The following is a 67,830-nucleotide window of genomic DNA, read 5'->3' on the forward strand; positions in this document are numbered from 1 at the left end:
CCAAACCAAATACAATGCATGCTGGCAAGTTTGCTAATATGTTAACAGTGTTAATAGAACAACTTAATTTGATGAGTTAATGAAGGATAGGTTAAAAATTTAGTCTACTCATCATTTTAATTGTGAAATTATAAAATGTGATACAGTATATGTGATTTTGAGGTTTTACAGTGTAGAGGATTTGTATATAAAGCAAACAAATAAACTTTGAAAGTTTGTTTTCTCGCATTCCAAAACTAAAGAACACACTTTAACAGAATTTCTCATAATATATCCCTGTTTTAAGTTATCAGGACAGAGCCACTTTCATTGGAACGAGAAACTAAAATGGTTTCCTGGCACACCATCATTTTTCCTTTCAAATCTAATAATTAATTTTTCTAAATCCTGCCAACTTGTAATCCTTATTCATTCCAGAGAATATAAAGTTGCATGTGTTCAGTGCCCAAAAATGCTAAAGCCCACTCTATGCATACCGTGACACTGTAATGACTTTGTATTTAGGTTAAAATTGGGCACTAAATGTTACAAAGGCCTACTGCATACACATTTTTTTCTTGTTGTTGTAATTCAACATATGTTTGTTTTTAATATTGGGTACTTGAATTGGCGTTGAATCTGAATTTGTGAAAAAAATATAACATTGAAACAGATTGTTTTTAAAGTATATATTTCAGTGGTATCTTAATTTCAACAGCAGCAGTAATTACATTTCACAATTAGGTATTCCTTAAAAGATTAAAATATTGATGGTAATGGTGATTTTTTGCTTTTGCTTTGACCATTGACATTTCAAGTTATCATATAACTTATCATATATATATACACACACACACACACACACACACACACACACACTGAACAAAATTATAAATGCAAAACTTTTGTTTTTGCCCCCATTTTTCATGAGAACTCAAAGATCTAAGACTTTTTCTATGTACACAAAAGGCCTTTTTGTACTAATTTTTTGTAAATTGCTCTCAAATATTGTTCACGGAATCTGTCTAAATCTGTTAGTGAGCACTTCTCCTTTGCCGAGAAAATCCATTCACCTCACAGGTGTGGCATATCAAGATGCTGATTAGACAGCATGATTATTGCACAGGTGTGCCTTAGGCTGGCCACAATAAAAGGCCACTCTAAAATGTGCAGTTTTACTGTATTGGGGAAGTCCAGGGGGGGTCCAAAAACCAGTCAGTATCTGGTGTGCCCACCATTTGCCTCACGCAGTGAAACACATCTCCTTCGCATAGAGTTCATCAGGTTGTTGATTGATTCAATGGCTGTGCAAAGTTGCTGGATATTGGCAAGATCTGGAACACGCTGTCGTATACGCCGATCCAGAGCATCCCAAATGTGCTCAATGGGTGACATGTCCGGTGAGTATGCTGGCCATGCAAGAACTGGGACGTTTTCAGCTTCCAGGAATTGTGTACAGATCCTTGTAACATGGGGCCGTGCATTCTCATGCTGCAACATGAGGTGATGGTCGTGGATGAATGGCACACCAATGGCAACCATGGGCCACTCGATCCACAATGTTGACATCAGCAAACCGCTCACCCACACAACGCCATACACGCTGTCTGCCATCTGCCCTGTACAGTGAAAACCGGGATTCATCTGTGAAGAGAACACCTCTCCAAAGTGCCAGACGCTATCGAATGAGAGCATTTGCCCACTCAAGTCGGTTACGACGACGAACTGCAGTCAGGTCGAGACTTCGATGAGGACGACAAACCGATTGTTGCAGCAGCTGTCCGGGTGGCTGGTCTCAGACGATCTTGGAGGTGAAGATGCTGGATGTGGAGGTCCTGGGCTGGTGTGGTTACACATGGTCTGCGGTTGTGAGGCCGGTTGGATGTACTGCCAAATTCTCTGAAATGCCTTTGGAGATGGCTTATGGTAGAGAAATGAACATTCAATTCACGGGCAACAGTTCTGGTGGACATTCCTGCAGTCAGCATGCCAATTGCACGTTCCCTCAAAACTTGCGACATCTGTGACATTGTGCTGTGTAATAAAACTGCACATTTTAGAGTGGCCTTTTATTGTGGCCAGCCTAAAGCACACCTGTGCAATAATCATGCTGTCTAATCAGCATCTTGATATGCCACACAAGGTGGATGGATTATTTCGGCAAAGGAGAAGTGCTCACTAACACAGATTTAGACAGATTTGTGAACAATATTTGAAAGAAAAAAGCCTTTTGTGTACATAGAAAAAGTCTTAGATCTTTGAGTTCTCATGAAAAATGGGGGCAAAAACTTGGGGTTGAGATCTCCACTTTTGAGCAAAATTGATATTTTGAGCATATCAAACGCTTCTTTTCCTGCATTCTGGTGATTATTTTCTGCAATAATTTGTGCCTTTTCTGCATCAAGTTATGGTGCAAATGTCTTTAATTATGTAAAGTAAATTATAATAGGTTTTTGGGGAGGGTTGCACTGGCCAGTTTCGATAATTGGGGGGGTTGTAACCCCCCCACCCCCCCTGTATATTAGGCCTATGAACAGTGTGTGTGTGTGTGTGTGTGTGTGTATGTATGTATGTATGTATGTATATATATATATATAGTATATATATATATATATATATATATATATATATATATATATATATATATATATATATATATATATATATATATATGCATACAGTATCTCACAAAAGTGAGTACATCCCTCACATTTTAGCAAATATTTCATTATATCTTTTAATGGGACAACACTGAAGAAATTACACGTTGCTACAATGTAAAGTATTAAGTGTACAGCTTGTATAACAGTGTAAATGTGCTGTCCCCTCAAAATAACTCAACACACAGCCATTAATGTCTAAACCGCTGGCAACAAAAGTGAGTACACCCCTGTGTTAAATTCCCATAGAGGCAGGCAGATATTTATTTTTAAAGGCCAGTAATTTCATGGATGCAGGATACTATGCATCCTGATAAAGTTCCCTTGGCCTTTGGAATTAAAATAGCCCCCCCATCATCACATCCCCTTCACCATACCTAGAGATTGGCATGGGGTACTTTCCATAAGATCATCTCTCAATGCAAATCAAACCAGCTATTAGGCTAACCGACATAAAACCATGCCAATCTCTAGGTATGGTGAAGGGTATGTGATAGCAAGCATTTAGTGCGACAGTAGCGCCCATTGCATATACATGATATTCTTTGCAATTTTGCACTCAACCCATTCGGCTTTTTTTCTTATGCAACAGTTACTTTGTATGTACTTTACTATTTATTTTTTTTCTGTATTCATTGTTTATTTTATATTAATGTTTAATGTTTGTTTGTTTATGTATGCACCTTTCACCAAGGCAAATTCCACATAAGTGTACTAATTGTGGCAATAAAACCTTTTCTGATTCTAATTCTGATATATTACTTGCAATAATACGCCTGCGCTGTCTCAGATCTCCCCAGAAGAGGAAGAAAGGCAGATTTATAATAAGACGGCCAGTAGTCAGTCACTTCCTGTTTACGTTTCCACAAATGACGTCACGCGGATACCATTTAACAGACAGTTTCAAAACCGAAACAGCGGATAACTTGAGAAACAACTCTTCAGTGTTCTTGTGACGGCTGGATTAAAATATCGTCTAGTTCACCAACGTACTGGAACATCGTGGAGATTGAACGACCTACGTTTTCAACTGTTCTGCTCATATTTGAGGACCCGAAGGAAGCTAGCCGGGCTGCTAAGTGAAGCTAACGTTAAGTAGGTAGCTGGGAGCTAGCTAGCCAGTTAGCAACATTAACTCAACAGGACTTCAGCTTTAAACCGAGTGCTCAACATCTGTTAGTATGGAGAATAAATATAACCTCAAGAGTCCAGGTAAGCTCACTTTACAAGTGTTGTTGTTCTGCAGCTGTCAGCGAGTTTGCTAACATGACCGACACAGTTGAAACCCACCAGTTCACTGTTGACATTTCTTAAATAACTAATTGTGAACTAACTAAATCCAAATTAAACTACTACACTGACATGAGCCGAATATTATTGACTATTTCTTAGTGCTTGTGTTCGCTGCTTAGCTACATTTGTATGTGAACTCCATATGGAGGTACTTTGTTTTGTTTTAGCTAGTATTCAGAACAAAAACATCTATATTCATTCAGCTTTTATAGTAATTGCATTGGCACAGCTCACTTCCTGGGCTGAAAGAGCTACGTGGTGCTCAGTTTTGTAACGTTACTCTCTGTTTAGGATGCGTCTTCGTGTGTAACATTAGCTAGCTACAGTCATGGTCATTTGTGAACAGTATTTCACTGAGTTTCAGTTTTTATTTAAAAAAAACGGCAGAAGCGAGGATTTTGTACACAAAGGATGACCTAGGTGGGATCAGCGATGTGATAGTGGTGTTTTGCAAAAATGATATTTCCTGAGCGATATACAGTAGATGGGTTATTTTCCTAGCAACAAGTGAGTCACAGGCAGAATTAAAACTCCATGTTTAACAGCAACATGCTGTTTCTTCGTGATTACTTCAACAAAGATGAAGCTGCTGTTGGTCCTGGGTACATTAATGGATACGACATGACATTTATGCACTTTAGCCTACATGTTTTTCTGTGATTTTGCAAAGATGTGGCCTGTGGAAGATTTGGCCTATAGTTAAGACTTTTTTAAAGTAACTACCTTTGTATGCCATGCCGTTTTGTGACTACTTGGACATGGTTTCCGAGCAGAGAATCCCCCAAACTTTTGCCCTGCTTTAATGTTGTAAACGTAACATTGTTGCACTGTGCTAAAATAAGACATTATTAAGCATTATCGTCATTTAAAAGTAAGCACAGACTTTCTATCTAAGCTGCAGTGGCTGGAAGATTGTTAGACAAGTTAAACTATTACAAGACAAGATAGAGCTTAATTCATTCTGAGGGACATTTTTCTGCCAAATATTCACAACATACAACTAAAATGAATAGTATAAATATACTATATCTACAAACATGGTAACATAAAATATACATTACATACTAAAACATAATAGAATAATACAAATACATTAGAAACAAATGGAGATGCAAAGTGCAAATGAGGGTACAACACATTAATGGAAGTCAGGCTATTGGTAAAAGTGTTCAAATTGCATATAAACTATAAATAAATAATAAACTATATAGAAAGGTGCATATTTGGTATTCTGTTAATAAAAGAACTAACCAGACAGAATGGTGTGTCTGCTTCAATATTACCACATAAAAAACCCGTACAGAAAAATGTGTTGTTATAAATGCTACAAATTACAAGCATAGACATATAGATAATTAATGAATGAGAAAAAGCACTGAATGAACTGCCTAAAGGGGTGATTTAAAAAAACAACCATTTATCCTTTATATAACCAGGTAAGCCGATTGATAACAAATTCTCATTTGCAACGACGAGCTGTCACATTCACACTAGACTTCTCACTTTGCCAGACCCTCCTCCACAGCGCTGCAATGGAGGGTCTGGCTAGTCCACACAGCATTCCGGAATGGGAGAATTTCTTTAAACCAATCATAATCGTCATGGTTGGCGCTAAGCTCCGCACGGAGCCGCTGCAAAATAGCCTTGGGAAGGAACCTGTTTTGGTGGAACATGTGTACGTTCAAAAGTTATTTAAGTCATGCGAGAGAAACCTCCGATTGGACAGACCGCTGTCTGGATTTACCCTGCAGAGATCTGAGTAGAGCTGGGCAATATATCGATATTATATTGATATCGTGATATGAGACTAGATATCGTCTTAGATTTTGGATATCGTAATATCGTAATATGACATAAGTGTTGTCTTTTCCTGGTTTTAAAGGCTGCATTACAGTAAAGTGATGTCATTTTCTGAACTTACCAGACTGTTGTAACTGTTCTATTATTTGCCTTTAACCACTTAAGTCATTATATCCACATTATTGATGATTATTTATCAAAAATCTCATTGTGTAAATATTTTGTGAAAGCACCAATAGTCGACACTACAATATCGTTCAATATCGAGGTATTTGGTCAAAAATATTGTGATATTTGATTTTCTCCATATTGCCCAGCCCTAATCTGAGGAGCAGTTAACCATAGTCCTCAGAAATCCACCGGGGTTTTTAAAACTCCAACACAAAGAAAGCGGAAAGAAAACAGACATCGGACATGCATCCGGCGGCATTTCCCGCGTCACCGGCGCAATCCCGAAAGTGGAACGTCAAGGATAAAGGCTACACATTCACACAGTCACACATTCATACCTGGAAGCTGCCAAGTACAACCCCAGTCTGATCTGCTGGGCAGCCACTGAGCAGCTCCACTCAAGCATTTTTTTTATTTGGGTTAAGGGCCTTGCTCAAGGGCAACTCAGTGGTGGTAATGAGGGAGGGACAAGCGCTGCTCCACTTTCCGACCTAGAGTTATCCTGGGGAGTCTGGCGATTGAACCCAGTAGAAAAGCCAATGAAAACAGTCGATGAGTTTGAGGTATGTGATAATAGTGCATGATAATGAACCTTGTCAGTGAGAGTGTTCACATTGAGAATAATATCCCAGCTATGATCAAATTATGGGAATATCTAGACCGAATCACAGTGAACGTCCTAACAATAGACAAATGGTTGTTGATTTCAGCTGCTTAGATATGGGACATCCGCAAACTTGTTTATTTCTGTTGTCATTTTGAGCCGTAACTGTAACCTTTAAAGATAGACACATTTTTTTAAGAAACCTGAATAATCCTGGTTTCAAGAAACCCAAATATGCTACCTGGAGTTCTACAAAAGAAAGTGGGATACTATTACATGGAACGCCCTTCTCAGGTTTCTGTTTTCTATCACAGTATGTTTTGTAACAAGAACAAAAAAACTTTTTGTGCCCAGGTGTGTTCATCAACTCGAGTTACGTCAGCAGCAGTTAATCAGTTTACCAAAAATATGCTATTACTAACAATATAACAATGATCTGCGCTGTGATAAAAGTAAAAATCTGTTTACTGGTAATGCAGAAAATTTGACATGTTATTGTCGCTCCTATTTTCCATTTCTGATGAGCAGATGATAATGATAAATGCTCCGATGAATGAACTAAATTGGCATCATCATGTAAACATATACTCACTGTTAGTGTCCACCAGTGAGAGTAGAGTACAAACTTACATGGCACATTTAAGGTTTACATAAATTCGTTTGGGAGTCATTTACTAAACTGTGGAAGCCAGGTTTATGTTTCTCAACGGGGGTGGGTGCTGGAAGCAATATTTTGGAAAGGGGGGCGTTGAGGTGCCCTTGGGGTGCGTTTTTTTAAGTTTACAATTTAAACTCCTTGCAAAAAAACAGTTGTCTGCAACATTAAAACCTGCCCGTTTACACCAGTGAGAGTGGACGAGACTGTCTTTTCTTCAGTGTTTCTGTCAGCTCGGTGCTGCCTTCACAGGGAACCGGACGTCGGAGCATCCTCTTAAATGAACTGCGTACTGCAACATTACATATCGGTATTGTTGTGAAATTTAAAGTCTTCATTAAACATTCAACAAAAGTTGGGGCCTAATCATCAATCAATCATAATATTCACGGCAATTAGCCTACATTTCATTTGATTGGGGGGGGTGGTGGTAATGGACCTGGATAATGGATAGGGGGCGCTGGCCCAACAAGTAACAAGTAAGCGAATAAAAATGCATACGTTTACTTACTTTTACATACTTATTTTATTTTTTATTATTATGTTGGTCTAGTGGAGTATTGCACATTTACACCAGCACTTCTTCATATGCAGGTGTTACCAGACATAATGTATTTTTCTGACGTCAACTGAAACTGAGAATATGGTCAGAAATCTAGAAAAAAAAGTTACTGGTAAGATAATAGAAGCATTGAGTGCATGCCACGTGTAACCAAGAACTCACTAGAGCAGTGATTATCAAAGTATGGTCCATGTGAAAAGTCTTCAAATTCATTTATTTCAATTGTCATGATATATAAATTTGTATTTTTCGTACATGAGGGGGTCCCTGGTCTATTCTCTATCTAGCTGTAAAAGAAGATTGAGTACCTCTGTACTAGAGTGTCCTGTAAGTTTAAAGTTTGCTATGGGTGTACAACCTTGGACAGACACACATTGACACGTACGCAACACATGCAGGTGCTAAGTTCCCACAGATACATAGGCTACACGATTGGTTTAGATTTGGAAGTTTCAGTTTTCAGTTTTTAATATTCAGAGTTTCACAATCACTGTATTACAGAGCTGATCTCACTGGAGTTTCTGTTCAAGGCACTTGTTAAACTACCATGGACCAATTCCTCACTGAACATAATGCAATGCCAAATAATACAGTGTGTTCAAAAAAGGAAAATAAAACTGTCCGAACATGACGATGATGCGAATGTTCCTTCTAAAAAAAAAAACATTGCTTTGAACTATTTGTTATATCTATTTTTGCACATTATGTCCATAAGAGGGCACATGTACAACAGGATACACTTTGCTTGTATATGTTTATTTCAACACAAACATGTGTTAAAAGATCTAAATACCTACACATTACAAAATAAACTGATAAATGATGTCCTATACCATTCAACTTAATATAAAGACCGTAGACTTCTGTTCCTCTCTCCCTGTGCACCGTGGTTAGTGCTGGACTGAGAACTGAGCCCCCTATTGGCTTGGGCGATCTCTTAATATTTTCAAATCATCCAATCGTGGATACTGGAGAGGCTGTCTGGGCCTCATTTCAGAAAGCAGGTTTAGTGAAAACTCCGTTGACGGAAACTCTGGGTTCCGTGTTTCACAAAGCCAGTTTAGCTCAACTCTGAGTCAGTTACTATGGCTATGTTACTATGGTTACATTCTGCCTCTGTGAACCTAACCTGCACGCTAGCAGGTTTTCTTCAACCAACCGTGAGTTGTTTCCCCCCCCCTCACAACCCAATGTGTTGTAATTCTTCACCTCCCCTTGTGTTATAGCCTCTGAACACCCACACAGGTGTTTTCAGATACTCTGATTGCTTAGACTCTGCTCAGGTTGAGGGTGGGCCTCACCTTTTGATGGGAACTTATTTGGTCACAAATTCTTTCTACCATTAAGAATCATACAGCTGTCATTTGTCGCGCCCTAAAAGGTGCAACAGCACTAACAGGGGACTCATGAAGATGTCACTCAATCAGTCTAACGACACCCACACAGTCTTGGGAAGATCAGCCCAATCAGCCACATTAACTGAAAACACCTGTATGGGTGTTCAGGGCCTTCTAAGAAAACCCAATATGACTTTCTTTTTATGAAGAGATGTCCTACAAGTACAAATGCAGTACACTACTTAATATTTGTCATGTTGTTGAAACAGGTAAAATCATCCACCTCAACCCACTCTTGACTGATCTAGCAGTTGTATTTCAAATTCTTGAAAGTCTTTTTCATCTGTAGCCTTATGTGGTCCATTTCAAGATCAGCTTTTTAAAAAAAAAAAAAAATTCTCTAAGTACACCTTGTACATAGGAGGTGGGGGGAAAAAATCGATACAGCATAGTATCGCGACTGTATCGATACACAGATGCCACGTATTGATCTATTATTATATACGTGTTGGTCAGTTTGTCTCATTGACAATTCCATTTTGCAGCAATACAATTGAGACGGAGAAATGAATCTTTTTAGATAAAACAGATGTTGACAAAGTTTCCTTCATCTTTGAAATTGGGAAAAATTTGAAGTTGGGAAAAAAGGTAATAAATTGCAGAATATTGCAATATGTTTAACATTGCAATAATATCGTATCTTGACATAAGTATCGTGATGATATTGCATCGTGAGCCCACAGGTGATTCCCACCCCTACTTGTACAGCTGCTTGACAGGGAGCTATAGAAAATAGAAAATTACAAAGGGTTTTACAGTGCCTGGCCTTCTTAATTTCATTGTAGGCCAATGCTGAACATTTACAGAGCCAAGTTGGGCTGTGGAAATGGATGGCCCCTCTTCCTCGTAATCCCCACCCAGCATTGCTCTGTGTAAAGAAATAAGGTGCAAGTTTTATCATGTTTACCATCAGTTAGATGTAAGGGGTAAACCTCAATAGGCCTCTCTGTATCTTCCCTTGTGGCAGCTGACAATGTGCCTTCATCAACACCTCCTGTTCTACTCTTTAATCCATTATGAACTGTGGAGTTTGAGGAGAATTTACAGCTGCATGGTCTTTTATAGCAGGCTCCACCAGACAGATTACACCATCTGTAGTCTATATCCCCAACGTTCCACTTCCGGGATTGCCGGATTTCACTCATTTAGGCCGAATATCCGTTGTCTTGTGCTTTTTTTGTGTTGACATTTTAAACCTCGGTGGATTTCTGAGGACTATGGTTAACTGCTCCTCAGATCTCTGCAGGGTAAATCCAGACAGCTACCTAGTCTATCTGTCCAATCTGAGTTTTCTGTTGCACGCCTAAAACAACTTTTGAACGAGCACGTTCCACCAAAACAAGTTCCTTCCCGAGGCTATTTTGCAGAGGCGCCTTTGCTCCCTAAAGTGCTTAGCGCCGCCCAAGACGGTTGTGTTTGGTTTAAAGAAATGCCAATAAACCAGAGCACGTTTTTCTACACAGCGCCGCGGTGGAGGAAGGTCTGGCAAAGCGAGACTACACCATCTGTAACTGGTAGAAGATGACGATAGGTGCCCAACATAATTCAAATTTAGTTTTTACAACAAGCAGGCCACATCACAATTTCCCAAATTAATAACTGAAATAAGTCACCTTAAAATAAATTGTAACGTCTATAGGAAAGAAAAAGAATAAACCAGAAGAAGACCAGCCATCTATTAGGCCTACAAAGATTGACCACTATAGAAAACCAGTGTGCTGAGTGTCTATGATGATGGGTGGGATAGTGAGCTAGCACTAACTAAGATGAGCTTCCACCAGAGATGCCCCTCAGCCATAGGTCACCCATGGTTCTGACTGAAGACCATCTCTTCAGCCTGTGTGAGTGGTGGTGGTCCCCCTCCTGTTTTTTGGGCCTCCACTTTTTGGCTAAAATGGTGGTTGAATTTGTCCATTAAGCACATTTGGAGACTTATGCATAAGTGCATTTAATGTTACTTTCAAAGACAATAGTGAATACGGGCAGTTTTAGGATGGCTGACAAAGTTACTCTGTTTGCTTAGAAAATTCCACTACTATAATGCTAAACAACATCAGAATTGCTTGAAATTATACATGTGTGATGTATGTTTTTATAATTAATTCATCTTCAGTTGCTGCCAAGTGCGTTTTGTGCCTATTAAGTTTGACCTGAATAAATATAAAGATGTGCATGCGCACAGATGTTGAATAAGTGGAATTCTCTATATAGAACTTGATAATTCTTTTTTGAAATTTTTTATTAATACTCACTCATTGACTCGGTCAGGGCAGTTGCAGCTGTATTGCTCTTTTTCTTAAATATATGTTTGTATTCTGCATATTTCTAACTCCACTTGGGAGAAGTAGAAGGTTCGAGCTTTTTTTTGGTTATGATGAGTCATGTTATCTGCATTCCATTGATGAGGGCTTTTTAAATGCTCTTGCACACCCTTTAGTTAACCCAGGGTTAACTTTACTCAGAGTGGATTGACCTAATTCTTATCTCCTGTTCTGAAACCGGAAACTCGTGAGTTTGACAGATCAGAGACCAGATCCAGTTGGAACTCTGAGTTTGTTAAACCTGCTTTCTGAAATACCCCTCTGATCGCCACTCTGACAGGTTACATTGAACTAGGATTGTCCCAAACGATAATCTTTGAAACAATTAATCTAGCGATCATTTTTTCGATTAGTCGACTAATCTAGCGATACATTTTTCGATTAATCTAACGATTCATTTTTCAATTGGCGATTATTTTCCCATTGCTCAATTATTAACAATTTACACAAAACAAATTTCAATAAGGTTCAAATCTCTTTTTATTGAAATTGTTTAACACTGCACTGTTCAAGTAAAATTAATTTGTAGTGCAACCTGAAGCCAGATGTAGGCTATCAATCCAACAACAAAATAAAGTCACTTTCAGGAGGAATACAAAAATAAACAAAGTGCAAGTGCAAAAAGAGTAGCCTGTATTTGCTTTTTTTAACAGTAAGTAAACTAATGAATACACTCTTGTTCAACATCCAAGCTCTTCTCCCTTTAATGTAACTTTAATTATTTGTATCTAAAGGCTGGTTAAGCACTGTAGGGAGGAGAAGTTGGACAGTTTTTTTTGTCTCGTTCCAGTGATTGGCACATCTGGGTGATGGCGTTGGATATGCGGTAGCATGTTAGATGTATTTCCACTCACATGCTCAACAACTGCTGAACATCGCCGACACACAGTCCTCGTCTTATCCACCACTCTCTCGCCTGTAACCTACTACTGTAACTGACCCGAAGACCGAAGACCAGGCGGGAGGGCCTGACACGGGAGGCTCCAGGCTGCAGCCTTACAGTATGGAAGTTTTCCCAAACTTGCGATCCTAAAGAGGCCGGCGGGTCCTCTAACTCTTGTGGGTCGCCCCTACTCGCCATTCTCGTCCTTTCGTGCCGCTATCTCTGACTCACTCTGTGGACCGTCGACCTGACAAAACACTGCATGTAGGCGGAGCTCGGTTAGCTTCAGAGCTAAAGCGGGGCTACAGATTAGGTGTCCATAGAACCCGCGTATCTAACAGTAGTTCCGCATTACATTAGTTCCGCATTACATTAATGAATTAAAACGCAAGTTTTATTCATTTATTTTATTTAGTGCATTTACGTAATCAATGACGTCGACGAATCGTCCCAGCCCTACAATGAACACATAATGGAACATAACATATTATGGATATGCGGAGCGGCTCATCAATGAAAACTCAATCAATGAAACTGGCTAGACCGGCTCGGCTGTCCGGCCTCCTGCTTGGCTGACGTGATGACGTGCTTCTTATGAAGTACTCATATCCATCTCACATGGATTGTGATATTTAAGCTAAGATAATAACAAAGGAACATGATGCTGTGATATTGTCACAGCAGACACTCTGACTTTTAAAAGGGAGCAATCAACAGGCTGGAGTAGGAAAGATTCTCTCATTTGTACTCCTGGCTGTTAGTTGAAAACTAGTAGCAATAAAAAGTGCTCTGACTTTGGAGGTATCTTTTCCTTCTCTTTTCTGTGCTCTGTGACTTTCACATCTTTGGAAATGGCTTATTATTATGCAATAGTGTCTCCTCTCTCCCCTCTGGACCAACTATGAATAATTCCCAGTGGCAAACACTCAAAATATGTTACATAAGATGATTTGGCGTACAAGGATTATCACCCTACCGCCTTGGGCCAGTGACTGGACCTCCGCGAACCCAACAGAAGCCAGAGGCACTTGTGTGGGAAGGGCTTTTTCTTGTCATTTCTGCTTACGGTTACCGGAAGGAAGAGCCAAAAATGGGCATGGGGTATGGAGCACTGGAGCGCCTGTCACAGTGCATCCAGGCACTGGCAGTACTGTGGTGTGCAGCTTCCCTAGGAATTACAGTACGTTCATACTGGAGAAATGTGCAATTTATGATCTACGTCCAGTGCCAATGCACTATATGTAATATTTAAAGAGGCAAAAAAGTGCAAAAGGTGTGGAGATCTGGGTAGTGGAGGGATATAAAAGTTTATAATTCACAAAGTTAGTAATTTACCCGGGAAGCAGCCAGGGACTTTCACTTATGCAGGATTACTGCTCTGAAAAAATGTAAAGCTCTCAACGTTCCTCTTTAAAACCATTAAATTCATTTGTTATTATTTTAAATATTTGAATTATAGTTGAATACTTAATGCTGAAATTCAGCATTTTACTAATATTTACTACACTACTCAGGCTCATACATTGCCAATGCCACTATCAGCTTGTTTTTTTTGTTATACGCTCTATCCACTAAAGGGATTTCCAACATTAGCCTAGAAGGGGCAACTACGTCATAGCGCATTGCATTTCTGGCACACCACTTTGTTTACATTCATTTACTACCACAGAAACACAGCGACCAACACAACTCAACAGAGAACCCTGTAATGAAAACGGCTGATGTAAATTGTTTTATGGTAAGATTAGGGTTGGGTAGTGAAACCTGGTGTCATAAACGACCTGACTGAATAGCAACACGGATTTAGGTGCCTCATTTCGGTGCCACTTCAATGCCTGTGCTACTCTCTGGTGCTCTGAAACAGATGTTCGAAGCAACAGAAGCATCGCTGCATATGACGGTAGTTAACACTACACTTGGCAACAGGTAACGTTAGCCTACTGTTACCTAGTAGCTGGCTTACACAGTTAAAATGCTGGCAGCTAAATGGTCTAAATTATGTCTGTATTTCACTGGAAAAGATTCCAACACCGGACATGCAATAGTCTGCAGCTAAAGACACAGAGTAGACTAGTGGCATCATGGCCCCTGCCCCTGTCGGAGTTGCCGGAGAAACAACACCTACGGAACTTGATGGGAGTTAAGAGTTTAATTGCAACTCTGAAGCTCATGGTGCATTCAAAGTTGTTGTAAAATACCCTTTTGCCATCTAGCGATTCATCTTTTAGTCGTTTAACAACAATCAACTAATGAAATAAGTTATCGTTATTGTTATTACATTTTAAATAGCTAAATCATGTAATTTGGCCACATGGCCTTAGCAATAAATGATTTTTAAGTATCGTTTAAGCACCGGTATCAGAAAAATACTAAACGGTGCACAACTAGAGAAATGGACTACTGTTATGATTATTTTTTCTTGTGTAGCATAAAGAGACAATAACTGTATTTCTTTGTGCAACCTTGTATTGGAAAATGTCAATAAATTAACCTTAAATTATACACAGTTACAACTTTAAAGTATAAATAAATACATAATTATTAAATACAGTTTGAAGCAGAAATTATTACAAACCTAGTATACTTTTTGTATTGCAATAAATAAAATCACTGCTTGTAAATGTCTCCTCGTATGCCTTTTATTAAAGAAAAATATTTGATACATTTTCATTGCGCCGCTAAAATTCCTTATGCACACCTACATTTTTAAATGTAGCTCCTACATTTTTCAGTTTAGGAGCAAACATCCTCCTTTGGGGAAAAAAGTTACCGTCGAGCCCTGCTCAGGTGGCATCCCTAATATTTAAAGACTATCCAGTAACGTTCACAGGCAGTGTTTTAAAAGTGCAATCTGCACTTTACTTTATGTGATTTGTTTCTGGCTTTCATATCAATGTTTACTCCAGGCTTATTTGTCAGTTATTTATGTTGTCATGGTAATTATTGCATGTTTACAAGGCTGGACGTTCAACAAATCACGTCAAGTCACTGTGATTGAAGTAGTTTATAAATAAATAATATGTCATTCATATAAATTCATACATGACCTAATTTCATCAGTATAATAACATACAGGCCTGGCCTACAGGAAAGAACCGTTTGTTTAATCTATCTGATATTGTGTTGGTCATACTATACAATGATTTATTGTTTGTCTTTGTTGAATAATACAGCAGATAAATATAGATAAAGAGTTATTATCGTAACCTATTTAGCCCAAACTACAAACGTTGCTATTAGCCCTTATTGTCCTTTTTAGGATAAGTAAATAAATAGAAGTTCTGACAATGGATGGCTGGGTAGACAGACTGATGAACAGATCACTGACATCAGATATCTCAGAGATTTGGTTTTGACATTAGGATATCTTGTCCATGACCTAAACTGTCCGAGGCTGAGTGTGAGCTGCCACTGGCCCTGCCATCAAAGCTGGAGCTGCCTGCTGCCATCCCAAAGAGTACTGGTGGATGAGGCACTGAGCAGACTCTTTAAAGTGGTTCATCTCTCATTCTGAAGTGCCTGCTCAGCTCTGATAGCCTATCACACCTTTCAGGGCTCCTGATTCCACTCTGCAGGGCACTGATGGATTCCCCAAGTGGTATATCATGACTAACCGGGGGCTTGAACTATAAAGCGAATCTTTTAACTTCAATATCTTTTAGCTATGGCTCTCTAAGTCTCGCCATTCCTCCCAGCCGCACCACCAAAGTCTCTTTCTTTCTGTCCCATGCCGCCAGTATTTTCTAGACTGTTGGGATTTGTGAAACTTTATTAAACAAAGGAAAAATAGCACTCACTTTTGTTTTGGAAATAAGAAAAAAAATAAGTTAACAGTATTCAGACACGGGATTATCCATAGCATGTGTGCATACAGTATGTGGCGATAGATAACCGTGGGATAGAGGGCGTTACAAATAGTTTTATAACTGCTTACAAAAAAAAACCCTGTCTTTTCTGCACAGTCAGTCCACCTCCACACAGTCATAATGTGCTGCTGCTGTAGGAATGAGGCCCAGTGCTGTTGTCTTGTGCCAAAGCCTGCTGGGTAGTTGTTGAGGAGACCATTAATTCCTGTGCTGTCAGGGCAACTTAGGCGCATTTGGGCTTGTCGCCGCAGGCAACAGGCATGTACCATACACTGAAGTTGAATTTACTGTATACAATACAGACAAACGCAGTAACGCTGAGCCATACACTGCACTGTACTGTGTGGTCCAGGCTTCCTACACAGGCTTACCCACACAGTGTGATAGGGCTGTGAACGATCACCAAAACAATGTAATAGAGTAAAACGATTTTGCACATTACATTTGGCAAGTAAACTCTTATTTTGTCTTGCGTTCTGAATGAAAAATAAAAGTTCATACGAAGAAAAGAAAAAACGTATTAAGGGAAATTTTTCATTTCAAGGTGTTTTCACTGTTTAGTTGTTCTCTCCCCATGCACATTTCAGGGAAAGACTGCATGTGTGAAAGGGGCTTTAGTCTCGTTCAATAGAAATGTAGCCACGTTTACTTAAGTTTCTGAGTGCGTTCAACCTCGGGAGGACCTCGACAACAAGCTCTACGCTACTTTTCTGATTCTATTGATTTAGAAACATGACTTGTTTTAAGTAGGGAATAATTTGCCAAGTTTGAAAAGTTGGGGTGTTTTGCAAAGGTCTACAAAAATATGCAAAATGCTGCTGATATGTCCCAGACTCCCAGCACACACATAATTACATATTAACTGTGCTTGTAATGCCAAAGCCCTGCACTAAACTGAGGCATTTCTTGTTCTGAAGAAAGATCCATAGAGTGATCTGGCCAAGTTAACATCTATAAAACCACCTACTGTTCCATCAGCATAGAACATTTGAACCTTTAACTAAAAAGGGGCTGTACTCGACATTCAGAACATTAAAATAATGTAGCAGCAAACAGATATTTGCTATGGAAAGATAAAGTGGGGTAACGGCGTCCTGAGCAGAGAATGTGTGTGTTGTAATCAGAGTTTTTCTCTTCTTTGCTTTTTCTACATTTACGATTTTACGTATTGGGGAACGGTCTGTGAGAGGAGAGAATACAGCAACTTCCACGTTAAAATGTTTTAATGCTGGCAAGAATTTAATGTCCTAAATAAACTCTGGAATTATGAAAATGGGGGAAAAAATGTAAGAACCAAACGACATAAGAAATACCCTGCAGAGCTAAGACAGAGACACACAGACAGGGAGTAGACCTCCACAGCTTTCACTTTTCTTCCTCACACCCTCAGCCCTGCAACACATGTCCTTCATTCTCTCCATTGGCTTTGCATCAACAGCACAGTCACAACAGACATCAGACCAGCATATCAATTAGCATTATCCAAGTTTCCCTCCTGGGTCCACAATGGTTAGATTGGCATTTTTATCTCCAGTCACAACAGCAGCACAGCTCTGGTTCTCTTTCTCTCAGCTTCTGTCATGCTGCTCTTTTCTTCTCTCTTGCATAACAATTCTGTGGTCTCAGGAACGTCTTGAGGACACTTTGTTCTTATCCTTGCACTCCCAGGTGCCAGCTGCTTGTGTTTTGGTGTTATAGGATTATGTTCGTTCTAACAGTTTCTGCTGTATTGTTGTTTAATTATACCAAGTTTACAAAATAGTGTGAACATTCAGAGTAGGGCTGCACAATAAGTCGCAAGTGTATTGTTATCGCAAATATTGCTATCGAGGTACACGTATCGGAAAGACTGCTTGAACTGCAATAAATGATAGCCTATTACACGTGCCGTGCATTCAAATGCACGCATGTCAAAATATTCGCTACTGCCTGAGGTGGCAAAGAGCATGGATGTGAATATACAGTCAGGTCCATAAATATTGGGACATCGACACAATTCTAATCTTTTTGGCTCTATACACCACCACAATGGAGTTGAAATGAAACGAACAAGATGTGCTTTAACTGCAGACTTTCAGCTTTAATTTGAGGGTATTTACATCCAAATCAGGTGAACGGTGTAGGAATTACAACAGTTTGTATATGTGCCTCCCACTTTTTAAGGGACCAAAAGTAATGGGACAGATTAACAATCATAAATCAAACTTTCACTTTTTAATACTTGGTTGCAAATCCTTTGCATTCAATTACAGCCTGAAGTCTGGAACGCATAGACATCACCAGACGCTGGGTTTCATCCCTGGTGATGCTCTGCCAGGCCTCTACTGCAACTGTCTTCAGTTCCTGATTGTTCTTGGGGCATTTTCCCTTCAGTTTTGTCTTCAGCAAGTGAAATGCATGCTCAATCGGATTCAGGTCAGGTGATTGACTTGGCCATTGCATAACATTCCACTTCTTTCCCTTAAAAAACTCTTTGGTTGCTTTCGCAGTATGCTTCGGGTCATTGTCCATCTGCACTGTGAAGCGCCGTCCAATGAGTTCTGAAGCATTTCGGCTGAATATGAGCAGATAATATTGCCCGAAACACTTCAGAATTCATCCTGCTGCTTTTGTCAGCAGTCACATCATCAATAAATACAAGAGAACCAGTTCCATTGGCAGCCATACATGCCCACACCATGACACTACCACCACCATACTTCACTGATGAGGTGGTATGCTTTGGATCATGAGCGGTTCCTTTCCTTCTCCATACTCTTCTCTTCCCATCACTCTGGTACAAGTTGATCTTTGTCTCATCTGTCCATAGGATGTTGTTCCAGAAATGTGAAGGCTTTTTTAGATGTTGTTTGGCAAACTCTAATCCGGCCTTCCTGTTTTTGAGGCTCACCAATGGTTTACATCTTGTAGTGAACCCTCTGTATTCACTCTGGTGAAGTCTTCTCTTGATTGTTGACTTTGACACACATACACCTACCTCCTGGAGAGTGTTCTTGATCTGGCCAACTGTTGCGAAGGGTGTTTCCTTCACCAGGGAAAGTATTCTTCGGTCATCCACCACAGTTGTTTTCCGTGGTCTTCCGGGTCTTTTGGTGTTGCTGAGCTCACCGGTGCGTTCTTTCTTTTTAAGAATGTTCCAAACAGTTGATTTGGCCACACCTAATGTTTTTGCTATCTCTCTGATGGGTTTGTTTAGATTTTTCAGCCTAATGATGGCTTGCTTTACTGATAGTGACAGCTCTTTGGATCTCATATTGAGAGTTGACAGCAACAGATTCCAAATGCAAATAGCACACTTGAAATGAACTCTGGACCTTTTATCTGCTCCTTGTAAATGGGATAATGAGGGAATAACACACACCTGGCCATGGAACAGCTGAGCAACCAATTGTCCCATTACTTTTGGTCCCTTAAAAAGTGGGAGGCACATATACAAACTGTTGTAATTCCTACACCGTTCACCTGATTTGGATGTAAATACCCTCAAATTAAAGCTGAAAGTCTGCAGTTAAAGCACATCTTGTTTGTTTCATTTCAACTCCATTGTGGTGGTGTATAGAGCCAAAAAGATTAGAATTGTGTCGATGTCCCAATATTTATGGACCTGACTGTAGCTCTTGGATTATGTGTCTGCCAGCAAAGCAGAAAGCTTTAAAGTGACTATATGTAACTTTCAGTTTGTGTTGATTCTAGCGGCCCCTTTGGAGAAAAGCGGTAGTGTTTACCACACCTGCTGTCGTAAAGGTCTTTTCTTTACGGTGCTGTATAACTGAGTTAGAGTTACGGGGAGGTCATATAGTCGCGATGAATAGTTTGCTCAGGCAGAAGATCATTATTTTACAATAAGAGAGTAAGTTACAGATGCATCGTTGCATTTCAAGTGTTACATACAGTAACTTAGCCTACTTTGGATGTATTGTGAGCTAAACCGGGTATCACTGTCACTGTGTCACGAGCTAAAGCATTAGGAGATTGTTGTAGCAACCAACGTAATATTAACTTATACAGAGCATTACATGAAACCCACGGACACTTTACACATGTACATGTAAAACATCTTCGCTAAATTGACGGGTGAGTAAATTAATGTTGGCTACTGACATACAACCACATCGCATATTGTAAAGTTATTTAATTAAGGAAAAAGACACTTCGGGGACATTTTGAATAACTTGCAATCCCATAATTGTCTCCGAGATTGACTCTGTTTTGCCCATTGTCTTTCACATTCCCTTTTTAGCTTTTAGTTCTTCATTTAATTTCCTTCTTTTCTGTGACGGTCCTGCCCCAGTATCAGCCATAACCACAGCAGATAACTTCTAAAATAACATTAAAATACAATTAGGCCTATATAAAGAAATCTCCTGCTACCGTTTACCTGGCTGGATACAATAACACAGGCTTTTCCGGTGTTACACCGAAATCTGTGACCCGTCAGAATGTGTGCTCTGTAGCGTCGTATACCTGCCGTAAATCATTTTGTGACTTTGCGGGAAAAATCTCTTTTCACTGTTAGTCTGATTTGCTGTAACCCACAGGTCTTATGATCATCAGATGGAACATTACAGTTTCCTAAATGTGTAAAAGTACATATAGTCACATTAATATAAACATACAATGTGAAGTTGGTTGCTGACTTTGATTTGATATTAGATTATAGATATCAGGAGGAGTAGTAGATACTATGCTAATTGCATTAATCATATTTTTTTTTCTGGCCTATAAAACTGAATAGTAATGTGTTACAATGTTCTGTGCTTATTAAACTGTTCTAGCAGGGTAAAATAAAAAACATGAGTCCATCTGCCTGTTTGGTCATAACATATCAATTCATATGAGTGTTCCTAATCATCATGTCATGTACAAAATAACCTGTAAATTAGGGCTGGGCAATATGACTGAAATCAGTATCACATTATTATATATAATATATGTTATCACTATTATTCCAATTGTATCATTTGTAAAATCGCATACAAAAGGATTAAAATGATGCTCCTCGTCATTATTATGTACTATTTTGGTTAAAAAAAACACAAAAACTGATAATATTCAACTAGACTAAGAAGGTACAGGACTGTTTGGGTTGTGATAACTGGTTTCATTTTGATCCGGTTCCTGATTGACAAAATACCTGATAAAGTCAGATGTAAACAAATCAATTATCTCTCCTCAATTTTTATCAGCACATTTTTTTGACAGCAATGTAGAACACATTTATGTAGCATGTCGTAATGCATATCATATCAATATTCTAAGCTTCTCAACTTAATATGTATTGAGATCTCCAGCATTTGGAGCAACCCCCTCGAGAAAAACGAGGCCGAGGCAGAGTAAGCCGACTACACCAGTTATTTCAAGTGATGGATACATTTTCTATCAAACTTTCATATCTTCTGCTTTCTGATTTAATTTTCAGGCTGTAGCTACAGGTTGTGGATTTTACGCATGCATGCAGCTACTAAAAACTAGTCATTCTGACATCTCAGTCAATAACTAATGATTACGGATCTAAGCTGAATCTTGGAGTTGTAGGGTAAACGTACCCATTAAGCCCAGGCACCATTTAAGCCCACTTGCAACTTTGAAGTCAATTCTTTTCCCTCACACAGCCACTACGCTAAAGTCCGAAGCCGCTCACCGATTTTAGCTCTCACTTGCGCTAACGTCGTAACAACATCCACAAAAGATGTGACCAAGCAGTCTCTGTTTAGGCAGTAGCGCGTGTTGCGTTCAGTAGCGTGTGTGTCGCGTTGGTCACGTGAGTGTCAGAAGTGTAGAGGGTTTCAGAGCATGCAGACTTAAGAAGAGGCTCTACAAAGTATATTATGTAACTTAATCACTAGTTATTATATTACAACCATCTTAAATATCATTGTTCTTGGGCATACAAAATGTATTCTTTTAATAAGATTTAGTGCTGTCAGTTAAATGCGTTTTATTAACGGCGTTAACGCAAACCCATTTTAACGGCGTACTTTTTTTTTTTTCCGCGAGATTAACGTTCTTTTTGGCCTAGCAAACTTTGTAGTTTTTTTCACATGCTGTTGCAACAACTAGTAACATTAGAAAAACTACAACACAACACCGGATCTAGCTAGACCGGAAACAAAACAACAGGCACGCCACACACACTTGTTTGGGCTTGCGAGCCGGCCAAAGAGTAGTAGGCTAACGTTACGTTTTGAGTGGATGGCGAGCGTGAGACGCTGAAATGGATGCCAATAAGATTCTGATTGGAAAGTTTACTTTTAAAAAGTTGCCAAATGGTTCCACTGACAAGACCGAAGTGATCTGTGTGTTTTGTCGTTGTGAACTGAGCCATCATCGCAGCACGTCCAGTCTGAAATACCACTTGATGGCCGAGCACACAGCTGATGCCAATTCTCCGCCCCCTCGTCAAAGCCAGGCGACAATGGATGACTTCAGACAGAATCAATGTTGTTTTCAATAAAAAAAACATTTGCACAAAGCAAGCCGATCCACTTTTCCGTGTTGATAGGAGAAAAAATAATGGGACACAAAGAAATCAAGGGACATTTTAGAATAGATAAAAATGTGCGATTAATTGCGAGTTAACTATGACATTAATGCGATTTAAATATTTTAATTGTTTGACAGCACTAATAAGAATTATAATTTTCTTAGTTATTGTTCTATTTATGTCATTTGTACTGTTGAGTAAAGCAAAAACGTCTATTTGGAAAAGATTTTTTGGTTATTTTCAAAAAGAATTACACATTTTTTGTTTCTGTATTGCTCATCATTGTTTCTGTTATGCTCATCTAACTTTGTATGTTTTAAAACGTACGGTATTTTGTGCATTTTCTTTGATAATCAAGCAACTAGACTCACCATTATATCGCAATCGCAGTATTGAAAATCGTAATATGACTTTTTCGCAAAATGATGAAATGTGGATAGTGAAACCTAATTGGATAGAAGGTATTTAAAAGAATGTGGATTCGTTAAACATATTTTGATCCTCAATTGGGGTTTAAAAAAATGCTATAGAACCACAGACTCAGGTCCTAACTCAGCGTTCTAAGTCCGACCTAATAGAGCTCAACAGTGACCGCCCACTTTTTTAACGGCTCTGGTTCCGGATGTGTTTTCCCACATTCAGTTGTTTCATTGACGTTTCGAAAATTGCTTATATATAGAGTTTTAAGCCTGGAACCAAGCCATCCAGCTATGAGATGAATAGTGAACATAAAACATTTGATTTGGCGCAAAAAAAACATTTTCCAAACAGCAAAAAAGGCAAAGGTACAAGACTGTGTACAGAAACTATCGTAGACTTCAATGGTAGAAGCTCGCTCTAGCCGTTCGCGGTTTCATGGGTACGGTAAAGGTTTCTATAGTAATAGCGAGTTGGACCAATCGGAGACGTTGCTGTTACGCTTAGGATTGTGGGTTCTGTAGTTTTTCTCCATACAAGATTGATTTCATACAGACTTCTAGCTTCAACAGGAGCAGAAACTTTGGTTTCACAACCTCGTAGCTCGGGGGTCAGTCTACCTCGGATGGTTTAGACATTATGGCTGATAATCTAAAGCCTTATGGAGAAAATCAGTGGGATTTTTACTTCCGGAACTACAATGTTGAGCTCTATAGTTACGCCAGTTGCACCACCTTGGCTAAAGCCCTCTTCTCGCTAAGACCGGGCGTAATTCTTACGCCTAGTCAGTAGCAGGCGTCAAGTCGAAATCTAAGCCCGTTTCTATAATAGTAGCCGTAGTCTTTTCACTTTTTTCGTCCATCGCTCTCTGTACAAAGGCTGCCTGAGTCGGAGCAATCGTTGATTGCCTCCGTTATCTGTCTCCATGTTGTTCGTTTCTTTTTGTTTGTCGTAACGTTGGACTGCTTGGCAGTCAACGTGTGTCTGTGCTGACTGTACAGCTCTATCAATTTTCTTTTCTCAATGTCAGTGAAATTGCCTTTTCTTTTGCCTTGATCCTCCATTGAAATGGCTACAACTTTACAAAACGGAGGAAAATCTATACAAAATATCATAGCAATGCACGTTGCTAGGCAATAGCCATAGTTCCTGTGGTCATTCACAAGAACGCGCATCGCTAAAACCAGCCATAGTTAAGCTTAAGTGAAGTCAATTCTAAAGGCTGGTCTTTACAAAGACCATCTGAAATAAATATTAAAGGATTTGAAAGGTTTGTACAAAGAGCAGCTGATAGTCACACACTGATCACACTTTCAAAGATCACACTTCGATGGTGGGATGGTCTTTTCAGCAATTGGGCTTCACCGCCTACAGCTGGCTCAGCATTTGTGAATTTGAAATGTTATCTTGCTACCCATAATGGATGTAGCTCACACTGTGGCGTGCATGTTCAGCTGTTTACAGATCACTGCACAGTTAAGCTTCCTGTCTGTTATTTTATTTGTTGGCTCTTATGCGCGGGGCCACATGGGCAAACAGCTTTGTCGTATTTTGGGTTTCTGTTGAAGCTTAACGTTTTCTGAAAACTCAACAGATTGTCATTGATGAAGGTGGAATTATGCATGCATGCATGCATGTGTAGTCAGTGAAGAAATGACACTAAAGGATGGAATCCAACCCACGACAAACAAACTGTATTCTTATTTGCCACATACACACAGTACAAATTCAATTATTGCATTTGAACTCATCCTAAGTATTAGGAGCAGTGGACAGCTATACACACAGCATCCATACATACAGCATCCTGGGAGTAACTTGGGTGCCTGGGATCGAACAGCCGATCTTGTGGTTGAGGGGCGTCCACTCTACCTCCGAACCACTAGCCATCCCGATAAAGGCACATGCCAGAACTCCCCCCCCAAATAGGTTATTTCATCATTCTGATGGAAATGTAGCTCAGCTCATCTCAGGTCTCTACCCACATTTTCCAGCTGACAGCTCTAAACAACGATGTGTGCATTTAAGACCAATGGCAGAAAACCTGGCTCTCTTCCTGTTATAAAACTTGGAAAACATTTTAGTTTCATCACCCTGGGATACAGTTGTCCAAATAAAAATATTTTCTGAGCCCGATAGATTGCACGCTCTGTTGAACAAAGTGTTGAAAACACTGAATTGCCATTTCTTGAGCCTTCTCCTTTTAAATCAAGAGTGCCATCTAGTTGGTTCAACAACTACGACTAATGGTAATAATCATGATGCTTCATTTGGACATCACTGCTGAAAGGTAAAGGTACAAATATTACGTGTATTTTGATCAGTTTTTGGCCACAATGCATCTTCCCCCTTGTCTGAATAGTTTTAAGCTTGAGTAAGACTGCAAGCACTCCATGAACCCCTTGCACTCTTGTGTAAACGGAAGAAGGTGGGGAAACCTTGTTCGCGTACACACACACACACACACACACACACATCCCATTTTCCTTGTGTGTCCAATGTGAGATTACTGTGGTTGGTTCACATTTTCACTGAAGAGTGTCTGTCCTCGGGCAGAATCCGAAAGACCACGTGCTCTGAAAGCTGCGTGGTGTCAGGCCATCTCTCTGCTCCACTGCTTCACTCACCCCTGCAGCCTGCACATCCTCTCAGCTCACCTCGCCTTCATCCCTGTTATTTGCCCTCCCACCCATCCTCACTGCTGTCCCTTGTCTTTTTCTCCTGTCTTCATTTCACAGTCTCCATTTCCAGCTCAACACCCTAGCAGTCCACACTCGATTGGATTCCAAACCAATTTTGCGTCCATGAATACTTCTTAGTTCCGCTTTTCTTTTCACAATTAACATTCCGATTTTCAGCCCCCTCCTGTTTCCTCTTGCAGCAGGCTGGTAGCTGATAGCTTGAGCGCTAAAAGCAGCCCATAAGAGAGCAAAACCAAGCAAATTGACCTTGCTGTCCAACTCCCTTGAACTTGCGATGGGCTGTTTTGCACAAGGCTGAGACTGTGACATCAGCCCTGTTGTTGTGACTCATGAATCATCCTTGTGTTAAAGCATGATGGGATATTTAACCCAAGGCTTTGCCCAAGATGGACTCTAATGTGGCCTCACTTTGAGACCTTGCCTCCTGTGCTCTGACTGGTGTTGCTGCAGCATGGTAGTCAGCATTACATCAAGCAGTGTCTTTGTCCTTTAAGGCCCTGACACACCAAGCCGACGGCCAAGGACTAGTGGCGTCACCTCATGTCGCCCCGCTTTGCCTTTGCCTCACAACAAACAGGGTTTGTCTGAATCAACAGTGACAGAACCAAACGGCGCCTACTGCTATCCCTAACCCGAAGACAGAGGACCCTGGGAGATGGCTAACCAGGCTGTCCATCTCCCGGGCTGTCATCCATTCTCTCTGCAAAGAAGTCTCCCTGCGGCGGGGAGCGGAGGGACTGTGCCGCTAAGGTTAGTTCGCTGATGAAGGCCGACGTCTCTGTCCTCCTAGTCTCGCATAGCGCTCCTGAGGAGGGTCCGGCTCCTCCACACAACATTCTGGGATAGGAGAAAAGACGTGCTCTGGTTTATTCGCATTTCTTTTAACCAATCACAATCGTCTTGGGCGGCGCTGGGCGCCGGACGCAATAATGGTGCCTCTGCCAAATAGCCTCACCGGTACTACTGTTTCAGCTTCTGTTCAGTGAACATTACATTGATATTAATAGATGTTTTTTTTTACGGCGTGTCCCAGAAGCGTGTGGCGTTTGTTTCCTTTACAACACCACAGACGACGAGAGATTCATCTTGGAGGTGGAAAAACACAATAAGATCTTTTTTATCAGAACAACGCCAGAAAAGAGAAGGCATGAAGTGTACTTACAGGAGTGCTTGGAGTGGAAGGTATACTAGTTTAATAAACACGCGATTGTTCTGTAAAGTACTTGTAGAGACAGTATAATCTGTGAGTCAGGCGGGCAAGGCGCTCCGCTTCTGTGACGCTCCCGGTGTGGTATGGTGCGTGGCAAAGGATGGAACTAAACCGGAACGCAGCCGAAACGCAGCACAGACGCGCCCCAGTGGAAAATGGCTGTCGGGAAGGAACTTGTTTTGGTGGAACATGTGCTCGTTCAAAAGTTGTTTTTAGTCGTGCAACAGAAAACTCAGATTGGACAGATAGTCTAGCTAGCGGTCTGGATTCACCCTGCAGAGATCCTGTTGATGAGGTTGTTCGTTGAATACAAACAACCTCATCACTCTAGGGCAGAACACAGCAATCCTGATTGTGTTGTGGGCTAGGTCATGACACAAGGGTTAATGCCGGCAGATGATTCTCTGCCGCCTCATTTTGAGAGTTTGTTGCGTCGGCACATAAACTCACAAAATGCTGCCATGACCCCTTTAGCACAACTTTAAAAAAAAAAAAAAAAAACTTGTTTACTCTCTTTCTGCCTCGAGTTACAAGTTCAGCTGTATTTGTAGTATGCAGCAAGATCAGGGCGCCTGCTGTCGTCTGCTAGTCATCTGCTCATCTTCAATAAGCAACTAATATTTCATTCATTTTTGCAATTTATTAATCGACTAATCACTTCAGCTCAATTTTATTATGATTGCTCACAGGGTAAAGTCAGGTAAAATGTAAAAATTCCTCAAGGCTAATTTTGTCATTACAATAATCATTCTTATCATTTCTATATCGCAGATATTCTGTTAAGCTACCATCAATAAAGCTCAGCACTTACTGGAGATACGTCACATTAAAAGCCTGAATGAGACTCTTGTCTAATGGAATTAGTGCTGTGGAAATGTACATTATACTGAATTTAACAACAGGTAAACATGAGGAATTGTTGAGTTTGCATTAACGGCAAATTAAAACAGAAAAAGAAAGCTGGGTAGGCCTCTTGCTTAAATATGATGTCTGTTGAAGAGTTATAAGGAAACAGAAGTGCCAAAGCTGTCTGAATGAGTGTCACAGTCAGTGTGATTTTTTTTTTTTTTTTTTAGCAGAGACGTGTCGGTACATGGAGCCCTGTTCCTCTGCATGCTCTTCTCATCTGTCCATCTGTGTTAACATCCTGTTACCCACGGGGGAGCAGCACATTAGCAGCCCTCTGCATCTAGAAATCAGGAATGTTGGAAGTAAAACTGATGCAGTTGTTGACATTTTGGTGTGAATATAGGGTTTCACACACAAGGCATTGTGGTGGACATGAACATTTGATCTGTAATGATCATGTTTTACCCTAAAGGCACTAACCTCAGTTTTCTCATGTCATTATTTTCATTGAATAACCAGCGGTAAAGAGGCTGATGAAAGAGGCTGCTGAACTGAGGGATCCCACAGAGCACTACCACGCCCAGCCACTGGAGGTAAGTTCACCACAAGACACCACTGTCCTGTAGTGCCTGTATAGTGCCAGTATTTTCTGTCTTATGGCGCTTACCCACTGCTAGTACCAGCTCTACTCCACCCGGCTCGACTCGACTCAGCCGCGGTGCCCCGTCCTCCATTTTCCATTGCAGATTTAGTACCGCCTCATGCCTGAGGCGAGCGTGGCTGGTCGTCAAAGCAATGCCGCAGGAAACTGCCGTGACCTAACGTTACACACACACACACAGAACGGCGAAGGTGTGTTGTTTTTCACTCTCTGCAAGAAAAATTTTGTTTCAAAAGAAGCTGGAGGCAGCAACAAAAAAAAAAACGCTGGCTAAACTTCTTAAAAACGGCGGGTTTGTTCAGGACACCCCCGTCTGTCGCTAGCGATGATGACGCAGTGATTAGTGACGATTCTCTCCGACCAATCAGTAGTCTGCAGGTTTTCACGTCACGTTTTGGTATCGCCTCAGCTCGCTTGGAACCTCGACGGAGGTGATACTAAAAAAAGTACCTGTTAGTAGGTACAAGGGACTTTTTTTCGTAATGGAAAACCAAAAAAGGCGAGTAGAGTCAAGTCGAGCAGGTACCATGTAATGGAAAAACGCCATTACTTTAGTTGAGGATCACTACAGCAACACCTTTTTCGATCCTATATAGTCTAACAGAGCATCTTTGGAAAAGATGTAAAGTCAATACAAAAAGAAGGCATTTTTCAACATGGCGTCATGACTTTGCGTAAACATACACGCCTCTTTCCTAAAGCCAAATGGCGTGTTATCTGTACGCATTTTGAGCTATCCACGTGTATGTCTACGCTATATACAGTGGATGTAAACATACACACCACGTGGCGTCGCCATGTGCCGTGTTATCGTGAAAACGTGCCGTGCTATCACGAGAACAACGTCACACGCGTGTAGGAAGGTTGGGTTTAGGGAAAGAACATTGGGAAAGGCTTTAGTAACACTAAAAAACGACAAAAACACGACGGTGACCAACGTCACATGGTTAGGGAAACAATAAACGGTTGGGTTTAGGAAAAGAACATTGGGGAAAACGGTTGACAAATGCCACACGCGAACCCGGTCCTCCTGGGTGACAGTCCTGTGTTTTTCCCGTCCACCACCCCAACCAACCTCCGTCCTTTCATACTACTCGCTACGGCGATAATTCACATGTAATGTAGGTCAATGGAGGCCAAACGGCGTTGATAAACAAGATTATGCGTCTTTATAACACGCAAAAACTGCATATGAATTGGCGTGTCATACATACGCCACTTTGTGAGATCAGTCTGCATTTTAAGTTTTGGGTTTTTTCTGGTTTCATACAACTTGGATATTATTTTTTACTGTGTGATTTTGTCCATAAATTCTATCAGTAAAAATATTTGTTCACCAAAATAATTAGATGTGGGAACACAAAATAAAAGTCAGGTGGGATAAGAAACACAAGCAGAGGGATTTCCAGGGATTACCAACATTTTGGGTGCCCCCAATCTGGCAGCAGTAGTGAAGCTGGGTGCCCAGATCCCACACTGGGGAAATTCAGCTGAGGGGTGAGGGATGAGAAGAGGCGGACTCTGTATGTACATCAGTTGTGATCATAGACTCTGGGAAAAACATTTTTAATCAATAGTTTATGCCAAATCATTGATTTCTTTAATCGGTAGCCGTGTAATAACTGGGATAATGTAAAGCAAGCGGGTCATTACGTGGGTGTGCCCAGGCAACAGGCGACCTCTGTCTTGCCATGTCCCGCAACACTGACGTTACCTGAAAAGATAAAAATCGGTGTATCAGTAATTTTTGTTTTACATGTTTAACTGCAATGTAATCGATACAAGGTAGTCTGCGCTAATGGTAGGGAGCTAACGTTAGAGCCTTTAGAGCTAGAGGGCTAGCGTTAGCTTCCAACATTAACATCTTACATTCATTGTTAATAAGAATAAAACTTGTTAGATAATTACCTTTCTGTTCGAACGTAACGTCTATAGTATTCAAGACGAGCAAAACCAATGTGTTCTTCTTCTGATGCCAATGTAGGCTCGCAAAGCCAGGAGAAACATTTGCAGAAAGACGACGTAGTCTGCCATTGTCGTTGTTATGAAGTTTTCGGGGAATGCTGAGACGTATGACGACGTATACAGTGACGTAACTACGTGGTTCTCTGGGCTCTCTATTTATGTGTAGCATAAGGGACTACAACTTGCATTTCCTTATGCAACCATGTGTTGTAGAATGACAATAAATAAGCCTTAAACCTTATCCTGAAAATAATATATACCCATGCACGACAAAACAAAACATGCAAGAATTAAATCCCCCTTGCGAAACCACGGATAAAGTTACACTCGGCCAGGCATGCCAGACACTTAAATATGAACTTCAATTCAATTGAAAATACAGCGATTTCAAGCCAGAGAGCGGAGTTCACATTGCGGCGAAAACAACATGCTTTCCCCCAGGAAACGCTTAGTCCAAACCGCAATATTTTTCTTAAACTTTAACTAGTCGTTTGGGTGACTAAACTTAACTGTCATTGCCTCATGACGGTCACTTCTTCTGGCTAAACTCCACTACCACGGCCCCTGAAAGGAGCGTCATCTGGCGGCCTTTACCCGGCTCACAGTCACCTATTGGCGGCTAAACAAACTCCCGCTGGTAGCCGGCGTCGCGGCTAAATTACGACCAGCAACTGCCGCTCGGATTTTATCGTTCTATCGCACTATATACTGTTCATGTTACAGCACTTTACTTGCAAAATTCTTCTTTTTTAGGTATATAATGGTCTATTGGTGAAGTAGCATCGATCACTTTGAGAGGGGATATGTAGACCAGAAAGGGGGAAATTCCATGCATCCCCTCCGGCAAATCGCACCCTGGATATACAGTGGTGCTCATAAGTTTATGAACCCATGCTAAAGTTGACTAAAAAGAGGAATAAAAAAAATCATCTTTTGGAAATTGATCTTAATCCTTAATAAAAAAAAAATTGGAAAAATCCAACCATCAAGGACACCAATTTTGTTTGTGAATGAATAATGTATCGTAAATAAATAAATGTCCTTCCTTAAAATACAGGGGTAAATACAAGTAAGTACTAGTAATATACAAGTAAGTACTAGATACCCCATACCTAGAGATTGGCATGGTTTTATTTCAGTTAGCCTGATCAGATAGCTGGTTTGATTTGCATTGAGAGATGATCTTATGGAAAGTACCCCATGCCAATCTCTAGGTATGGTGAAGGGTATGTGATGATGGGGGGGCTATTTTAATTCCAAAGGCCAAGGGAACTTTATCAGGATGCATAGTATCCTGGATCCATGAAATAACTGGCCTTTAAAAATAAATGCCTCTATGGGAATTTAACATAGGGGTGTACTCACTTATGCCCCCTGTATTTTAAGGAAGAACGTTTATTTATTTACAATACATTATTCATTCACAAAGAAAATTGATGTCCTTAAAGGTTGGATTATTCCTCTTTTTTTTAATTAAGGCATTAAGATCAATTTCCAAAAGATGATATTTTTTGTATTCCTCTTTTTAGTCAACTTTAGCATGGGTTCATAAACTTATGAGCACCACTGTACCTAAACCTGTAAATAAAGGTAGAGAAAAATGAGGATCAGAGTTAAATTACAGAAGATTCATAATTTAAGACATTTTGCTTCCTTTATTAGTTAAATACTGCACAATAAGACAATATATTAGCACAACAAACAGCTGTGGGGGTCACATCTCATAGGACATGTCACTGTCAGTGTTGTAACCCTTCAGACAACACTGGGACGACTTGAGTAATCACAGGTTGTCAGTGACATTTCTCTCTCTCTTTTTGCAGGATAACCTCTTTGAATGGCACTTCTCCGTACGTGGGCCCCCAGATTCCGATTTCGATGGCGGTGTTTACCACGGCAGGATCGTGCTTCCCCCAGAGTACCCAATGAAGCCCCCTAGCATCATCCTCCTCACGGTAAGACGCCGGCAAAGGCTACATTTCTATCACATCTGATTATTCTCCCGCTGATGCGGAACAGGAAGACGCCAAATCAGATGATCAAAGAGTGGAAAATGGACAGCATGTCATTTAACCTTCAGCCATTTGTGGTTACATCACACGTAGTGACAGTTGTCAGGTCAAAGCCTGGGCTGTCATCACAATGTCAGAGAGAATTGCACTGGTTTTGTGATAATATGAGACTCTTATTATATTCAGACAGCTGTATGACGCCCTGCACTAATGACAGGCTGATAAAAGCGTACCCTTAATTCTTTCGACAGAGACTTTTTTTCATTGTGTTCCAGCTCTTTTTGCTCCTCTTTGTTTATTTTTCAGTTTGCATTTATTGTTTGAAAACTCTTACTTTTGCAGAAAAGCAGCCTGCATTTCCCCGTTCCCCAATCTCAACTGTGTCAAACTTCCATGTCTGTCTGCTTGTCATAAACTTTGACAATGTATGTTCTATTAATTTATCTCTACCACACACACACACACACACACACACACACACACACACACACACACCCCCACCCACCCACCACTCACCTCCACCTTCTTTTTATTGCCTTCCCTCCTAGCCGAATGGAAGATTTGAAGTTGGAAAGAAAATTTGTTTGAGCATCTCTGGCCACCATCCGGAGACCTGGCAGCCTTCTTGGAGCAGTAAGTTTCCTCAACGACAAGTCAAAAGTTTTCCACATGCCCTGAGTTTCTCTAATTAGTTCTCCAAATACAAGTCACTGTTTTAGTGTAGTCTTAAAGTGGACATATTATGCTTTTCCGTATTTTCTGTCATATCTACAATTTTAAAATGTCTGATTTTCATGTTAAACATAGCCAAAACAAATAATGAGGTAAATGTATTTCAAAGAAATCCCTGTGAGCTAAAATGTTTAGATTTTTTTTTTTTTTACTCTCGGCCAAGTGTTACGCAACTCTAAGCCGGCCTTCTATGATTGGTCATCTGCTCCAAGTAAGCAGGACTGGAGTGTTTCTTTAATTATGAAACATTGTCGCATTTAGCTACAGGCTAACGGCAGTAAAATATGTCATCTTGGCTGCCAGTGGCGTTACATTCTCCCCAATTCCTGCTCGCATTACTCCTGAAACATTTTCTGTTCATGTAGTATTTGCTTTAAAAGCCTTTTTGACTGTAGATAGTGCTGCTATATTGTATTAGTGTCAACTGCTAACAATAGTAACTACATGCCAAAGGCAGTAAAAAATGCCATCTTGGCTGCCAATGTTTTTAAATTCTCCCCATTTCCAGGGCGCATTACTGCTGAAACATGTCCGATTGGGTAGTGTTTGGTTCAGAAGCCTTTATTTGTTCCATTACAATCTAACGTTGTCCTAGTGTAACTATTAAGGTGCTGCATGTTAACACGAGATAGCTGTAATCTTGGCGGACAATGCTGGTCATTTCTCCCCAATTTTTGGGTCACTTTACTGCTGGGACATGGCTGGTTGTGTAATATTTGGTTTAGAAGACTTTACCGTTGATTTTTCACGGTACAAAGTCCTGCTATACTCCGTTGCAGTAGCTCCAATGAAACACGGAGCGGAGGCTCCGGAGATTCCAGGAAGCGCGCTGGCCAATCAGCGCACACTGGGCTTTTGCGGGAGGGTGGCTTAAAGAGACAGGTGCTCCTACAGACCATCTCATACTGAGGGTGAATACAGGTGCAGCAGCCATGGGCAGTATGAGAAAAATAAAGTGTTTAGTACAAACACAAAATACAAGTATCATCCTGGTCTTAGGTTGGAATGAAACCTAAGAACCTTTAGAAATAATCAATTGACAAATAGTCTTCAAACGCTTCAGATGTGAAGTTATTCGCTGTCAAAGTGACGCCAAAATGAATGGGAGTCAATGGAATGTTAACGCCAGGTGATGGCTTGTTAGCCTATGAACCTCTCCATAGGAGGTACACTTTTCAGACGCTCGCTTACCCCCTTGGGAAAAACATGAGAGATTGTTTTGTCAACGCTAAAAAAAAACGGCTTCATGGAACACTTAACAGTGTTACAGTCAGACAGTCATTTGGATTTGGAGATAAACAACAGTCATGTTAATGATTAGAGTAGATAAATGTAATGATTCACGGTATGTCGGTGTTTAACATACTGCTGTTGCCAGGCAGCGACTTTATGAATCCCGCTATGGCCACGCCAAGACCCGCCCTTCAAAAGCATATATTGGCCAGGCGTCCATGCTTACGCAAGGTAACGTAACCCCATTTGTACAGGTCCTATCCCCTGACCAATTGGCTATCCTAACCTTAACCACTCAAGGTCAAATGCCTAACCCCAACCAATCAAGCTGCTTCATAGGGCTGGTCTTGGCGTGGCCATAGTAGGATACGTAATTTTCCGCCAGGCAGCCTACTTTCCTTTACTTCCGCTCTCTTCTTCTCCACTACTTCTTGCTTATCCACAGATTATTTTGTTTGTACGCCCTCTGGTGTTTCGGAGAATACTGCAACGAACAATGCGTTGAGCATAAACGTCTCCATGCATGCTCGTAGCGTGCGAACCATCTACGGCGGCCCGCACAGGCCTCCTTATCTCAAATGACAGTCCGAAGCTTTTGCACAACATGGACCAGCTAAAATCTTCCAATTCTGTGGATAAGTTATAAATGTCTAAAGAAAAACCATAAAGCAGATTCGCTTTCGAAGTTTGGAATCAGTTCAAACGTAATTAAAACGAAAACTCTGTACGGTGTGTCTACTCCTGCAAAATGGAACTAGCTTACCACAATAATAGCACGACGTCAATGCTTCAGCATCTCAACAGAAAACATCGAGTCTAACTTAATCATCCATTCCACGAAGCGGACCCGACAAAAGTAAATCAGAGTCGTATGGACGATGAAACTACACCAAACGCAACAACTACCAAAAACAAAGACAAGAAAATACGTTGCGGTGACCACAATTTGACCTAAAGAGCCGACTTGTTGACTATCCCTTCGGAAAAACAGCTGATTCTTGCGCACCATTTTCTCTCCCTCTCTGTCTTCACGGAGAAACAGCTGATCAACGATCTACTAGCATAAGTGTAACAGAGCTGTGTAGCATTGTAATCAAATATATAAATGAAAATAGGTTGAGTATAACTAATATTTACATATAGGCCTAGTTACAGATCAGTCTCAGGTTGAAACTTGTAGCTCTGAAAGTTAAGTTGCACAACTTAAGATAATGTTTATGTATGTTTAATGTATGCCTTAGTTTGAGGTTGTTATTGCATTTCAGAAAATGTTTTCTTTAAAACAAATGTAATATGGCACTTAAATGCACTTAATATGTTTTTTGAGAGATGACCTGTAAGCAATGTAAGCAATAAAAATGTTGCCTTTTCCAATCAAATAAATCAAACTACTGTATATTATTGTTCTTCAATAAAACAAAAGTATTTCTTATCCAATTAATCGATGGAATAATCGGTAGAATACTCAATTACTAAAATAATTAATAGCTGCAGCCCTACTCCAGAGTAAAAACTGATCATTTATTTCTACTGAACTCATTTTAGTTCTCTGCTGGCAATCAGCACATTTGCTGAGTTCTACTTTCATGTTACTTCTTAGCATTTAATCAGGGGGAACACAGTGGGGGACCGTGCATATTCCTCAAAGCATTTTTCCGTACTAGTTCCCACTCATGAAAAAGGTAATAACAGGTTAATAATAGAATAAAATCAAAGACAAAGGTTACTCTAAACCTCTTTTTACCAACATACTGCAGGTTACATGGCTGGCCATGCCTTAGACATTTGACTTCCCTTGCTGGGTTTTTAAAGTGTTGTCTAAAAAGGTGTGCCTCATTCTTTTTGGAATGACCCCAGGAAGCCTTGCTGAATAATTGATTCCTGCACTTCACAGCCAGGCCAGCTGTACTGATTCCATGGTTACGCTTACTACTGTTGGATGTTGCTTTAGTTCATATGGTACGCCTACATATTTGATAAAATGTCCTAAGTAATTCAAACATTCCCTTTGATATTACTCTAGAGAAGTTTGACATTTTCATGTTTTACATATTCCTATTTATTTAGATCCATATATATACTTATTTATGATTATGTGTCTGTGTTTTTAAGCTATTTCCCCTTTGTAGTTACTACTGTGTATTTGAAAACACACACACCCACACACATAGATCCATTCATCTTTTTCAGAACCTAGGAAAAACTTGGAACTGAAAAGACTTATCTGAACAGACTTTTATATATATTTATTTATATCAATATATATAAAAGTCTGTGTTTTTATATATATATATATATATACACACACACATATAACTGCTGTTATCAAAGTAAAATGAGCTGCTGCTTCTCCTTCTTGTATTCATTTAGGGTTGCAGACTTAACTTCATTGGTGCAAACGACCAACTTTCTGCTCTTTGATTTTTTTTTTTTTTTTTTTTTTTTTGTGGTTCATTAATTAAAATGAGACTGAGTGAAGTTTAATTTATGTAATGGGTTTTCATGTCAGGCCGCACTGCAAATACATAGTATCTTGACGAGGCATTCAGCTACGGTTTGGTGGTGAAGATTCTATAGTGGTATAAGGTATCAGTATTATATCGTGAAAGAATTGCCATAAGAAAAGTTAGCCATAAAATACAATAATGAAAAAGAATGAATTCAAATGCTCCATAATTAATTTCAATTGCTGCCATATTATGTCCAATTTGGCTTTGTAACAGTTTGAGAGTCCCAGCATGCTCTCATATGGAATCTAATAAGGTCATTCCAGCACGTTTGTAAGTTATACACCAAAATGGAGAAATTATGAGATGTAACAACTAAAAGGTGCTCATGGTGATGACTGCTACAGTATGAATGAGTGCTCTTAAATGGACATTAGAATCATGAATAGGACATTATGATCAGGGTTTTGGAGTATCCTGGTTATGCGTAACTAACAAAATGGTGCTGTGTGGGCCTTATCACAAAAAAACACCAAATATTAGTGTGCGTGTAATTTCAGTTTCTATGTTCATACGGTTAGTCTATAGTTAACTGTATTATAATAAAATCCAATATGGATAACTTTAGTAGGCTTATCTTTTTCAAAGACAGTCAGATAAAATGGGCTTCCAGATGATGTATTTAGTATATTGGATAGACTGAAGCACAGACGAAACACAGCCAGTCATAATATAGACCCAAACAAACCCTTGACCCGGACCATATTGTAAAATGTGTCCTGTGCCAGCTGGAGAATGTGTACACATGGTACACACATGGTGGGTGTCCTCAAATAGGCCAGGGTAAATCCAGGCTTATGCTCAGAAAACAAAGCATCCTTCCCACTTATGTAACACGGTCACTGAACATGACGACAGGTGCAGCCTGTCGTATAATTTAACCTTCCCTGTTTTTGCCAGGAATGTTGAACGTGCTCTGATTTTAATGTTTCTCATCTTCTCTTTGTTTTTTCTCCTCTTGTCTTTTTCTCTTCCAGTCCGAACTGCCCTAATAGCTATAATCGGATTCATGCCAACAAAAGGAGAGGGGGCGATAGGATCTCTTGATTATACTCCAGAAGAGAGGAAGGCCCTTGCCAAAAAGTAAGATTTTGGTGGATGAAAATCACTCCAATGTTTACTGGGCAGAACATGTGTTGTGGGTGCACTGCTATGGATAGAGAATGATAATGAGGTGAGTGGTGAGGAAGAGTGTGTATCGTAAAGATTGTATGATCTTGCATGCTGGATTAGCAACACGCCGGTAAAGGATATGGTCAGTGCCGACGTTACATGCATGATTTTCAACCCGGGCCCTATTTTCCCATGCATTGGTGTTTACGTGACTAATGTGAACAAGAATCTTCAAAAATGTATCCACTGCAAGAACGCTGTAACCGGGCTGCAATGCATTCAAATGGGGTAAATGCGCATTGTCTATTTCTTTCACTAAAAGTTCTGTTTGCCACTGACAGGGTCAGACTGTCTGTCTGTCTGTGTCTGACCACATTATGGAAAGAATCCCTACAGAGATGGACCTTTTTGTTAAAGAGTAAGATCCTTTTAGTTTACCCAGAAACAGTTTTGAACTCGCTATCGCCAAACCCACCAGACTCCACTTAAAATAAACAATACTTTTAGCGTGTATAGAGCCAGCATATTTCCACATGTAAATGGGTAAATGTAAGGGTTTATTTCAACCAAACCAGAGTGGTGATTGTTGGAACAGTGGAAAGACCAACCAAAACGGCTTTTCATAGTTTTATTTTGTTTCTCTGAACTTTGAATGAAGTGTGTTTTTATGATGATAATATTACTGTTTATTTAAATGGGGGTCTGGTGGGTTTGGCAATAGCTATTTCGGGGATTTTCATGTTAAACAGAAACAATCTTACTCTTTAAAAAGGTTGGCCTCTGTAAGGATCCTTTCTATAATGTCAGACACTTAGAACAACTAGAAAATGCATTTCCTGCAGAAAATGCATGGGAATGCTGAATAGCTGAATTGCTAAAGCTAAACTGGATGAATAGCTTAAATCCGTAAGAAGAAGTTGAAGTAGTGAGAGTAGTTGAAAAAGTGGAAATCGTTTTAATAAGTATGAATTTCATTAAAAAGTTAAAAGTTGGCGCTAAACTGAATTGTCGGCTTTAAAAGTTGAAAATCTTTCTTAATATTTAAAAAAGTATAAATAGTAGAAAAAAGTTGAAGTCCTATCATTAGCTGAAAGAGCTGAACAGTATATATATATATAAAATATGTATTGCATAACTGAGCACATTGGCGGAAACTAGACAAAAATACCTACGTTTTGATGTATAAATTGTTTATGACAAGTAAATATTGTGGGTGTGAGAGCAGTTTATAGAGCAAAGACAAAGATAATTTTTCGAAGCTCCACACTCTGATCTGTGACATCACTCACTCTAAGAAGCTACATACACACTCTGTTTAATCGATCAAATTTCCTGAAATGTACACTTTTTTTTCACAAAAACTGTAAAAAATGTCAAACTAAAAAGCCAAAGCCTAATACCTGAATATTTTGTAAACAGTTTAAAGTTTGAATCACGTCTGTAGGTGAAAGAATGTAAGAGGAGATACATTTTGAAGCAGAAGAGGATTTGAAGGATTTGAAGCTTGCTCTCATTGACTTCAATGTTAAAAAAAAGTGGTAAAAAGCTTAATATTTAAAATAGTATAAATAGTAGAAAAAAAGTTGAAGAAGTCCCATCATTAGCTGAAAGAGCTGAACATTTTACAAGTTGAATGGTTTTAATAGCTGAAAGTATGCAGAAGTTACGGAGAGCCAAAAAACGTACGGAAGAGGGTTTAATAATAAAGAACAGAATAACAATAGTTGGAATGCTGTTGAACAGCATTCCCACTAATAATCTGAGCATGTCAATGGCAAAACAAGCACTTTTTTTGGATGTAAATTAAAGGTACGCAATAACCTTTTAAACGTAGAATATGTAATTTTCTGCGGGTTTGTTGTAACGTTACTCAACACCGCTGAGAGACTTACTTTGTGGCTGGGGCTGGCCGAGGTACTCGACGGCCGAGGATACGTCTACATCCATGGGATAACTTTTACGTCCGATGGCTGGAGGTTGTTGCTACCGGAATTCTCCCTACCTTCACCTTTTTTTAAACTTAATTAAGTCGTTTTGGTGTCTAAACTTAACCGTTGTTGCCGCAGGACAGTCACCATTTGTCGGTCAACTTAGCTGTAAAGAAGACCGCTAAAGGGGGGAGAATTTCAGCACAACACCGCAGCCAGCCAGACTCGCACGCTTGGGGCGATTTGGTTGTTTCCCCAACGACTCATAAAAACCTTCTGTTACTGCCGTTAGCATCGTTATCACCCGGCGCTGGAGTTTGTGCTGGCTGGGTTCAGATTGCTGTAAGTTAATGATAGTGGCTGGCTGCTGGCTAACTGTCGATGTGTCGTGTCCTCGGTGCTGTTGGCGGCTCTCATCCCAACTGAAGTCTCTTAGCGGCGGGGAGTGAGGCAGAAAAACCAGGGTGGGATAGCTGGCTAAATTAGCAGTAGGTTAGTTGTCTATCTATACAGCTGGCAAATGTAATCATGGGTAGAGAAAACAATTATACTTAAAATAACTTGATGAGCGTTTTGAACGATGTTGTAACCTTGTAATGTTCCCCACCAAGCATTAGCATGAGCGAACGCTAACATAATTGTCAACGTAGCACATAACGTTAAGCCGGATTGATCGATATCAAAATTAATTTAAAAATAAGGTCTCTGCTGTATTACTGTGTTGTAAGTGGCATGTACTCAATGACAAAATGATGTCGTGTGGCAGAAAGCAAGCTGTATTACGGTTACTGAGTATTATTCTTTCTGTGACATTGTATGATTTACAGTTACTCTCAAACGTATCATCTGGGTTCCCGTGTTTTGACTGAAGTTAGAGGAACTAGAGGGGTCAAAGGTTTTATGACGCCACTGACAGGCGACTAAATGAAACGTCCCGTGTCATTAAAATAAACTAACAGATTTCTCTGGGTTTGAACATTGTTGGAAACATTTGGGATAGCGTAAGTAGATAACTCAACAAAATAACATAGGTAAAGTCGTTTTTAGACATTTTAATGCAGAAATGTTACATATTGTACCTTTAACTTAACATTATAGCTTGTTTTGCTGCTGCTGACTGCAGCGGTCTAGCTTAACAGTGGACCAAAGATTGTTGTTCCAATCACTCACTCAGTCACTTCGAGATAAAAACTTAGGAAAATAGGGTCCAGGAATAAAAACCGAAACCCAAGTTACCCTTTAACACAGCAAACTCCATACAAGCGTTTAATGTAATCAACACATGAGCCTCGGTGGACATGCCTCCCACTAAAAAGTCTCTTGTCACAAATGGAAAGGAGTGCGCCCAAGCCAGTCCTAGTATTACAAATTCATGACAAATTCATTATCACGAAAATACCCGGCCTCTGGAGGGAGCATGAGTGGGCACGTTCCTCTTCATTTCACACCACATTTCCCTCAGAGGAAACCACACAAAGCCAGAGAAGGAGAGGATCCAGCTAGAGTCGCTCTTCTAATAGCAGATGGGGGTCTTGATCAGCCGGCTGTTTCATTAGCACATAGAGATGAGATAGACAGAGATAGACGCACTTTGCTATAAATACATGGCTGCTCCATCTCCCTGATGGAAAAAAAAAAAAAAAAAAGATTTTTTTTTTTTTACTCTGTGTGAGGCTGAGGCAGCACTCTTTTGGGGGTTCTCATCTTTGTTTCCATGCCCATGGTGATTGTAGAGCTGTCAGTCAGAAAAGGGCATCTGCACAGCAGGATATTTTTTGTCAAATGTTTTTCAGAGTTTGCCGAGTTTGTGACTGACAAGTAAACTGCAGAAGATGTTGGCTAGCTTGTTATGTAGCAAACCAAACACAGGGCCCTGTGGAAGCCTGGGAAGTCTCAGAATTTAAAATGAAAAATGTCAGTCATTTCTGACACCCGAGTGAACTTTTCATATACAGGACACATGCTGCCAGCATATATTGTGATTATAGTTATTAGAGTGTAAGGATACAGTGGCCTACCTGACTGTCAAGTTCTTTTCTGGGGCAAAGTTGTCAAATTAATTGCCAAATAAACCCTTCATTTACCCCAGTAAGAATAGTGCTACACTTGTTTTGTACTGCAGATAACTGGTGACAGGCCTTGCAGAAGAATATGGTTCCCCTTCTGTTTAGTGATGTAATCCAGATTGCTCCAAATCCTCAGATCCATCCCACAGAGCAGTGCACATGCAGTATTTGACACTACTGTTTCTTAATGCAACTCGATAACTCAGGGTTTCACTTAGTGCATGTCTGCCTGAAAATGTTGTCAAGCTGGAGTTGTGATAACACAATGGGCCATTACTGATGTTACCAAACTGGAGCTTGTCCAAAGTTAGGCTTTTTGTGTAAAATCGAACCGTGTGTCTCAATTCATATACTTCTGTGAGTACACTTATACATGTAGTGCACTGTGTACACTTGTGTACTCACTTGTGTAGTACGTACATTTCGACACGATAGTATTGTCTCAAATCACACATGGCCGTCAACTGACAGCAGTATAGTGGTACTTATCGGAAAAAAAAGAAGCATAAATGGCATTTGTATAGTTTGTGTTTCACAGTTTTCAATAGTAACCACTGCAGCTTCTTCGCCCGCCACATTCACAAGTTTGAAAATGCATTGGTGGTCCCGTAGCTTCCGCGTAGCAAATATGGTGAATGTTGAGAGCGATTAGTGTCCAGCATTTCACACTCAACATTTTGATCTTCTGAGTGCAGCATCCGTGTACTCGTAGCGCACTGCAGTTGTCCAAACTTTGTCAGTGTGAATGCACTATGTACTCAAAATAGCAAGTGTAAGTACAGAAGTGCGCAATTTCAGACACAGCACAAGGAATAAAGTAAATGTTAGCCACTTTTAGTCAGCACAATCACTGTAGTTACACGCATAACTTGGAAAGAAATAAGACTTGAGGCCTGAATATAATCTATAACCACAATGTTGTGGTTATGTGCATAAAGACTGTGGTAAGTGCAAGCCGTTACACAGCCCATGTAGACAGCTCCATTGATAAAAATAAAGCCAGATAAGAGATGGAGGACTGAAAGACACCACTGAAACACCAGTCTAGAAAAGTCTTAATTAAGCGGGTCACAGACAGGTACATGCTTGGCAATCTCAGGCAAAATCAGAGGACAGCAAACTCTCTCTTATTTTTTTAACGTTTAATTAATGGAAAGCTGTTGTAATATTTTTGTGTACACCACCACCTCAAGTTGTTACGCCTCGCGTCCACACTACTCCGGTGTTAAACCAAAAACAGTAGTGCCCAACACTGCTTGCAACAGTTAGATTTAGCGCTGTGGCGCAGTCGGCACAGGTTGCTGATATAGGCTACGTTTTATTTTTCCAGAGCATGTGATAATGACAAATGCCAATTCTTTGCATAAATCAAACTGGTTTAAGCCCGTACACCGGACAGGTAAAACCGGTAATCGACCCAACTCTGTGCCCCCCCCCCCCCCCTGATTCCACGATTGAAAAGGGATTTTCAGATGATGTTAAGGCCGTTACAGACCAACCAGACGGCCGACTGTTGGCAGAAAAGGCAGTTGGACTGATCAGTCTCCCCGAGTTGGTCAAAAAAGTGCCTCGGAACACACCAAAGCGACGAGACGTAATACGTCTCCATAACAGCAGGCAGCGCTAATCTGTATTGTCGCCCCAAAAAATGAAAACCGGCAGCTGATTGGACGAACGTGTCACCTGGGTCTGGCTGCTGCTTCTGGATTTTAGATTTTTCAACCGATGAGAATGGCGACTCATTCAGAATACGATCTCATATTGTACTAAAATAGTTCACCGAAACGTGTTTCTGAAAAAAAAACGTACGCTGTGCGGTTGCTGAATCTGTCTTCATTTCAGTTCGACAAAGGTCAGTTTAAAAGATTTTCGTCAGATTTTGAGAGGCTTAGTCACGCTTGCCATTTCCGGGTGAGTCCTGACGGCCTTGTCTCCGACTGAGCACGTCAGGTCGGCGAAAATGAAGGCAGACAGCTCCTCCAACGGACGACGGCACGGAACACACCGAACAGACTCGAGTCACCGACCTCGCCAGACTGTCCAACAGCCAATTATCGGCCCGGTGTTTAGCTGCCTTTAGACCGTCCGACAAGCACTTTGTTTGACGCATACGATACTTAAAACCTTTCTGTCACTGAATTTTTCTGGACCAATGATTGACACATCTCAAACATGCTGCTGTCCTCTCAGTATGCATCTGAGATTTTTCAAACCAAATCTCCAGTTTTGACTTTTTTTCTTAAAGCGTGTTCATGATGATTAGCACTTATACCTAAACAGATTCAAACAGTCATTCATGTGAGCAACCATCAACCAACCATAGAGCCTGTATGCATGGCGTCCGCTTTTGGAGACATAGACTCCCTGTTTAAGCTGTCATAGTCCACTGACAAGATTACTGGAGGCGTAAGAGAACATTTGCCGTGCCTTGCAAAATGTCTAACAAGCCCAGCTTCTTCCCCAGCTACATCTTAACTTCACTTGAATACAATCCAATTTCAATTTGGCTCCAGAGGAAGACACTGATTTGGATCATTTATTACCATAATGTATGCAAATCTATCCATGCTACCTTTAGCCTGAGGAGTGCCACAGTGATGATGTGGCGTTCGTCAGAGCATGATTCATCCCTCCTCTTCACAGCTGTAACATCAGCCCATTAGCTGATGCAAGGGACGATTAGCTTTCCTAAGACAAATCCGCAGACACCTTTTAATGTGTTGCATTTTTATGTTTTTTTCACACACCACTGCGCTATGCAGCTGTGTTGATCCTTCTTTTAGCAATACTGCACTGAACCCCGCTGTCAGGAATGACATGAGAGCGTAAAAGTGCACGCTGCGGTCTGAACCCTTAGCAGGGACCTGGCATGTGAATGTGCCACAGGTGGTGAGGGGAAAAAAGCCAACCTGTCAGATGAGGATACACTGTGAGGCAGTCAACAATACAAACAAACCGCCAATGCCATAAACACAGCTTTTGAAGCTGGTTTTTCTGCCAGTTTCTTGACAGGATTCATACACAGCCCTGAAAGGTATGGGCAGCTTGATCTAAAAAATCTTTATAACTTCATAATCAAGATCACCTAGATGACGGTACATTTTTCAAAATCAATACCACCCCCTGCACTGGCTGCTAACTTTGTGAAATGTAACTTAAATGCCTGAGTTCTTTGTCTTGTTTCTCTGTCTTTGTTCGTGTTGACCACAACACACTCTGACCATCAGCAAATCTGAAATTTGGCTCTGTATCAAAACGCACTGTTGATTGGATGCCTGCTACACTTCTCCAAAAATAATTCTCTCTTGTTCATGTTTACTTTGCCACAGTGAGAACATTTTGGGCAGCCATCCTCTCTTCATAGGGCGTTTGATGGGGTAATTCAGTTATATTAAATGGGTCTAATTTGCAGAGTTTTAGCCATTTTAACTGTGATAAAAACATTGTACTCACCGTGCTTGGACAGGACCCCTTGGCATAAGTTTTTTTTTAACCCTCTGGGTCAGGTCCCCTTTGCTTCATTTTTCAACGCTCTGGGTACTCCTTTGGCGCCATTTTTCAACGTGCTTGGTCAGGACCCCTTGCCGTCACATTTTGACGCTCTGGGTCGGGACCCCTTGATATCATTTTTAATGTGTAGGGTAAAACCACTTAGGTTAGGATTAGGAAAAGATCATGGGTGGGGTTACAAAATGTACGTTTAAGTGACACGCTGAACAACAACAGGACACGAACCTCGGTCTCCCGGGTGAAAGTCCTATGTTTTTTCACCCATCTACCCCCCCCAACCTGCCTCGTTACGCAGATTTTAGGTCTTTAATACTAATCGCTGTCGTTGTCGCTCTTCATACTACGCCATCTTACAGTGCCGTGGTCGAGCTGCTGCTCTGCCCGGTGCGTCCCCATGCAGACGCTAAAGGGTGCTTTGTACGTCGGTATCTGACGCTGAGAGCCATTGACCAAGCGTCGGTAATCGACAGGTTGGGAGTGAGAACGGGTTGCTGTGTCAGCACTGGAGTATGGCCTGGCCACACCGTTTATTAGGGGTGTGACGAGACAGCCAGCTCACGAGATGGAGGAGGATTCATGAGAACATGATTTTAACACTATTTTAAAGAAAACTTCAATCACGAGAGTCTTATTCAATCGAAAGTCACAAAATGAAAAATGAGCACTGTGAAAGGTTTTGCCACAAACTGAAATGGCTTCACTCCTGTATAACTAACCTCTTTAGATCTAATAACTGTGGTGTCCCTCTCTCCTGCATACAACCTATTAATCAAAAAAGTATGTATTTCTTACACTGTACTGTAACTTTTATTCTTGTATATTTTGTGTGTGTGTGTGTACTGATATTGCGAGACAACTTTTAACCTTGACTAGAAATATCGTAACATTTTAATATCCCAAGATCTACACCTCTACCGTTTAACATTCTAGGATAGGGGGGAAAAAAACACAATTACAGCAGCGAAGGTGTCCTTGATAGAGGAGATATAGCAGCCCCTACCACAGCTTCTTTGTCAACTGAAAATGATGCCTGGGGGACGGATTCATCAGTCACTACAGCTTGGTTTGGTCAACAACAAAAATTGGCCGACATGAACACTAACCCAGGCTAATTAATTAGGTCAAACAAAATGTCATAGAAAAGAAAGGCTAACTGTAAAAGTGTTACCCAATCGGTCCATTGTTGCTGTCTTTTTTCCATCTGACTATGGGCCATGCTAACACTCACTGAGAATTGGGTAATGCGCACTCCGCTAAACAACGTGTATTGTGGCAAGCAAAAGACAGTAAGCAACAGTACACATGTAAACCAACCGTCGTGCCCAGATGAATATGCAGCTTGTTTGGTTAGCCGTAATATTGCCCTGAAAATAGATTATTATATGGTTAGCTACAACAGCGAATTAAGAGGACTAATTTCTGTGTTTACATTCAGTTGGACTACAGTTTCTGTAAAATGCTCTGCTTTCCCAGATGTATGCTGTTTTGCTGAAGTTGCGTTTCCCAAATCTCTAAACTTGAGGTTGGAAGAGAATAAGTAGCATGACCACTAGACAGAGTGGACACATTAATGAGAATAAGACAGAGGTTGAAGAATACCAGGATTTTCCTTAAAGCATGTAGCCGTGACATTATGTATTTAAGATAAGGTGTTGCAGCAAATGCATAACATCAGGTTGCTTCGTAATCATGACATGTATTTCAAACCTAATTGCACTTCAGTATGAATTACAAGCATGAGCCACCGTATAATTGCATACAGGTAGTGTGACATATATCAGTAAAAATGTAATTATTCTACACGCTAGTTGGTTAAAAAGTTAATTTTTCAGTTAACGTGGCAGATAAACCTGATATACTGTGACAAGTGAGCCAGAACATTAATGTTGGGCCTGTTCATAATTAACAGGTAATTTATTTAGTCACTGAACCACTGCCATTGTACTCACAGTAATTTCTTTTTCATTTATGAAGCAGGCTGTTCACTTATAGAGTGGAGGGACCTGCTTATTCATCAAATGACCTAATACTGTCACAAGCTACTTTTTTTTTTTTTTTTTAAATGAAGGTCTCTGAATCTTGGAAATTAGTAGTGTAAGGATTGGTCAAGGTGTGGAGGGGAACACATGGAGGCCAGAGTAATCTTCACCCGGTGTATGTTTTATTTGAAGTTTACATAAAACCAGTGAGCAGTTGAGGCTGGTTTTGGTGACGTTGTAAAAGAAATAGCTAGGTTATATGGATGGGAGCTCATGTAACAAACATTTGGTTGATTAAAGTCGTCATTTCATTAAGAATGAATGATGACAATTTGCATACTGAAATTACCAGAAATAAGTTATTTTAGTGTGCTCACATGATGCGTCTTGGTAGCCAAATGGTTACAGACCATGGCTCTTCCTGAACCTACAACTCCACTAACAATCAACCAATCAAATTAGCCACAAAGCTGTCTGTCACGTCAGGCTGGGTCGCAGCAAAGAGTGTCCAATCTTTTGTTGCATGTTAAAAAGCAGTGCCCATTATAGATTGTAACTGTAAAGAATAAAGTCTCTAATGGAAGCAAGTGGATGTTGAACTGATGTTAACTGTTCATCTGAGTGAAGATGGTATTTGTTATTCCATCTTTGCCGCAAATTACTGAAAAAGCTTTATGCGACGTACGGTTAGTACGAAACAGTCCATCTTCTCAACTCTACTGCTGTGCGCGGAAACTTAAGCAGTTGTGGGAGGCTACCTCCATCTTGTCTCATCTGATTGGTTTTGGTCATGCAACCTTTTTCACCTGTATTTTCCTCCAACTCCCAGAAACTCTTTGTTGTTAGGTGGGTTGATGGGGCTGAAAATGGCTGGATTGAAATTTTTTTCTTTTTAATGTGGAGATAGGTTGACCATGTTGGTATTTAATACATGTTTAATATATGCCCATATGCTTGCTTTGTTTCTTTGTAGGACACTTTCACAGACAAGAAATGCAGTGTAAGAATCGTGATCTTAATTCTTACGAAGAATCCTGCAGCCCTATGTTATACCTCTCTCTCTGTCTCTCTCTGCCTATTTCCAGTCTGCCTCTTCACTGTCAACTATTAAAAAAAATGCCCAGGAAATCTTACTTGCCCACTAACATAAGTTGGCCATGGAGGCCTGGGCTACACAACTTGGCAACACCATGACAACAGATCTATTGTGCCGACAGGATGGAATAAATAATGGACCTGCAGAAAGTAAACTAGTGTGTCTGGGTAGTGGGCAACCTACTCTCTAGGCCAAGGGTTAGCACTGTGACATGTAGAATGAGAGGTGCTCTTGGCAGCATGATGACCTCACCATGTACCACCTGTTCTCCGGCAGGTCCCAGGACTTCTGCTGTGAGGCGTGTGGCTGCTCCATGCGCTCTGCCCTCCTGGCTCTGACCCCCAACAGCAACCCCAGCGCAGAGGACCACAAGGCTAAAGAGCTAGCCCAGCAAATCAACTTCAAGGTACAAACTAGCTGTAACGGGAACCCTGTTTGATGTTAGGGCTGGACAATGAACCATTATGAATCTCTTACCCATTTCAATTTACTCATATTACAATTGTCAATAAATTGTCTAAATGCTGTATGATTTAAGTGAGAATAAACAGTTGCCATACTCACTTAAAAGTTAATTCTTGACTTTATCCACCACAAGGTCCATTTAGTAGCTGTTCTGGGGATTTCGATCATATGATGATCACATCTTACTACTCTAAGGACTTCACATGCATGTTGGCTAAAAAGTCCAGTGTACATTTTTGGAAACAGCAGTTAATAAAATAATCTCACCGTGAGGTCCACTTAGTGGCTGATCTGTAAAACTTATACAGAATATAATAAATACTACTTATAATACCGAAATACTGGTTTTATTCTCTAATTAATCCAGTAACATCCATTTAGCTGTTTTCTGATTGTTGTTAAACTACCGTAAGTGAAACATTGAGAATTTCTGCGCAGATTTTTCACGTTTAAAGTCTTCTAACAGCTCAAATGGTATTATCCATCTCGTTTCTGTTACACTTTTGATTTAAAACATATGCAGGAAGCGTTGAATTTCAATAACAGTAGCTTGACTTTGATGTTTTTTTTTAAAACCTGCAACGAAGTAGAAGTGATTGGAAACTATTAGTAAATGAAAATAGTACTTCCGGCAGAAAATGGAAAGTAAGAGCAGCAGATGTATACTAAATTTACTGTGTGAACTATTATATTACAGGTAATTCCAAATTTTGATTTGAACCAAGCTTTGATTTGTCCGTGCTGGCCATGTGCTATTATTTAAGAATTGGCCATTACTTTATTACTAGCTTACTCATCCGAAGTAAGCCACCATGACAGAGAAAATATCATGCAGTGCTTTATTTAAAAAACAATTTAGTTGTGTATATATATATATTTTTTTTTATTTTTATGGTTGTTAAAGTATATGTGACAGATTATTATGATATAGGTTATGATTTGAGGTTATGTTGTCCAGCCCTATGACAGGAGCCAATGCACAGTGTAGATGACTGCACTTCCCTGTGTGTTAATGCAGGAAGAGTCCAGTTCATCCAGACAGGCAAGTGAGAGCGGAGGTGCAGAAAGCGAGCCTTCCACACCCTCCCAGGAAGACACCTCCACGTCTGCAGGCCAGGAAGCTTCTGGAGAGTCCCGGGCTGAGCAGGTAGGTGTCATACTGCCCCCTGGGGTTACACGTGACTAGGGCTGTTGGAACGAATTCCCAAAGTCGAATATAATTTGATTAGTAAAAAAAATCAATACTATTCGAATGCTGAATTTACTATTTGAATGTTGGCTAACGTTAGCTAATCTCCCTCTTGTCACCTTGGCCTACCCACACGTGAAAACGAAAGGCTTTTGTCATGTCACATCTGATACGTTGGTGGGAGTGAGAAACACAAGGCATTGTGAGGTCTTAACATCACGGAGCACGTAACGTTAGTACAGGGGGAGTGACAGGCTGCGGCTGGAAATCAGCAGAAGGATGGGAAATAGTTACCTTAAAATTGACATCCACCGAGCCAAAATGCTTATGTTATCATTAGCTAGCTCGTTCTTGTTTCCTAACTGCGTCACGAGATAGAGGATCTTAGCTGGGAGCTTCACGGAGACAACTAAAGTTAATGTTAGCTGCCCTACAGCTATCAGCGTTAGCTTCCACTTCATATATTACCTTCTAACAGCTGTATTCTAAGTAATGTGACAATCTGCAAGAAACAGCTTATAAATCACTAAAATAGTAGAGACAGCACCGTTTGGCGTAATTATCAATGCCGTTAGCATCGCGGCTAACACTTTTGTTACTTGGCAAGCTAGTTTATGACAAATCGTTTTGGCTGTGCTTTCTAACATGATGTCATTGTGCTAACCGAGCACCGTTAGCCTTTACAACAGAGCCGCTTCAATACACTTGTTAGATAATGGTTCATTACAGAGTTCTCCGTTTGCGTTTGTCACTGTGTGCTCATGGTGGAAAATGATAGTAAAAAAAAAAAAAAAGAAAAAAAAAAAAGAGCGGCGTGCCAGAAATGCAATGCGCCGTGACGTAGGTCCCCTTCAAGGCCAGCCTGATGTTGGAAGTCCCTCTAGTGGACAGAATTTGTAACAACCACATGCTTATAGTGGCATTGGCAATAATGCATAAGCCTGAGTGGTGTGGTACATATTAATAACAGCTGCATTTGAGCGTCAACTATTCAAATATAAAAAAAAATGAAATTAAAATGGTATTATAGAGGAAGGTGACAGCTCTAAACAGGACAGCCCATAACCTGCTGCCAGCCCACAATGTTTTAGCCTGTCAGTTCCAATCAACTATATAAGAATGTGGAGTGAGACTAAAATTGAAAAGACATTTTGACTTGTTAAACACAGGTGTACTTAGTAACTGAATTGCATTGCAATAATAGCAGGAAAAGAGCCATCGTTAATGTTATTAGTCCCACCTCTGCTTTTCCTGCTGTGGCAGGGAACATCAAACAAAAGTGCTCTGATGCTGCAAGACTGTCAAGGCTTCAGGTTAATTAGATTAGATTTATTCAGAAAGCAAAATGACATAAAGTATTTCATGTGGTGCTCATCAAGCAAATGCATCAGTCAAATCCAAATATGAGGAATCCTATCATCTCAAGTTCTCTGTCTAGAGCCTTGTCTCTCTTAAGCTTAGAGTTAACAGTGGGAGTGGGCAATATGGATATAATCCTCTGTCACGGTATGTGTCATTTTATATTGTGACATCAATTAATATAATAGTGATTTTTGAGGAAAAACAAGTTTCTATGCGTAAAATGTTCGGTTTATCCAGAAAATGAAATACCTGTCAAATCAAGATATTTAATTACATTGATGCAAAAACCATGAAAAAACTATATATATATATACTACACACACAAATACTGCCATGAAACAGTCCTGCCTATTGATTATTACTTCAAACATATAAAAAACATAACAAAAAAGCAATAAATATCAAAATCACTACATTAATTGTCTCGCTTTGCCAGACCCTCCTCCAAAGCGCGCTGGAGGAGGGTCTGGCTGCTCCACACAGCATTCGGGAATGGGAGGAAAACGTGCTCTGGTTTATTGGCATTTCTTTAAACCAATCACAATGGTCATGGGCGGTGCTAAGCCCCGGAGGAAAGCCACGGTGCCTCTGTAAAATAGGCTCGGAAATAACTTGTTTTGGTGGAACGTGTACGTTCAAAAGCTTTTTTAGTGCAACAGAAAACTCAGATTGGACAGATAGTCTAGCTAGCTGTCTGGATTTACCCTGCAGAGATCTGAGGAGCAGTTAACCATAGTCCTCAGAAATCCACCGGAGTTTAAAATGCCAACACAAAGGAAGCCCAAGGCAACGGATATCCGGCCTAAATGAGAGAAAATATAGACTACTTCATTAATAACTCTTGTTTAATATGCAGTTATGCCGCAGCTAAAGACATGACAACTCACAATTGCCAGTTGTCATAGTAACACAACATGATGCTTTGTGGCTCAGGAGTCTACACAGTCTGGCAGGACTGAATCTGAGCTGACCAACAAAACTAAAATACACTCGGCCAACGGTTTAACAACGGATGTCCATCATTGTCTGATCGCACAGTCACTGTGGTATTGCACATTACCAGTTATTATTTTTATTTATTACCTATTATATGAGCTGATTTAAATTTAGAAGAAAATGAATGCAATCTATTAAACATATTTGTGTATTTAATTGTGTTCATTCATTCTATTGTATTCATTGTTTATTTTAAGTTAAATATTTGTAACTGCAGAGCACCATTTCATAGTTTAACATAGTACAATAACATTAAATCTAAAATTGTTAAAAACTGCTCAATCATCTGTGTATATATGTATTATATTCGGGGTTGGGTGGCCCATGACAAAAAGTGGATGAAAGTTTGAAACTATTGTCTAAAATAGTTAACGAAATGACTGTTCTAGATAATAACTTCAATGTTATTGTCAATGTACATGTCAGGGGTGTGTGACACGTGAAAAACAAGTTAAAGTGTAAACTACCATTTTTTTCAACCTGGACCCTTTTTTCCTATGTTTTTGGGTGTAGGTGACTGATAGGTCAACAATATTTGAAATTGGTCCAGTATTAAGCGAAAACGCTGTAACCAGCAGCCACAGACCGGGCTGCAGTGTAACCCTATGGGGCAAATGTTCACCATCCATTTGGTGCTGTTTTTGCCACTGGAAGGCTCAGATTAATATTCTAAGTGTCTGACAACATTATGGAAAGGATCCCTTCAGAGATAGACCTTTCTGTTTAACCAGAAACAGCTCTGAGGTTGCTAGCGCTAAACCCACCAGACTCCATTTTAAAAAAACAATACTTTTAGCGTGTATAGAGCCAACATATTTTCACATGTAAATCGGTAAACTATGTGTTTATTTCAACCAAAACTAGAGTTGTGATGGTTGGAAAAGTGGAAAGACGACCCAAAGCATTTTTTTCAGTTTTATTTAGTTTCTGTCGACTTTGAATGAAGTGTATTTTACGATGCTAAAATTACTGTTTATTTACATGGAGACTGGTGGCTTTAGGGAACACACTTTCCCGGATGTTTTTATGTTTAAAAAAAGGATCATACTCTATAACAGAAAGGTTGACCTCATTAGGCCTCCTGCACACTGGCTGTGTGGCGTGAGCGTGTCAGCTGCGTGGCATGTCCGTTTTTATTTCGGCTCCCATGGTAACAGGTTAGAGCTTGCACACTGTCTGCGTGACACACACGTCTCAGGCGCGTCTCGAGCCGCGCCAAAAACGCGTGCATGCTAGAAATAGGACCCACGCCTATTTTTCCAGGCAAAATAGAATACGAAAAGATGTTTATATGTCATTTTGACACAAATACATTTAATAAATGACATTTTGATGTTTGAAAGTCTCTAGGTTTTGACATAAATGCAAATATAAATGTAATTTAAATAATTATAGATTTTCAAATATTGCACCTGTCAATACAGAACGAAATATTCTGTAGCCTATTTTGCCGTCAATACTGCCGACGTTGTCTGTGCAGTAATCAAATCACCTAAAGCATAATTATGAACACCTGTGAAATTTCTCGTTAATGCAATTATCTAATCAACCAATCACATGGCAGCTGCTTCAATGCATTTAGGGGTGTGGTCCTGGTCAAGACAATCTCCTGAACTCCAAACTGAATGTCAGAATGGGAAAGAAAGGTGATCTAAGCAACTTTGAGCGTGGCATGGTAGTTGGTGCCAGACGGGCTGGTCTGAGTGTTTCACAATCTGCTCAGTTACTGGGATTTTCACGTACAACCATTTCTAGAGTTTACAAAGAATGGTCTGACAAAGGAAAAACATCCAGTATGCGGCAGTCCTGTGGGGCGAAAATGCTTGATGCTAGAGGTCAGAGGGGAATGGGCCGACTGATTCAAGATGATAGAAGATCAACTTTGACCAGTGCCAGTGTGCAGGAGGCCTTAGAAATCCTTTTCATAATGTTGTCAGACACTTAGAATATTAATCTGAGCCTGTCAATGGCAAAACGAGCACTTTTATGAAGGTAAATACAAGTTGGACAATTGCCCTTTTAACTTACATTGTAGCTTGTTTCGCCGCTGCCGACTGCAGCGATCTCGCTTAATAACGGACCAATGCCAAAAATTGTTGTTCCCATCAGTCACTTAGACACAAAAACATGGGAAACACGGTTGTTACCCTTTAAGGAACCACTGACTTAAATGGAGTGTTGTGCGCCGTACTGGAAATATGACATGTCTTACATATCTCCATTTCTCTCTAGTCTGTCAGGGATTCTACTTGTGAAGACAATGTTATCCTCTACCGCTACAATGGATCTCTGCCTGTGTGATAGCTGTAGAAAGAAGCCACTTATATTGTAATAAATATGATATAGCAACAGTGTGCTTTTCAAGAATAGCTGTAGAAAGAAGCCACTGACTTTTGACTCTGTGGAACCGACACTAAAACCTGACGCTTTCTTGTGATGTATAACATCAACAAAGACTTGATGAAAAATGTACCACTGAACAATAAATGTAATTTACTGACATGCAACCTAGTTTAAGGACTATTTAGGCTTTGCTGATTCCTTCTCCTAATATTTGGAATAATTGAATACCCGACTTGTCTACGGCATTCTGTGGTTCTTTTTTTCAAACCATTTAAGCTCCTAAGTGTTGGGACAGAGCAGCGGGTGTTCGGAAGCTCCATAGTGTACAATCAAAAGGGTGACATGGTGCTGTCTGTATGCAGTCAATTACACATCTTTCACATTGATCCTTTTAATTGGTGGCATGCTTAATCACCTACTGAGGTCCCACTGAGCTCAAAAATAATATTGAATATGTATGGAAGGAAATGATTCTGCATGCTGAGTTTGCAGCAGCACCATTGGTGGTGCAGCAACCACCACTGTGGTTGTATGAAATCAAGCAGCTGGATATCAGCGCTTTCTCATTACATAGTGCTATGGTATGGTATGGTAGCATGAAGCCTGTGGTTCTGTGGCTTCTTTTTTACCAGTTCAGATGGTATGTGCAAGCTTTGTTGCCTAAGATCATTGGTTTTGACTCCAGCTGCTACCGATTGATCCAGCCAGTCTCTAATTGGGTGAAATGTACATTTTCTGTGTAAAAGCTAGGCCCGTCGGCACTGCTCATTGGTCAGTCATCGCCCTCACAGTCTCCTGCCCTCCAGAGAGAACTCATTCTATCAGCACGAGCATCAAAACTTTATCTTTAACTAACTCTAACACTAACTATATATGCCGAAACTGGGAGTAGCTTTTAATGTGTTGATCCTGGAAGCTCATGAATGACTTATTATTTCGATAAAGTTGCATAAAAGGAAAGCATCTTAATGCGCTGTTTTAATAGAACCAAATTCGTGATTTCATTATCCTCATTTACATGTTTTACGTTTCTATTGTCAGACAGTGGAATGAGTATTAATTGAGGATGAGTGATTTGATTGTAGCTCATTAATTCTATACTTTTAACCAGCAGTCATTTCCAAGCTGTTGGCTGAGCTGCTGATCACATCATTATTTTGTGAGGACAGCATTGTCTGACAGAATCAACATAAATACAGGTTAATGACAACAGCTGTACTGTGTGATCGGCTAAATTGACATGTGTTGACATTTAATCAAGTGATCACAGAAGGCAACAAAAGATGTCCAACATTTGCAGCCACACTGTCCCCAAGCCTCACCGGGCGGGTCTGTGAATGTTATGCGAAAGCTCTGTTTTTGAGTGAGAAAAATGCCGGCCGAGTGAGGACAGAGGGGTGGAACGGAGACAGAAAAATATGCATTTATAGATTTTATTGGCTTAATGTGGATGTGTGCCACTATCAGTAAGTAGGCTACAAATAAAAGATCAGGTGGGATAGGACAGTGGGCTAATTAAATAGAGTTAATTACAGCCTCATAGTATCTCTTACACACATTCAAATGAGCTGAAAATGTGTATTAAACTGCCCATATTATGAAAAAAATCCCTTTTTTGGGGATTTGGGGTGTTCTTTTGTGTCTCTGGTGCTTCCACACGCATACAAACTTTTGAAAAAAAAACATCCATGCTGTTTTGAGTGAGATAAGGTTTCTGAATGTGTCCTGCAGTCTCCGGGTGAGCTGTTCAAAATCTGCACGGCTTTTTACGTCACTAGCCGAAACGCCTAGGGGGCTAACCGTTAGTATGCTAGCGCTAGCATGTTAGCTCTTTCACAATGGCAAAACACTGCTACAACACACACAAATTAACCCTAATCTACTAAATGAATTGTATAGAACTACTTACATATCCCTGTTCTGCAGGTATTCCACGCAAAGTTGGAAGTGCGCCCTCATTTACAAGAAGTCTCCTGGCTAATCCTGCCTTGTACAGGCCGAACTTGGAGCTAGCTCATGTAATCCTTACCTAGCTACTGCGTATGTGCGACTGACAACAGAGATGTTACAGAAGTTAAGAGTTCTCACTCTGTAGCTAAAACAGAAACCTGACAGCGTGTGATAGGAGGAACTGCAGCAATGTACAGTACAACAAAAATATGGTGTTTTTTGAAAATTAAACCATGTAAACCTATTCTGGTACATCCTCAAAATACAATTATGAACCTGAAAATGATCATAATATGGCCACTTTAATGCTTTATTTCAGCAAAACAGCTCTAAACTATATTATACAAACTGTATTTATGTACAGACGCTTGCAAAAGTATTCATACCCCTTGAACTTTTCCACATTTTGTCACGTTACAACCACAAATGTAAATGTATTTTATTGGGATTTTATGTGATAGACCAACACGTGGAGCATAATTGTGAAGTGGAAGGAATTTCAATTTTTTTTAAATAAAACACTGAAAAGTGTGGCATGCAAAAGTATTCAGCCCCCCTGAGTCAATACTTTGTAGAACCACCTTTTGCTGCAATTACAGCTGCAAGTCTTTTGGGGTATGTCCAGTGGTGTAGTCTAATGTATTGTAGTGGGTACACTGTACTGTATATAAATATATTGGCCTATATACTGTATATGGGCCAGAATCTGCCTTTGGGGGAGGGGGGCATATCATAGTGGGGGGTCTGGGTGTCCTCCCCCAAGGTTATTTTGAGCATCAAAGACTTCATTTCCTGCATTCGGATACACTTTTATGCACCAATCTACGGTGGAAATACCTTTATTTAGCCTATGCGAAGAAAAAAAAACACAGATTACAATTAAAAATATATCAAAAATATAATAGAAAGTATGTTGTTGCATGTCATTGGGCATTTTTAAGTGGGTATATGGAAATCCTGGAGCTTTCTTAGTGGGTATACTGTGTATACCTGCGTATCACAGACTACACCACTGGATATGTCTCTACCAGCTTTGCACATCTAGAGACTGACATTTTTGCCCATTCTTCTTTGCAAAATAGCTCAAGCTCAGTCAGATTGGATGGAAAGCCTCTGTATAGATGTCTGCTGAAAAACACGCTTCCCTTCTAAAAAATGTCCAGTGCACTTTAGAGCCACAATGGAGCCGTGACTAAGCTGTAGCACAACACGAAACGCAACGCAGCCGGATCCAGTGGGCATCATCGATTAGTCGAGTAACTGTTTCAACCTCTAATGCCTAGTTTTGTCCCAATGCCATCTTCCTCCACAGGCAGAGGCATCTCCAGCCACAGGAATAGACGGGCCCCAGCCCCCTGCAGCCCCCATCATCGGCCGCCCGCTCAGCCCCCGGCAGCGTCGTGCCCAGCAGCACAGCCAGCAGGGCCAGAGAGACGGAAGAGAACCGGCCAGCAGGCCTGTCTTCGCCCCGACTCCTCGCCAACCTCAGGATGAAAGCCGCGCAGGCTCCGTAGCCCTCATCGTGGTGCTCACTCTGGCCCTGGCCGCACTCATCTTCCGCAGGATCTACCTGGCTCACGAGTACAAGTTTGACTACGAGCTGTGACCACACAATTGGCCGTCCCTCCTCCTCACGCTCAAGTCACCCCCCGCCACCCACCCTGCTACCACCCTAACAGAACTATGGCCAGCCGAAGTGGAACCAGAGCCGAGGCGGTGGCTGACACTGGCTTCCTGCGCTCCCTGTTTGTCAGCAGAGGGTTCGGTCTCCGCTGAGGGGGGAACTTTCATTCCTGCAGAGGAGGCGCTCCCACTCTCCACAACACCTCCAGGGTGTCTTTTAATCAATGTGAATTTTACTCTCCAGAGTGTCATGCATTTTTAAGAATGGGAAGCTTTGTTGCGCTTGTGATCAGTTCAGCAGCTACGCACACCACATGTACCCTTCCATAGAATTGTTCTGTCCGAGTGCTGCCGCTTGTTCCCATTATTTAATTGAAACTGTAATATAATATGTCAACAAGGTTATGGGGGACTTTTGTATCAAAGTAATGAATTAATCATGGAAGCATCTGCACAAAGTGTATGTGCTATAATTCTTTTTGTGCTGTAACTTCCTGTTTGGTCAGGTCAGTCACACCATGCAGGGCTCTATTCCAAGTGTGCAAATGCAACGTCCTCTGTGTAGTTGGTATGGAATTTAAAGGAACACGCCGACTTATTGGGACCTTAGCTTATTCACCGTATCCCCCAGAGTAAGACAAGTCGATACATACCCTTCTCGTGTCCGTGCGTGTTGTAACGCTGTCGGACGGTTCCACCGGTAGCTTAGCCTAGCACAGAACCTGCAGGTAACTGGTTCCAACTAGCCTACTGCTCCGAATAAGTGACAAAATAACGCCAACATGTTCCTATTTACATGTTGTGATTTGTAGAGTCACAGCGTGTACAAAAAACAACGTAACATGAGACACAGCCATCTTCTAACCGTAAACAAACCGGGAACTATATTCTCAGAAAGGCTTGCTGCAAAGCAAATCACTCCGCCCAAGTAGCAGAAGTAGCAGAGCTTCGCCTTTCTGAGAATATAGTTCCCAGTTTGTTTACGGTTAGAAGATGGCTGTGTCTCATGTTACGTTGTTTTTTGTACTTATTCGGAGCAGTAGGCTAGTTGGAACCAGTTACCTGCAGGTTCTGTGCTAGGCTAAGCTACCGGTGGAACTGTCAGACAGCGTTACAACACGCACGGACACGAGAAGGGTATGTATCGACTTGTCTTACTCTGGGGGTTACGGTGAATAAGCTAAAGTCCCAATAAGTTTGCGTGTTCCTTTAGGTCTTAATTCCGTATCTCACGTCGGGAATGGATATAAAAATATAAATATATATATATATATATATATATATATAAGGGCTGTCAATCGATTAAAAAAATTTAATCTAATTAATTACATACTCTGTGATTAATTAATCGAAATTAATCGCAGACATAATTAACGGTGCCTGAACCGATACTTTTTAAGAAAGTAAGAAAAGGAAAAAAAAGGGTACTAAACAACAGTTGGTGACATTAAAGAACGGCTTGTTTATTGCTAAGGCCATATGGTCAAAATGAAATGATTTAATAATAATGTGTAACAATAACAATAACTTATTTCACTAGTAAATTGCTGTTGAACGACAAAAACAACAACCAGATAGGAAAAGGACATTTACAATAACTTCAAATGCACCACGAGGCTGTAGTTTACCAATTTCATTGAACGCACCATCTGTGTTGTTTCTCCGACGGCAGCTGCAGATTGTTACATCCCGGTGTTGAATCCTCTACAGTAAAACACAGTCACAGTCAGAATTTTAACCGTGTTTAATCCAGCTACTAGCTAGCGGTAGGCTAACGTTAGCTGCTGTCGAGTATAGTGTTAACTAGCTAGCAGTAGGCTAACGTTAGCTGCTGTTGAGTATAGTGTTAACTAGCGTCACATGCAGCGGTGTTTGTGTTTCCTGTAACGTCTGTTTCAGAGCGTCAGAGAGAAGCGCAGACATATCAGTGGCACCAGATTTTCGTCTGTATGCAAACGTCAATATGGAATGGATTAATCTGCGTTAATTTTTCTAACGCGTTAATTTCGATTAATTAATCTGAGAAAAAATAACGCGTTAAAAAAAATTAACGCGTTATTTTGACAGCCCTAATATATATATATCACAAACATTTCAAATCAGAGGCTGCAGAATTAGCAACATACGAGTCCTGCTGCTGGGGATTCATCAGGGATTTGATGAACTGAAGTACAGTCATACAGTATAAAGCAGCTGTGGACAGCAGATACTGTAGGAATAGCTGGTATTCATTTATAAACCAATGCAGACTGCTTTATTTACCAACATTCGTATGTTACACCATGTTCTGTGACCGACTGTAATGTGTGACTGCAGGGGGTTGTTGAAGGGATGTTATCACGCTTTCTACAAGTGAGTAGTCGAGAACGTGCCTCGAGGTCACAATTTCTGACACAAGCCATCAGAAAATGTGACCCTACTGTCGCTAGGAATAAGAAAGGGAAAAATAAAAGCAGCACTTCTGCAAATTGTTGTTCCATTACAACACTTGGCCTAAACTGAATGAAGAGAAAAAAAATCTATGCTGAGAGTTCTCTACCATGTTTTGCTCATTTATGGTCACGCTAGCTTCTCTGTCCTCTCCTCTGCGCCTTTGACCGAGGGCAAGGCTTAGCTCCTAAACACACACACACACACACAGCGGACAGCAGGGAGGCCGCGTTGGAGACACCTGTTTTGTCTGCAGTTATTGTTTGACACAACCACATCACCTACAGCAAGGCCGCCCAATTTGGGGCCCGCGGACCAAGTTTGGCCCGTGCTCTCTTTGTTTTGGCCCGCCACGGATTTGACACGCTCATGCTTATTCTCTTATTTTAAAAATGACTATGAAACGTACATTTTGTGCAGTTAAAAAGTACGTAATCTGAGTTTAACGGCACAGTGCTGGTAAACCTCCCATTTAAATTACATAAGTACGTTTTATCTACGGAGAATGACAAGAATTACGGTATTCAACATCGACATTTATTTTTGGCCAGTGGCCTTCCATCCAGATACATTTTGGCCCTTCATATGAAATAATTTGGGTACCTCTGGTCTACAGTCTTTAAATGAAGTTTTACCATATAGGACATTATTCATTTATTTTGTGAGTGTAGGTATGTAGAGCTTTTAAAAGACATGTTTATGTTTAAATAAAGATACCTATACAAGCAATTATGTATCTCATTGTATTGGTTTGCCCTCTTATAGACATAATGTGCAACAATTGAATCTGATGGTTCAAACGTGTTCTTTTAGAAGGAATAATTTAAAAAGATTTTGCGAGTTTTGACAGCCGTAGTATGCGCCAAGTTTTGACAAGAAGAAAATGTGGAATTGAAAGAAGGCGATATCTCTGGTTGTGCTGCATCGATTTTGGTCCTTTTTTAAAGGGACAATTCCCAACACCAAAAGGAGATCCGGCGATTGGCCACAGGCGGCAGTGGGAGTGTTACGTCCTGTTGTCTTCTTTATCCCCTTAATGTAGCACAAGTAGACTTTATATTTCACAATTATTGTTGTCCGTCAGATCGTTTAGAGATCTCAACATTCCCGACCACACTTGAAGGCAGCTTCATTTCACGGAGAAAGAGAGAAACAAAAGAGACGGAGAGACTTTGCTTTGCTGTTGCAGGAAACGGTGTCAGGATTGGTGATTTGAACCCAGAAGCAGACAGTTCGAAGTTTAACACAGTTTATTAATGAATTTAGACAAGGTAGCTGAATGGACTGGTGGGAAAACCTCTCAGGGGACGGAGCAGGTTGTGGACACAGGCAGGGAGACGAAGCATGCAGGACTGGTGACGGCAGGTTGAGAGACTGTAGAGCAGAGTGGTTCTCCTTCCAAACACAAAGAACAGCATACAGGTTAGCAGGCAAAAACAGCAGGTAACAAAAAGTACCGCGACAGACTCAAAACTGGCCGTTCACTTACGTGACTAGACTTAACTCTCCGGCGCCGAACAGAGAGCAGCCACAGCTTAAAAAGCTGCGCTGATGAGCCACGGAAAACAGGTGGTTGATTATAGATTGCCTGCAGCTGCGAGTCATCCCGGGAGCGGCCAGTCACACACACTGCACTGAGAGAGGAAAGGGAGAGGAAAAGAGAGCGAGAGGACTCCAGGGGAAGCCCAGCTTGTCACTTCCCTACTAGTGGATTTGTGACAAACCGTAAGCTCTTACACAAACTCCTGGGCAGTTCAGTGCTTGGGTTTTGTTTTTTACCCTCATAGTCTTTTAAAACTTTCTTGTGGCAGCAATAGAGGCAGTGATGTTTCCTGTTTACTGTACTGAACTCTCACACCGCCTCAAAACCGACTGCCAAGTTTGATCGCCGGTTACATCATTGGCCACCGCAGCGTGACGCCAGAGTTAAATCAGTTTCAACTTTTCGCCGCAGGCCGCTGAATAGGCAGACCTCCGTTTTCGCTACACCGTCTGACGGCGGACACAGGCAGTGTAAATGCAGTAGGGATCGACCGCTACTATTTTTTCAAGGCCGATACCGATTATTAGTAGGTAATTAAGTCAGACTCAGTGGTGAGTCAATGTGTAGCAGAGGGACAGACACAGCGCTGTAGTGAAGCCAAAGTAGCCCACTTTTTTATACATTAACTTTATCGGTTATCAGGCAAATAAAACGCGAATACAGATAATCGCCCCGATAATCGGACTATCCCTAGAATGTAGTCTAACTATTGTGCGTCCCAAAATGTTATAAAAGAAAATGGAAAGAACAGCTAAATGTGAAAGGGAAGAAGACATGCAGGAAATCACCACAGGTCAGGCTCGAACCCTGGACCCTCTGCATCGAGGCATATACCTCCATATATGTGCGCCTGCTCTACCAACTGACCTAACCTGGCCACGCAGTACTCTTTTAATGTGGTCACAGAATATGGTGTAATACCTGCTATAATCATATTAATTGCCTTTTATTTTAAAGGCATTTAAAATGCATCTACTGATTTGAAGGGGTTTAATTGGAATTGTTTATTTGCAAATGTATAGTATTTGGGTTGCTTTTGTTGACAAAATCACCAAATTGCCGGCGTAGTGACTTTGCTCCAGACACAGACGTGGTTCTGAAACATCTATTCTCAGTGCAAACGTCTAAGACCCAATTTCCACCAAAATACCAACTACCTGCTTTGTGCTCCCACATACGCTGGGCACAATACCAAAAAGCAAAAAATAACAAACGTGTCGGAGTGCGGGCGGTTGTGCCGCCACTAAACTAGAGCCCATAGTGTAGTCATTCCCAGCAGTCTTGTGAAGGGAATGAGTTAACCGATCCAGGATCGGCTAAATGCAACCCGTTTACGGAAGCACGCCATGAGGGCAGAGTGCTTTCAACTGTTCTCACCACTGCAGCGTTTACTGTTGAGCTACTTTTAGGGATTATTGGCACCAGTATACATGACTGTGGTCTTCAGAAAACACCTACAGGTTCCGCCAACTTTCTGCTTACTTTCAACAAAAGTGTGACTCATTGCATTTTCATTCTGTTTTCCCACCTACAAAAGATTTTATATATTTTATTTGTAGGCATATTTCTGTGGTCACTGTTCTCCCATTCCTTTGTATCTTTTCTCCCTCAATGCCTCTCTCCCTGCCTCCCCTGCTGTGTCATGCTATTCACCTCACGTCCCTGTGCATTAATCTCTTGGTTGGCTTGCATTCTCTTAAGCTGTATGCAAACAGTAATTCCCCCCCGCTGCTTGTATAAATAGACCCAAACACTGTCTAACGGTTACCCTCTTTAATATACTTTGAGTGATGAGGAACTGGGAAGCAATTTAAATGAATTTTTTGCACATCACAGCTGACGGCTTTTTGACATGTACAACAACTTGGCAGCATACAAATACATCAGAGGTCATAGCAGTCTGTTGAGGGGGACAATTCTGTCTCTGTAGTTGTTCTTTCATTTTGAGCAACATCCTATACCTGCATGTGTACAGGTATGACTTGAAGGCAGCGGAGTGTGTGAAGCTATGAATTTCCATATTGTCAGAATCTCTGTATATCTGCCTCTTCAGTTTTTGTGCCCAAGGCTGCTATAGTGGGATATAAACAGAAAATAAATCGCTGAAATGAAAGAATGTGTTTGCCATGTGTAATGTCTTCCTTATACCTACAGACCCACTTGTAACATTGCTGTTACCTTGAAATACTCCTGATGACGGCTCAGGTAATTTCCAGGTCCTAATGTGTGTAGAATACATTTTGCCACCCATCTCACATTTTCTATTATATGAAGGTTTGAATAATCACAACAACCTGTGCAGTGATTATGGCAGATTCCACAGCCAAGATGTCTGACTATCTAAAGCTACTGTGAAGCATAGGGAATTAGCTGTGTATTTCGGAGATGTTGAGCTGCACAGCATCCTTTCTTCTTTCTTTCGTTTGTCAGTAGAACCTGATTTAGATTTTTTTTTCAGCTCATTCTTTAGAAGCGGATGTGAGTCTAAGAGTCTACAGCCGTGCTAGTGGCTCTGCGAGGCTGTATTTTTGGCACATCGGTGCTTTGAGCTAAATACTAAGATGCTGATGCTTATAGTGCGTTGCGTTTACCTCGGAACTCGGAAGCCCAAGCTGGGAATGACGCCACACCTGAGCTGAATGTGTTCCATGTACAAGTCGGATTTTCATTGTTTTCATTAGCTCTAGCCAGGTTAGCCATGGTTAGCAATGCCAGTTTATAACAACGCATTGCACCGTTTTTGTGCACTCTCACCTTCTGCCTTAAAAAACACACTAAATACATATTTCGCCAAAACTGAGTTAAAGCATAAGGCTGATGCTATTTATGGTACTGTCAGGAAAGCTCATAAAAAGAGAAGAAAGTGGCGCCTGGGTAGCTCACCTGGTAGAGCGCGCACCCATATATAGAGGTTTACTCGTCAACGCCGTGGGTTTGATTCCGACCTGCGGCCCTTTGCTGCATGTCTATCTCTCTCCCCGTATACTCTTCAGCTGTCTGATAAAAAAATAAAGGCCTAAAATGCCCCAAAAAAATAATCTAAAAAAAGTAACACCAGCTACACAAGTTGTAATAGTTGGTAGCTACATCAGTCTCTGACTCTTTTATGTGATTCAACATGGTTAAACCATGTATTCTCTTTAAAGTTGAAATCAAGTCAGCAGTTTAGGGGGTCGAGTCTCAGGTAAATCAAGTCTCGCAGCAGTCAAGACGACTCAAGTCGCAAATATTGACCTGGTAATAATTGGAAAAAATAAGACAGCGTGACCCGTTGGACAACAGGATGGACTTAGATTGCAATATACTGTACTTGTATTATTTCATTGTCAGACATGCGCATTGACATAGCAGAGCAATATGGAAAAACACTATGGACATAGTTACAGTACCTGCCCTCGAGGACTTGAAAACTTGAGGCTTAACTTTGACAGGACGTCAGAATAGACTCTGACTTGTTTTTGACTGACTTGAGACTTGACTTGGACTTTTTCAATTTCCATGAGACTTGATTTGGATTTGTTTCAGTACACTTGAGACTTGATTCACAATTGCCTTGATCCACTCAAGACTTGACTCGTACCTGCCGTAAAAGACAGCTCTGGGTTTGAGCTCCCTTTATATTACATTTTTAAATGTATTCATCTATAAATTAACTAGTGCTTCAGTTCAAACAGACAAGAAAAGCTGAAGCTGTAGAAACACATTTTCTTTGTAGATACAGCATTTTCCCTTTACATTCCCTTAAAATTGTCTAAAGGCAGAGAGACTGCAGTTCCTGCTATGTGTGTTACATCTGAGACAGTAAAATAAAGTGCTAAAGGCAGTAAAACTTCTCTTCTCTCTTTTCTTGATGCTGAAACTCAGCTCTTGAATCCCCAGCTTTCACTCGGCTGGACATAGTCATCTAGAAAACGCGATTTTACATGGATAATACTTTTTAATCTCTTGAAATCAAAGACATTTTAAACGAGGGAACAGAATGTCTCTAAGCATCCACAAAGACTAAAAGTCAAGAGAGTTCATGTAAGGAGACAGAGCTGACACCACATGCAAGGTCAAGAAGAAAACAATCAGAAAGCAATATCTTTTAAAAAAAAAAAAAAACTAAATCATCAAGGATGCTGTTCCCTCTTTACTGTGGGCGGTCAAGTGAAATGGTGCAGACAGCAGCTGCTGACGTATTTTGTCCTCCGACATTCCACAGAGAAAGGTGGATTTGGCACATTTAGTAGGAAGCACATTTAAAAATATTAATCCTAGGTAAACTGAGTCTGAAAGGCATGTTAAAAAAAATGCTGCACAATCATTGTAGTTCTACTGGTTTCTAATGCTGTTTCACATACACAAAAAAAAAAAATATCTATCCAGCCTCTAGGCCAGAGATCTTCAACCGGAGCTTCAGGACCCCTTGGGGGTCCTCAGAGTTAGTGCGGGGGGGGCACCAAATTCTTAACGTTTTGATTTCCAAAATGTAAAATGTCTTAACATGAATCCAACAAAGTATTTGCATAAAATAAATCAGCCTCTTTGTGGAAAAAAAACATGAATGATCGGCTTACTGGCCTATAGTCACTAAGATAGCCATCCACAGATCCAGTGAAAACATGATTTATAAAATCATGCCAACAATTATAATTTTAATATTCTATGTACTAAAAAGATATGTAGCCTATAAAGGCTTTAGGCCGCCCTACATGTTATTATAGGCCCAGTTTCAAATGCAACACATTTTAAACAATATATGTAGTAAGGGGTCCCTGCTCCGTATCTCTTCCAGTTAAGGGGTCCTTGGCAGTTGGAGTGAAGAGAAGCTCCCAGAGCGAGACAGATGTGGACAAGTCGTTTAAGAGGATTCCTTTACAATGGCCCACACTGCCAAAAAAAAATATAATCAGAACAAACCATGCAGTCACTATTGAGTGTTCAAATCTCCGAGAAATGAGAGAATCCTGTAAGTTAGATTGAATCATTTTACTTTTTCAAGCCGTTTCTTTTTTCATGAAATCAAATCAAGTGATACGTTTTTAAATAGGAAAGTAGGCTACTCCTTGTAACATTTTGTAGGGATGGTCTCCTATTTGTGTAAATCTAAAAAAACAAGCAAAGCTGCAGCAGGAATATGTGACATCATGTCCCCACGTTTTTTTCTTTCTTGTTTTCCCTTTGGGGATAAACTGCCTTCCCTCACCAGGGTCTGTAAACGACTCGTCGGGGGGGGGGGAGACATGTAGCCTAGGTCTATTTATTTATTTATTTATTTATTTATTTGCAGCG

At 40.6% G+C, this 67,830-nt stretch overlaps 1 protein-coding gene across 1 annotated transcript; it reads left to right on the plus strand.

The window, feature by feature from the left end:
- The first annotated feature begins 3,491 nt into the window (after nucleotides 1-3,491).
- On the plus strand, nucleotides 3,492-59,986 carry ube2j1 (ubiquitin-conjugating enzyme E2, J1). Its single transcript, XM_078274141.1, has 8 exons — nucleotides 3,492-3,851; nucleotides 28,373-28,446; nucleotides 32,303-32,434; nucleotides 33,040-33,124; nucleotides 37,941-38,046; nucleotides 48,932-49,061; nucleotides 50,139-50,267; nucleotides 58,273-59,986. Exons 1-8 carry the CDS (start codon nucleotides 3,821-3,823, stop codon nucleotides 58,564-58,566), a joined length of 981 nt encoding a protein of 326 aa, XP_078130267.1. The 5' UTR covers nucleotides 3,492-3,820; the 3' UTR covers nucleotides 58,567-59,986.
- Nucleotides 59,987-67,830: the final 7,844 nt, after the last annotated feature.

This window comes from Sander vitreus, chromosome 18 (assembly GCF_031162955.1).
Source record: "Sander vitreus isolate 19-12246 chromosome 18, sanVit1, whole genome shotgun sequence".
Classification (NCBI taxonomy): Eukaryota; Metazoa; Chordata; class Actinopteri; order Perciformes; family Percidae; genus Sander; species Sander vitreus.

Excerpts from the sequence above, each read along its gene's own strand:
- ube2j1 (XM_078274141.1), top strand. The coding sequence starts at position 3,821 with ATGGAGAATAAATATAACCTCAAGAGTCCAG. Across the intron at positions 32,435-33,039 it reads CTAGCATCATCCTCCTCACG|CCGAATGGAAGATTTGAAGT; the intron begins GTAAGACGCCGG and ends CTTCCCTCCTAG. Across the intron at positions 33,125-37,940 it reads CTGGCAGCCTTCTTGGAGCA|TCCGAACTGCCCTAATAGCT; the intron begins GTAAGTTTCCTC and ends TTTCTCTTCCAG.